Consider the following 60,948-nt stretch of genomic DNA (forward strand, 5'->3'; position numbering starts at 1 on the left):
TGATAGATCTAAGAGACCAGGAGATGTCCAAGGGAGAATTTAGGGAAAAACTTACTTGTTTGTTTGTTAATTTGATTCATCTATAAACTTATATAGATGCTACTAGCTTCCTACCTGACAGGAGCTCTGCTGGGGAAAAATGTGCTAAGAGATGACCCAGAGGAAGTCATTACATTTAGGGTCTCACAGTCAAGAGACCACAGTGACAAGTAAACAAACAATTTTAGTTTAATAAGGAAAAACTCACTAACAGAGACGTACCAAGTGCCATGGTAGTCAACAACTCCTCTAGGGTATCCCAAAGGATTAAGAAAGCAGCTAATGTTGTTTGGTTTAATATTGACATACAAATGGGGGTTCATCAGGTAGAAGGTGAAGACGAGGAACAAGGGTTATAAAATTTCCACTGCATAGAAGGACTCTTACAACTGAAGAAAAAACAGAGAGGAAATGTGCTCAGTGACAAACAAGAAGGAAGTGGCAAAGCCAGGCCTAGATGCCATGAAACAGGACTCTGAAGCCAGTACTCTCCCTTCACATCCTGTCCAGCTGCCCCCATAGCATGCAGGGGAGAGACGCATGGGAATGAACAAATCTGGAAGGGGACTGAATGCCAAGAGAGATGGACCCCAATACAGTATCCAGTCCTCACTTTGGAGAGACTGTCTGGCCTGTACCTGGAAATTATCTTTGATTCTCTTCTCATTGAAGCTCTTGGCCAGGACCACCACCCCCCGCTGCACCTGGTAGCGCAGGGCAACCTGGCCTGGACTTCGATTGTGTTTCTTGGCAATAGCCTTCAAGGTTGGATCCTCCAAGACATATGGACTGTCCTTTTCCACCCTGAAAACAAAAATCAAAAACACATATTTGAATGGTATTGGATTGAAAATCTTGACTGAAATTTTTCTGATTTCCTCAGAAAATTGAGAGAAGTTGGTACATTATGGTATGATTTTAAAAGAGTTGCATGAATATTAGCAGAGATTCATTCACAACTGTACCAAACTGGAAATATCTAATATTTCAATTAATGGGTGAATGGAGAAACAACCTGTGATATTTATGTCCACGCAATGGAATATTACTCAGCAGTAAAAAGGATTGAACTAGATGCTTACAACAATGTGGATGAATGTCACAGATGTTATGCTGAGTCAAAAAAGCTGGACACAAAAGAATCTACACTCTATAACTTCTTTTACATGTGAAATACTAGAATATACCAAATTGACCTAAGTTGAAAAAAGAAATCAGACTGATGGTTGCCTAGGGATGATGAAAAAATGTCTGCAGATGAATACAAAAGAACTTGGGTGGGAGATAGAAAGGTTCTGCTCCATGATAGGGTGCAGGTTATACAGTACATCCATGTGTCAAAATTGAACAGCTAAGATTTATGTGTGACAAGCTGTGAAAAATTTTACCATTAAATCACTTTAAAAATGAATATTTAGATTAGGGTTTGGAGTAGGTAGATGTATAGTGGAAAAAGAATGAATGAATGTCACTGATGGTTGAAGTCCAGGGATGGTACATGGGAATTCACTACACTATTTTTTTTATTTAGGTAACGTTGGTTTATAACATTATATGAATTACAGGTGTACATCGTTATATTTCGATCTCTTTGCAGACTACGTGATGTTCATCACCCAAAGACTAATTACCATCCATCACCAAAACACCTGTGCCCTGTCATCACTTTCACCCTCCTCCCTTCCCTCTTCCCCTTCCCCTGTGGTAACCACCACTCTAATCCCTGTATCTACGCATTTGTTTGCTGTGGTTATTCTATCTTCTACTGACGGGTAAGATCATATGATATTTGACTTTCTTCGTCTCTGACTTATTTTGCTTAGCCTAATACCCTGAAGGCCCATCCACGTTGCTGCAAATGACAAGATTTCATCATTTTCATGGCTGAGTACTATTCCATTGTGTATATACGGCACTTCTTCTTTATCCACTCATGACACTATTGTAGTCACTTTTTTGTTTGAACCTTTCCCTAATGAAATGTTAAAACTAAACTTGAAAAAAAAGAGTTTCTTCATCAATAGCATTACTGACATAGGTTAACTCTAATAGTCTCATTACCAGTTTGGGTGTCTATGGGACCCCAGGGCACTGTAGGCAACTAGGACAATGTCCTTGGACTTGCAGAACTCCAGCAGTTTGCTCTGGTTGAGGTAAGGGTGACATTCCACCTGTAAGTTGCCAAGAACAAATAGTATCAGAATCCATGATGCAATAACATGTACATTTGAAAAGTCCTTTGAAGGAATATCTAACACTACTTTAATATACATACTCTAAGTTTCAGATTGGTACTTTTTCCCATGCACCTTCTGAAATATCTCCAAATGCCATTGTTTTTGAGAAATAATCAAACAATTCTCTTTCATATTTTTATTAGTGTTTAAAATGACTAATGATTCAGGCAACCAGGTTGTGGCCTCTAAATGCCATTCCTACGGGAAGAAACCAAGACTACTTAGAAAAATGGCTGATTCCAGGTCTGGGCAAAAAGCTAAACATTGAGCCTAGAACATCTTATACCCTAGAAAGTGAAGAAGAGCAGGCACGTCAAAGGACCCAGTAGCTCACTAGAAGAGGCAATAAAATGTTCACAATTGGATCGTCAATAAGAAAAGTAAATACATTGGATGGGAAAACATCATATTTGTTACAATTCATGAATTCACAATGACATACATATGTGATCAAGTCTTCAGATGTAACCTCCAATTTACAGGGGTACAAAAGACACTGTCAATCAAACTGTAGCACAGGGATAAATAACAGCAAATGTGTGGAACAAGTTAAAGGAAAAAAGGAAAAAAGGCTTAGTTTCTTTCACAAATAAATTGGAGAGAAAGAAAAAAAAAGGAGGAGGAAGAGAAGGAGGAGGAGGAAAAAAGGGAGGGACATATTTTAACATACTTTGAATGATTTTCTACAAGTAGATTCCTAGAAATGAAATCACTAAGACAAAGAGTACAAATATTTGAATGGTCTCACATAATTTTCAAACTGATTTACTAAAAAGCTATACAGCTTTACAATGTCACAGTGTTTAAAAATTGGCAGCACTAGGTGTTATTTTTAGAAATTATATCTTTAAATTATAATTACCCATTTCTTCACTTTTCACTTTTTCAGTTTTTCTCTCTGGCATTTTCTCTCACCTCTCTGTAACTGAGCCTGCAGGCGTTCCACAAACTCCATGTCATTAAATCCAATAACTATTTCCATCCCTATTTGGATTGGTTGCTCCTCAGCAGGATCCACCATAGCTATGGCTCATGCAAACCTCCTCCTTCTTTGGCTTTTCTGATACCACACTCTCCTCATCTTCTCTCTTCTTGTCTAGGAACTCCTGTTCAATCTCCTGGCCAGTGCCTCTTTGCCTAATCCTTAAATGTTGACTTTCCTACCCTCTTTCTGTTCATTCTATGAACTCCCAGTAGAGCTAATCTACTTCTACGAGGTTACCTACCATCCGTAAAGCAATGACTCCAAAATCTGTACCTCTCGCCCTGACCAACTTCCTGAGCTCCAGACCAGTATTGCCATGTCACTCAGCATCTCCACTTTGATGTCTCATAGGAACCTCAAACCCACCTCTGAAGAATTGAAACAATACTCTTCCCATGCCACATAATCTGTTCCTTCTTTGGCATTTCCTATGGCAGTAAAAGGAACTATCATTACACAGCTGACATCAAGCCAGGAACTTAGGGGCTGTTAATTAAGGAAGAAGGTGTGAAAAGCAGAGAGAAAGGAAGCCCTGGTGGGCTCCTGGCTCACCTGGTTGCAGACAGGCTTGTACTTGAGCCCTGGCTTGCTCAGGATCATCTCCAGCTGTTTGTGATTGAAATTGGACACCCCAATGGACTTGGTTAAACCTGCATCTTTACACTTCTCCAGGGCCTGGAGGAGGGAAATCTGCGGTAAACTGTTCATGTAGTTTGCTCCTTTCATTTGATAGTGAACGTTTTAAAAACAGGAAATCTGTGATCATATGTATCACAACTTGACTGAACCCATTTTATTGCTTGAATACATTACTTTCTAATGGCTTTTATTGCTATGCCCACACACTTTGTCTCCTTGCTTCTATTACATGCACACCCAGGATGATAAACAGACATGAAGATGCTTTTCAATTCCCCTCCCCATTCCCTTTCATGTGCCTATTTTTCTGTTAGGCATCTCATACTTCTTTAGCAGATGGGACCAGAGTCAAGGGCAAACAGAAACTCTCAGGTTTTCCTAGTAGAGGGTTTGGCTTCTTTCTCTTTCCTAGAATGGTGAAAAACATGGTGGGAAAGGCTACATAAGGGCAGGCTTCACTCTCCTACATTCCACTCTTCTGTGAAGTCAGACACAGCCTTCTCTCCCTAGTGGACCTGTTTAGCTGTCCTGGGAAGGAGCTCTAATTCTTCTTGAGTTTGTTGTGACAATCCACCCCCTTACAGGGTTCCAGGCTCAACCTGATCAGTGGGGCAAGGAAACACAGAAGTTCAGATGAAAAATAACCTGTAGAGATCAGCCCGTACAGCTCCCTTCCTTTACAGGTGAGAATACCATGGTACAGAGAAGTACAGTGATGTGGCCGAGGGCAGATTGATGGGGTCCGAACCCATTTCTTCTGACTCCCAACCAGTGATTTCTACCTGCTGCCTAGTGCCTCTTAGGTGTCAGTGGCAGTACTTACCTCCCATGTGTCCCGAAGGTCCACTGTGTCGAAGATAATTTCCCCACTGGCATCTTTTGGCAGAATCTCATCCCCAGACTGGAATACAGACAGGAGAAAGGATGAAGAAGAGAGTTTTTGTGTTTGTTGTTTTAAAGAATGACCTTCCTGGTGCCTAAGGAGCTGGGTCACAAAACCTTTGAGAGGATAACCTGAGTGTTTGTGTGTGTCTGCGTGTGTGTGAGTGTGTATGTTGTGTAAGAGAAGACATGGGGGGAAGGAAGATCAGGAGCATCTGAGAGATGACAGCAAAGTGCCTCCGTCCCAATGACCTCCACCCTTCTATCTACACCCACCCCTGAACTTCAGTAAGAATGAACCCTCCTACGGTGGAATTGATTTTACTTCCAAGGGAGGGGCTGTTTTGGATGACAGGACTTACCCTTACTACTGAGCAATGTGTTTTAGCTCCAGTTTTTGATAACCCAACTCAGAGACAGTGAGGATACCAGGTGTGCTCAGTGAACGCCCACTGTGATTCGAGGTTGAATCAGCGAAGCCCAAAGAAGCCCAGCTGTGTGTCATGAGCCATCCCAGAGTACCTCACTCTTGATTAGGTCTAAGAGGTCCATGTGGAGGGACCTTCCCTTAAGAGGTGGGGATTTCCCATTGCACCTCTACAATCTGTTGTAACTCAACTTTCTTGAAGACCCTCATCACTAAGAGTCTACAGACAGAAGCATAACACTTAGACACGTAAGGTGGGGTCCTCAACGCTTTGAGGTGGAGGCAGTGAGATCACTGAACTTCAATCTTTCTGAAGGCTGTGGGATGAGGATAAAAAAAAAATCTTGGCGGGGAAGTGGCACAACTATCAAGGAGAGTCATAAATCATTTAGCAGTTCTGTCCACCACACTCAAACCTACCTCTCTAAGAACTCAGAAAACCCAGCCAGAATGAGAAAATGGAGGTGCAACAGAAGTGATGAAATATTCTTGGGCATGACAAGGAAAAGCAAAAGCTGACCTTCATGGGGATTGGAAAATGCATGATGAAGAGATCTACGTAGTCCAGTCCAAGTTTCTTCAGTGATCTTTCCAGGGCTGGACGAACCAATTCTGGTCGAAGGAAAGTACTCCAAAGCTGCAGTGACCAAAAGAAATACAAAATGGCTTGTGATTTCCCACATTTGGGGACCCAAATTAAACCCCATATTTGAAAGATTGAGAAGTGAGCACAAACCACTGTGGTGATCTAAAAATAAGAAGTGCTGGGGCTAAATTTGTGTGACTTAGTATAAATGTGCTCCTTAATGGGAACAGATTTATTTGAGTGATTGTGAGAAAATTGTGAATAATACTTAGATGGCCCAGGAAAAGCAACCTGAGTGTTTCAAGGATTAGAAAAGACATCTCTGGAAGGAGAGTCAAGAAATCTCAGGCAAAGGGAAATGGAACCTACTGTCCTGTATAATAAATGGCTGGAAACAATTCTGCTGAGAGGCCCACATTCTAAGAACATGTTATCACTGATGTCAACAACATAGGATCATTTTGTAGAGACCTCAACTCTCTTGACATTGAAAGCAGGATTTTCCACCTAAGAAAACTGTACACATTTCAGTAAACTCAATGCTGACTTGAAAAAGTATTTCCTAGTCTGGCTGCCTTTTCTGAGTAACACATCAGCCTTACTTGGATATGTCCTGAGGGAATCAGCTGAAAGATAAAAGGAGTGGACTCACTCCATAGTGGCTCAGTCAATCCATACCACAGATCTAGAAGAAAAGGATCATTATTCTTGTTTCACATATGAATGCTGAGTAATGTTCAGAGAGGTTGAGGAACTGGGTCCCACCCTTAACACATTTCAGGGCAAAACAAGCTTTTTCTGTTTTCTGTTTTTCTATAATGGGCCTCTGCAATCTTAGGCGGTAAACAAATTATTCCAATGAGAACCAAAGTTGTGGGTTTTTGTCAAAATAACATATCCGATCTGACAGCAGCCTCTTGTCACTCCACCCACAGCACCTTGGTGGTGTAGAATATGTCCTCTCTCTTCACAGTGCCATCCGCCATCTTCTCTCGGAGGGCCTTGCCGACCTCCTCCTCATTTTGATAGACGTATGCTGAATCAATGTGACGGAAACCCACATCAATAGCCACTTTGGTGGCCTCCCGAGCTTTGCTCTTAGGAACCTATAAAATATGAATAAGGAGGATTGGAAATCCATCTGACTCAGAGAGGAGTGAACTATTTCCTTCATAGCATTTTCACCAGCTGTTTCTCTATGTCTCCTGTTCCCCTGTTTGATGGTGCAAGCCTGGGTAACAAACCTGTCCTCAGGGGACACAGACTAAACTCAAATACAACCCCTAATCTGAAATGAATTCATGAAATGGGCTTCACCATACAACACAGAAAATCAAGTCTCAGTCAATAAAGAATTCGTTGTAAGGAAGTAACTCACAGGGATACTTCTGACACTTGGAGAAAACTTCTACAGATAGAGATGCGGAGAGATATAAATATAGATGTAGAGTGATAGAGATTCCAAAGTTATAGATATCAGCCTCTATTTTTAGCTTAGAATTGGAAATGAGTCCATAATACTGGTACCTCCTCCATTCAGTTTCCACCCAACTGAGCTCTTAAAATCATTCCTGCTTGATTTTTTTACCCTTCATTCTCCAGGTGCTCTCATTTAACATTTACAACAAGCATTTGTTACATGCTTCCTATGTGCCTGACATTGTGCTAGACTCTGAAGCCCTGCAGATTTAACCATGAAGAAAAGAGACCTGCTTAAATCTCCTAAAAGAAAATGCAGTGGTAAGCTCCTTGACTTTGGTCTTGGCAATCATATTTTGGATTTGACACCAAAAGCATAAATGCAAAAATAAACAAGTGAGACTACATCAAAATAAAAAGCATCTGCACAGCAAAGGAAAACATCAACAAAATTAAATGGCAACCTATGGACTAGGAGGAAATATTTCAAACCACATATCTGATAAGGGGTTAACATCCTAAATATACAAGGAACCCATACAATCAATAGCAAAAAAAAAAAAAAAATTAAAAACCTAATGGAAAAATGGGCAAAGGGACTGAATAGAGATTTTTCCAAAGAAGACATACAAATGGCCAATGAGTACCTAAAAAGGTGCTCAACATCACTAATCATCAGGGAAACACAAATAACACCACAATGAGATATCACCTACCAACAGTTAGGATGGCTTTATCAAAAAGACAAGAGATAACAAATGCTAGCAAGGATGTAGTGAAAAGAGAATACTTGGGTACTGTTAGTGGGAATGTAAATTGATCCAGCCTCTGAGGAAAATGGTGCGGAGGTGCCTCAAGAAATTAAAGATAGAATTACCATACAATCTAGCAATTCCGCTCCTGGGTATTTTTCTAGAGGAAACAAAATTATTATCTCGAAGAGATAACTATACCCCCATGTTCATTTCAGCCTTATTCCCTATAATCAAAGTATGAAAACAACCTCTGTGTCCATTGATGGATGAATGGATAAAGAAAGTGTAGTGTATATATATATGTGTATACATATGTGTGTATATATATATTTATATATACATATGTGTATATGTGTGTCTGTGTGTATATATATATATGTGTATATACATGTGTGTATACACACACACACACACACACACAATGGAATATCATTCAGCTTTGAACAAGAAGAAAAGCTCGTCATTTGCAACAACGTGGATGAAGCTGGAGGGTATTATACTAGGTGAAATAAGCCAGAGAGAGAAAGACAAATACTGTATGGTAGAATCTGAAAAAAAATTCCAGCTCATAGAAACAGAGAGGATAAAAGTGGTTGCCAGGGGCTACGGGTTGGGGGAAAAGAGGAGAGATCTATAAAATGGTACAAAGTTTTAGCTATAAAACAAACGAGGTTTAAGGACTCATGCGTAACATGGTAACTATAGTTGATAACACTGTATTGTATAATTTAAGTTTGCGAGGAGAATAGAATTTAAGTGTTCTCACCAGAAAAAAAGGTAAAAATACAAAGTGATGGAAGTGTTAAACTTGATGAGGGAAATCTTTTCACAATGCATATATGTACCAAATCATCATGTCATACACTTTAATCATCTTAGAATTTCATTTGTCAGTTTTACCTCAATAAAGCTGAAAAAAAATAAAGTGTATCAATTGGATAAAAGGGAGAATAAAAGTTAACTTTCAGGAAGGTTGTGAGGAGGGTTACATGAGAAAGGTACTCTATGTAATCCATTATTGTGACAGACACAGTTGTCACTCTCCCTATATCTGCTTGGCACTCAACGTGTCCATGTACACTGACCCAGACTTCCAACTGTGAGCATCTACGACTCTGCCTGGAGAATTCTATGTGCACCAGAGACTTCAGGACAGGCTCTCAATACTTAGATAAAGAGGAGGTCTTGTCCACTGGAGGCTACTTAGCCTCTATACTTGACCACTCCAGTACTTACACAATGAATGGAATAGCCCATGAATGGAATGGCCGTGGTGGAAGAGTATGCATGGGCCAACTGCATAGGATACTTCTCAGCAAGGCTGTTTGAGCTACCACTATTTTGAGATGGGTGATCTGTCAGCAGCAGCAGAGACTGACACTGAAGCTTGGTAAAGTACCATTCTTTGAGAAGACAAACCAGCCCCTGGGTGTTGAGTTGATTATATTAAACTCTCCATCTAACTGGGGACAGACGCAGCAATTCATCTTTACTGAGACCGATAACAATCTATGTATGAGTTGCCATCTCTTTTCACAGTCCCACAGACAGCATTACCTTAAAAGGGCTACAGAGAGTTGGAGTTATCAATATAGGATCCCATGTAACAGTGCCTATTTGTTCTTTTCTCTGTGGTCCTTTTCTGTCTTTAACAACAGTAATAGAAGTTGGATATAACACAGATATGACACACCCTATGCTTAAGATATAATGGTGGATACAATGGATAATTATGTCATTGCAAACAAACTGGCTCCGTCTGGCAGCTATTAGCTATTGATATTTCATGTCACAGCTCTACCAAGGTGCAGCGTATCGATCTCTGTCATTTATGAGGGCAATCCCTCCCAAGCAACCCCAAAGTGTCCCCTACCTCACCCTGACCAGACATTGATACTTTAAGTGCATTGCAGTCGACCACGTGGATGTATGAAGAATACATTTGGTGACAAGAACAATTCTGTCTCCATCATTATTTTATGCCTCCTAAGTCTTCCTTTCCAATAGCTAACATTTGGAATAAGAGTGGCTTCTGATATGACGAAAGGAAACCTTTGGCAAATTCTTTGGCAAATAGTTCCAGCCCCGAGAAACCAACAGCAGAGCTGCTATAAAGTAGTAATGTTACTTATCCTTTCTTCATGTGCCCGCTGCCCATCAGGGGTTTCTAACAAAAAGCTGAGTTACTCTGACTGGGGCAGCAGATGAGTGCAGGAAGAGCTGCCTGAGCTTAGATTTCACATGCGTAAGAAAGAAGAAGAATAGTTTACCTAGGAGAGCTGTTGAGAAAGTCAAGATAGTGCATGGAAAGTACTTAAACTACATTCAATATATGTTCAGTAACCAAATTAATAGTAATGATAATCCACCTTCAAAATTCCCACCCTCTGAATCCCCAGAGTCAACTCGTTGTCATCCTACTTAGTGCAAAGTTAGAGATGGAGAAACAGAGGCTCAAAGAATCAGTCCAAATCACCCAAAGTGTACCAGGCATGGGGGCATAGGTCAGCTGACGACCCTTCCAGGCTGTTTGCATTCAACCCTCCAGTCCCCTGGGCTCCACTTACTTCCTCTAAAGCATAAGTGCCAAATCCAAGCACAGGCATAAAGTGTCCATCATTCAGTTTCACAGAGCGACTATGATTGAGGGCCATCACCGTCCACAGTCCTGGAGAACCTGACTCCTTCTTTCCTGCCTTTCCCTGACTGGAAGCTGAGTAGAAGACAAGGCTCCAGCATTCTTTATTTCTAATAATCACAATAAGATAGGCGGGGCTTGGATTGCAGAGGCCGATAAGTCCAAAAGGAAACCACAATCAAACCACCCACTGTTTTATAATTCTCTCAGGTCTCTGCATGCATGTCTTACAGGAATAACATGCAGAAATGTCACGCATGCTACAAGAGTTTGAATTTTCTCTTCAACATCACTCATCCTTGACTCCTAAGTTAAAAAAAACTAACCATGTCAATATGTCCTTGATAACTACATCAGACTTACTTTACAGGATGCAAAATAGTCAGCAGACTGGTCATTTCTAAACACTAATGCCGCTATAGGACTTTAGTTAACTATCTCACCTTTCATTATGTCAAAAGTTCCATCAAAAAGACTTCTTCAGAATTTCTTGAACAAAGACTAATGCCTGGTCCCAAGCACACATGGAACAAAATGCCTTAGGATCCCCTATCCCTAATTCCATTATCTTTTTCCCTGTTTCAAGAACTCATTTCCCCTTCTGATTTCTGTGTCTTGTTTCTTTGAATCTTTCTGGCAAGAAAAAACTGGTCCGAGATCAAGGATGAATTTCTGCAGTTGGGCCTTAGTTTCAGCTACTGCCCCTCCTGGCGTAGCCTCCTCTATTCCCCCTTGTTCCCCTCAGCCTTGTGAACTGTTGCTTATCCTAAGAGCAGGTGTCCTGCTCGCATCCTTTGTGACTCCTTCCAGTGCTTCCTTCCTATGATTATTCAGAACCTACTATTCAGAATCCACTGTCACTGGGGCAAAGGTGATTACAGGGAATGGTCAAACAATAGCCCATTGCATCAGGGATGTTAAATTCCTTAAAAATGAGAAGCAGGGAATGTCTTATAAAAAATGTCAAGTAGTCATTATTGGATGATTCCAAACAAAATCCATAAACTACTCAAAGTCTTTAAAAAGGACTTCCCAGGGGCTAGCCCGGTGGCATAGCGGTTAAGTTTACGTGCTCCACTTCAGCATGCCATGGTTCATGGGTTCAGATTCTGGGCATGGACCTACACACCACTCATCAAGCAAGCTATGCTATGGCACCATTCCACATACAAGATGGAGAAAGATTGGCAGAGATGTTAGCTCAACAACAATCTTCCTCATCAATAAAAAAAAAAAAAAAAAAAAAAGGACTTCCCAAATACCAGATTATAAAATAGCCACATTCAATTCATCTCTAAAGCTTTTATAAAAGTTCAGATTCCTGGGACCACCTGGGGATTAAGGAGATAACAAACAGAGTTGACCCTGGCTATCCGTAGCTAACAAGACCTGTTGGTGGATGTGGCTCTCATGTGGGCTTGGACAAGAAGAGATGCAGATTTACAGAGATACCGGGAGAACCAAGTTCACCACCACTGAGGACTCCTCCAGCAAGTCAGGACCTCAGTCAGGAGCCACTCCCTCTAGTTTATTTCCAATCTGGAAGGTTTCCTTACAAACAGTAGGACTGTGGCTAGCAGGCACTAATGTAATTCCCTCTATAATGTGCTGGTCCTATTTGTGCAAAGAACAAGCAGGGACTGCAAGGACTTTGTGAAGTTGCGTGGGTTGTGGGAAGGAAAGGTGCCTTGTGGAGACTGGAAGCAGAGGAAGAGCCTGGGACACTTAGAGACTTCTGCCATCACTGGACACTTCGAGGGAAAGACAGAAGGGGCCTGAGCCCCAGTGTTAACAAGAAATATTCACAAATTGAGATATGAGGAAGCTATTCTGGTTCAAAACTCATTTGTCTTTAACTAAAGAAGTCTGACTTATGGCTTATCAAACATACATTGTACATTTGCTTTGACCATTAAAGAAAGAGTGCATTAAACATTATCTCAAAGTAAAGAATGCACTCTTTTAAGATAAGAGTGCTCACTGCCCCTCCTGTACCGCAGTATCAGTAACACCCATATTAGTATTCCTGAAGGTAAGTTCCCTTTCCTGGGCATCAGGGTCATGTTGACCTGCTGATTTGCAACTGAATACCTGTATGAAACTTTGAATATGTATCCTGGGCATGCTCAATGTATGTTCTGTGTTCTAAAAAGGTATGAAAGTGTACTGAACACCATGCTCTCCAGAACACTTTCTTCCTTTGTGGAAACTGTCTTCCCAGGTTATACAGCTCAGCTCAGCTCAAGTACAACTCACTTTATCTCTCTTGTCTACAGAGTGGTTATGGCTATTTTGCATCCACAGTGTGCTTCTCCTTTGGCGATCCTAGGGCAGGCTCTGACTGGTAGGATACACTGTGTATCACAGAGGGCTCAGGCTGGACATTCCCCTATTAATACAATGACCAGTTAGAATCCTCCAGCCTCCCAAGGTTCCCTGGAGAAACTGGCTGGTCCACTGGGGCTTGTGTTTGACCAAGCTGGGTTAATGGAGTTGGCCTGGATTCAAGCTTTCCCCAGTTTATACAATCAGGCTGAACAAGAAATCTCTATGTCCAGAGACCTCAAGGATTTCCCAGTCCTGGGGAAGAGGGAGGAAAGTTGGCATCCTTGAATTATAAATAAGTAATATTCATGTGCCTCCACTAACTAATTGCTTTATTTTCTCCTCATTCCATCCGTTACAAGAGAATTGCCAGTGGACAGAGAACAGCAGATACTTGCTCAGCAAACAGTATACGGACATGGTTTAAAAAAATAGAATTGTTTTGCCAGCACTACTCCTCGCTAGGAGGTGGTCTGTTTTGTTTAACAGATTCTCTGGCAGGAGAACTGGGTCATGTGGTGTTCTGAGGGAACAAAAATAGAGTACACTTGAACTTGAGAGAGGTTTGTGGGTATGGGGTGTAGCGCTCAGGGGCTGTGCAGGCCAAAGGTCAGAGCGCATTGCTTTGGAAAAGGCAGGGATGTAAGAGGCTGTATGGGAGGAGGGGTGGAATGGAGGGAGGGTGGAGAGAGGATATGAGGCACTCTTGTTGCCCTGAGAGGAATCTTGGGGAATAAACAGAGACGTTTAAGGACATATTTGTGAAATTTGAATTACGCTATTTGATAAAATTCACAACCCATGGAATCTGAAGTACAATCCACTTCACTCACTATTGTGTCATGGAGTGGGTTCTGTCCGAAGAACAAAATGTACCTTGAAATGGCATCAAGACGAATGAAGGGGAAGCTGAGGCTCTTTTAGTGATCACTGCCTCTATTGCCTCTTTTTTTATTTTAATAAAATCACCCGATACTATCATCAAACCCTTAGAATCCACTGGGGCTCCTGTTCTCAGAGGATAACTCTGCAGTTTTCACAGATGGTGAAACTCCTGGCTGGGCCCACAGTCCAGGGAGTGGTAAAGAGAAAATTGATAACTTCAATGACTGTTCCAGTTAGGATACAACCAGGTCAAGAAAGCCTATCTCAAGTTGGTTTAAACCCCACAGAAATGTGTTCCCTCCACAACAAGAAGTCTAGAGGATGGGCCCGCTCTGGCTGAGTAACTGATGGTCTTGAGATGAGCTGTTCCTGAGCGTGGCCACACACAGAACTGCTTGGTGAGCTTTTAAAATATAGGGATACCTAGGCATTACTACTGTCAAACAAATGGGAATCTCCAGTGGGTAGGGGGTTTGGGGGTCTGAAATTGGCCACCCCAACATATGTCTCTTTGGCATGATTATTTGAGGCTGATTGCTTTTGATAAACTGGGACAGGGAAGGAGGCTCTGAGGGGTGGAACTTGCTTGCCCTTTGTTAGGAGACATTTACATTGTAAAGGTAAATCTCTATCTGTAAAGGTGTCTCCCTTTCTGTACCAGGAAGAAGGGAGGATGATCTTATCTCTAGAAACTCTTCATCAATGCCAAAGGCAAGGACTTCAATCTGCATTTGTTTACTGTACTTGTGTGGTAATCCCCCATGATCGACTCCCCCTCCACCCCCAAAATCCTCCTTTGTCTTTAGCTAAAAACAATATTTAAGGTGGTGGCTTCAGCCGTTTACTTAATCCAGTTTGATTTTTATCTAAAAGTTATAGGACCACTCAATAACCAGACCCCACCTGCACTGATACCCTTTAAACAACTTTTTTTTTTTACATATTCTTTCCTTTGTCTTGTAAAGAGATAACTCACATACCTATGCCTTAAATTTGGCCCTACCCTCAACCCATGTTGCAGCAACTCTTCACTGCCCGTGGGTCCTGTCCCCAGGCAGCAGCTCCTCCTGCTTGTGGGTCCTGTCCCTAGGCAGCAGCTCTTTACTGCCCATGGGGCCTGTCCCCATGCTATTCCACACTATTCTCTGAATAAAAGAGCACTACTGCCAGACCTTGAGAGTCCAAGAAATTTTTGTTTCAACTCCTCCACTCGCCGACCCCACATCAAAAGGATTCCAATTTACTATGAAGAATATCTAAAGGAACAGGGGTTATTTGCAGAAGAAGAAAGGACTCAGAGTATGTAGGTAGATATGCACATATGTTAATGGATTTCCTGTTAAAGGCTAGTTAGACAGCAGTTCTGTCAAACTGTGGGGTCTATACCACTTACCTGGGGGTGCTTATTGAGTGTCTGGATCCCTTGGTCTCACCCCTACATATGCTGAGGCAGTAACTTTGTGACATAGCCCATAGATCTGCATTTTAACAGGTACAGACTGAGATTCTGATACAGGTTATCTAAATCACTCTTTGGGGAATATAGGATCAGATTTATTCTTTTTAGTTCCATTTATTCAAACTAAGACAAAAAAATGCCAGCTATAGGGCAACAGATTTGTTCTAAATATTAGGAAGAACCATGTAGTAGTTAGATCTACCTAAATCTACCTAAATGTGGCATAAATTGCCCTCAGTGGAAGTGTCCTATGTCATTGAAGAGATTCAAGCATCATTTGGTGACACTTTGGAAAGAATGCCAAAGGCAAGCTTCATAGCAGTGGGGTGGCTGATATCCATGACCTATACAGCCCCTTCTAAGCCTGATGGTCTCTAGTAGAGAAATATCATTAAACACTAACTGAACACCAAGGGCACTGATGATAGAACCTCTCCCCTGTCACAGGCTGCTTGGTTGTTAGTTGGCAGACAAGTCCTGCCCAGTGACGTCTCTGCCCATCTAGACCATCCACTTCCTTCTCTCTTCTCTCTCTCACTTCTAGAGAGTGAGTGGGAAGAGTAAGAGTCCGGGAAAAACAAGGAGAGAGGAAAATGAATGAAAGAAATAGAAGAGATAAGCAGAGGAACTAACTAGCCCTTATCTTCCATTAGTTCCCCCATATATTCTCACATGTTTACCTTCCCTCTTTCCTTTGTCTTGTCACTTCTCTGCAAAATTCATTTTTCTTTTGCTAAGATGCTCCCTAAGCTTAAGTTCTAAATACACCTTTAGGTTACTCATCACTGAATTCTCCCATGTGTGTGTTCAATGCATGTATTAATAAACTCTGTTTGCTTTTCTCTTGTTAATCTGTCTTTTGTTAGTCTAATTTGCAGGATCCCAGCCAGAGAACCAAGGACAGTAAAGGGAAAAAGTTAAGAAATTTTCCTTTCTGTACATTCTGTAAATGTTAGCTATTATCACCACTATTCTAAAGCATCTTAATTCTGGCTGAATATTCAGCTCTTTTTAAACTCTTCTACTCTATGATTGTAAGATGACCACGTGGTTTCCAGGCAACATGACTGAGAGAAATGTGACGCTATTCTATCAGTCAATCAGCAAATATTTGCTGAATTCATATTATATACCTGTCGTTGAGCGAGGCAGTGAGAATAGAACAATGAACATCAATGAGAAATCTACCTTGTGTGTGGCATGGAATGTGAATTGTAAAACCATAAGCTTAGGTTATTGACAGTTATTGCCCATGTCTAGTTCTGTGACACAGGATCTTGACTATAGGCCTGAGAATAACAATGGCTTTTGTGACTGTCATTGCCGGAGAGGCAGAAAAGTGTAGTGGACAAGAAAACCGGTTTTAGCTTCAGACAATAGCGTAACATTGGTAAATGTTTACCACATGCTCAAAACTGTCCCAAGGATCTAACATGCACTAATTTATTTAATCCTCAAACCTCCCCACTTTACAAATCAGGGAACTGAGGCCCTGGGTCACTCAGTTAGGAGGTGACAGGGCAGGACGTGAACTGAGGTAGTGTGGCTCCAAAGTGGCTCGTGCTCTTCACCGCTACACCAGCTTCTGGCTTCAAAAAGGGTAGAGTGTCCCATTTTAATATTCTGCCCTGTTTATTACACCTAAAAACATCAGAAGACTCTAAAAGATAGACAAAAGAAAGCAGACTATTTTGGCACCTGGACCTCAGGATCTGTGAAATAACTGGGCAGAGTTCTCTGGGATATCTTTTTGCCTCCTCTATATCCTGGCCTGGGTGTTTGCCGTGCTCAACCTAGAAACCCCAATAGGCACAAAAAACAGAACAAGCAAAACACAGGGTAAGGCTGCTTTCCCAGGCCTGAGAACTGGGGAGAGGCACACTCACATGCTGTGGGTGGGAATATAAATTGTGCAACCACTTTGGAAAATAGTTTGGCAGTTTCTTGACAAGTTAAAACTGCACTTATCTTATCACCTATCAATCCCACTCGTATCTGTCCTAGTTATCCACCGAAGAGAGATGAAAACTTCATGTTCACACAGAGACTTGTATGCAAATATTCATAGCAACATTATTATTCATCATAGGCAAAAAATCGAAACAATCCAAATGCCATTAACTGGTGAATGGGGGAACACCATGTGGTATACATACAATGGGACACTTCTCAACCACAAAAAGGAAGAAACTATTGGTACACTCAGCCAAATGGATGAATCTCGAAAACATTTTGCTAAGTGAAAGAAGCCAAACATAAAAGACTGCATATTGTATGATTCCATTTATATGAAATTTATGGGAGAGGCAAAACTCTAAAGACAGAAAAGAAGTTAGAGGTTACTTAGAGCTGGGGTTTGGGAGCAATAATTGTCTTCCAGTGGGCACTAGGAGATTTTTTAGGGATGATGGAAGTGTTCTGAAACAAGATTGTGGTGATGATTGCAAAACTATAAATTTACTAAAACTCATTGAACTGTACATTTGGATTGGGTGAATTTCATGAAACGTAAATTATACCTCCATAAATTTGCTGAAAAGTATCAGTAAATATTGCTGTTGTGATTACTATTCCTATTATTCTAGGATTGGTCTCATCTTCCTGTGGCATGAAAACTGGGAACAGTGATGGCCATGGGTACAAGCAGCTGCTCTGAAGACTCTGTTCCTAGTCTCAAGAGGTACTCTTGGGTGTGGAGTAGGAGACCTGGGTGTCTTCAATCTTGAGTATGTCTCCTTATTACTTTCTTTTGGACTCTGGATGTCTCTTCTCTTTCCACAATTCACATATCATATAAGGTCTGGGAGAGGAGAAAACTCAGGATGCTGAAATCAGCTAGCTTTTTGGTGTTAAAGAAGTGGCTCCATTGTCTGAAGTCTGAATGTCTTTGTTTTGTGGCTCATCCCCCAGCAAATCCCATGCACAAATTCCGTAAAGGGAATTGTTAGGAAGACTGTGGTGAAGAATGTGGAATCCTAGGCTAGCCCAAACTCTGCACGTTGGAAAAGCCAGATATTCAGTCTATTGGGCTCCCCTGGCTAAGGGTGTTATAATCTATGGATGGCAGAGCCATCAACGCTTGGAGTTCCTGATTTTTTTCTGCACTGTACTCCACAGTGTAATCCTTGGTCTTCAGGGCTGTGGTTTTGGAAGGAGTTTACTCCTGGGACAAGGGGCTTCAAGATCCAGCAGTACTTACTCCAGTGTCCTTGTTTCAAATAAGATTGTTGTCATTTTGGTGCCAGGGAAAGATTTGAGGATATAGCCTGGCAGAGGCAAATTTGAAAACTTTTAGACTTATTCTTATGTGCATGACCTCGGGGGTGGGGGGTGGGGTGGAAGGATCAGTATTTTGCATGTAAGAGAGACTCAGTAAATACTTACTGAGCTGAATTCTGGTCAGGACATGTTATGTAGCCCCACCTATGCTAATGCCAACTTTTGGTGAAGGTGACCTGAATCTTGTGAAGGCTGAAGAATTTTAACAGTTTCCCAGGAGTAGGTTTTAACATATTCAGTTGCCTCCCACAGTTCACACTCTAACACTTACATAATCCAAGGTTCTGGCCCCATCTGCATGGAGAATAAAATGAAGGGGCTCGGAATGAGCCTCCTCAAAACGTGCCATTTGGAATATGAATTACTTTGAGCTTCAGTCCATCAAGGCCCTAAAGACTCAGGAAGCTTTTTACTTCCCCCTTTAACTGCTTAAAAGAATTTAGATAGAGGGCCTGGTCTGGGAAGAGAACTATCTCCAGAGACAACTACAGAGAGTGTGGGCCAGGGCTGGCCCGCTGGCAGAGAGCCTGACAGGATCTGTTTGTTCAAAGTCCTCTCTGTGTCACATTGTCTCTGCACGGCATGACAAACATTTGTTTACCAAACATTTGCTCTTCCCACCTTCCTGTGAATTGTTTTCCTTCTCTTTGAAGCCCCAAATCCCTAAACCCTTTTCCTTAGGTCAGGATGGCATATAAACCTCAAGTGTCTGACTGTCAGAGAGCCTCTCATGTCTTTATGTGGCTCCTGTATGTATGTAATTAAAATTTGTTTTTGTTTTTCTCCTGTTAATCTGCCTTATGGCAATTTAATTAATAGACCAGCCAAATGAACCTAGAATGGTAGAGGAAACTTTTTCCTCTCCTGAAAAAGGAGGCTACATTTCATCAATACCTAATTTAGGATGCTAGGCCAGGACCAGCTTGGTTGATTGACTCTATGCTGCTGACCCTCAGAGCTCTTCCTTATCCTTTTCCTGCTGCCATAAGTGGGAGGGCTGATCTCTGCAGGCTGGGGCCTGGCTTCCCTGTCTCCTGGTTTCCAGCTGGGTTCAGGTATTAAGAGGCACTGATGGGAGACTAGAAATGGAGGGAGATGTTGGGGTGATATCCCTCCTTTCTGAGGGAGGCAACAGCAGCTTCCATCCTTCCAGTAGTTCTCGCTCCCACCTATTGGGAAAGTGGGAGATTCTTATGTCTTGGAAGGTGAATGATGGAACTGTTTCAAGGAGGAGTCAAATGCTACTAATAGCACAAGTAAGACGAGGACTGAAACTGACCATTGGTTTGGAATCTGATACTCAGACTGCAATGTGACTGGCTCAAAGTTAGAAGATGGGAGTGGTCAGATAATAGCTTTCATCAGGAAGTAAATTTCCTTAGAAAGAGAGAAGCACATAATTTAAGCCTGATGTCTTGACACTATTATCTTAGCCGCTTCTCAGTACACTCCCTTCATGGTCTTAGTTTATAATTCCTTCCCAGGATAAGTTGACATCATCCTTGTTCACTCAGACAACTCAAGCTTCTCAGTGATTTAACATCCTCAGCTCCTGGGAGTTTCTACTTGTTTCTACACGACATGAGGTAACTACTCCCATGTTTATTTCTTAGAACCGCTTCTTCTCTGAAATCTTAAATTTAACACGTTCCACCCAATCAATTCTCTTGCTCTGTGGTTTCTACTACACCTCAATCATCAAGTTATTAATTCATCAGGAATTGTAATCAGTAAATCTTTTTTTCTCCTTTTCATCATTTCACTTACCATAGAAGTTGGCACATTCAAAGTAGGTTAAATAATAAGTTAAACTGAAGTTAAATCAGACTCTATTCATTCTCTACAGTTCTCTTTTAAACAGATTGGTGCAGGCTGAGGCCTCCTAGCTTTTTCACCTCTTGGTCTGTGTCTGTCCTTGTATCAATTATACAAGACCAATGTCTCTAAAACCAAGATGATTGCTATACTTTTATTTATGTGGACTCTTTTTCTGAAGCTGAGACCCCTGTAGGGGAGGAAGACTTCCTTTACCTAATGTGGGTTTGTCTGGCTGGAGAACGAATTAAATTCACATGAGACAGAATAGCAAGACAAAATTAAATAAAGCTTTATCAGGACCATGGCCCGGGGCCTTTCTTCCTGAAGGAAAAAAGGGCACCGAAGAAGTGGGGTGCACAGAGTGGTTATATACCCCCAAACAGGGTGTTTCACATGATTGAAATATCCCTCCCACAATAGTCACAAGATTTCCCTGTCAGCACAGCCCTTGATGGGCACAGCAGGTAGTGGTCTGCTATCTCAGAGGGCATAGCAGGAGGCAAGTCTATTGTCTTGAGCTGGGTGGTCACAGGTGAGTGCAGCAATCAGTTCCTAGCCTAAGGAAAGATGCTTAATCCTTAAAGAAACGCCAACGTTGGGAGAGGGAGGGAAGTCAGTTACGGGAAGTTACCAGACAAGCACAATAAATAAATGCAGATTTAAGTCCTTACCTTCCCCATTGATTAAGAGTTTCTAGAGACAAGATCATCCCCTTTCTTCTTCCTGGTACAGAGAGGGAGACACCTTTACAGATAGAGATTTACCTTTACAATGTAAATGTCTCCTAACAAAGGGCAAGCAAGTTCCACCCCTCAGAGCCTCCTTCCCTGTCCCAGTTTATCAAAAGCAATCAGCCTCAAATAATCATGCCAAAGAGACATATGTTGGGGTGGCCAATTTCAGACCCCCAAACCCCCTACCCACTGGAGATTCCCATTTGTTTGACAGTAGTAATGCCTAGGTATCCCTATATTTTAAAAGCTCACCAAGCAGTTCTGTGTGTGGCCACGCTCAGGAACAGCTCATCTCAAGACCATCAGTTACTCAGCCAGAGCGGGCCCATCCTCTAGACTTCTTGTTGTGGAGGGAACACATTTCTGTGGGGTTTAAACCAACTTGAGATAGGCTTTCTTGACCTGGTTGTATCCTAACTGGAACAGTCATTGAAGTTATCAATTTTCTCTTTACCACTCCCTGGACTGTGGGCCCAGCCAGGAGTTTCACCATCTGTGAAAACTGCAGAGTTATCCTCTGAGAACAGGAGCCCCAGTGGATTCTAAGGGTTTGATGATAGTATCGGGTGATTTTATTAAAATAAAAAAAGAGGCAATAGAGGCAGTGATCACTAAAAGAGCCTCAGCTTCCCCTTCATTCGTCTTGATGCCATTTCAAGGTACATTTTGTTCTTCGGACAGAACCCACTCCATGACACAATAGTGAGTGAAGTGGATTGTACTTCAGATTCCATGGGTTGTGAATTTTATCAAATAGCGTAATTCAAATTTCACAAATATGTCCTTAAACGTCTCTGTTTATTCCCCAAGATTCCTCTCAGGGCAACAAGAGTGCCTCATATCCTCTCTCCACCCTCCCTCCATTCCACCCCTCCTCCCATACAGCCTCTTACATCCCTGCCTTTTCCAAAGCAATGCGCTCTGACCTTTGGCCTGCACAGCCCCTGAGCGCTACACCCCATACCCACAAACCTCTCTCAAGTTCAAGTGTACTCTATTTTTGTTCCCTCAGAACACCACATGACCCAGTTCTCCTGCCAGAGAATCTGTTAAACAAAACAGACCACCTCCTAGCGAGGAGTAGTGCTGGCAAAACAATTCTATTTTTTTAAACCATGTCCGTATACTGTTTGCTGAGCAAGTATCTGCTGTTCTCTGTCCACTGGCAATTCTCTTGTAACGGATGGAATGAGGAGAAAATAAAGCAATTAGTTAGTGGAGGCACATGAATATTACTTATTTATAATTCAAGGATGCCAACTTTCCTCCCTCTTCCCCAGGACTGGGAAATCCTTGAGGTCTCTGGACATAGAGATTTCTTGTTCAGCCTGATTGTATAAACTGGGGAAAGCTTGAATCCAGGCCAACTCCATTAACCCAGCTTGGTCAAACACAAGCCCCAGTGGACCAGCCAGTTTCTCCAGGGAACCTTGGGAGGCTGGAGGATTCTAACTGGTCATTGTATTAATAGGGGAATGTCCAGCCTGAGCCCTCTGTGATACACAGTGTATCCTACCAGTCAGAGCCTGCCCTAGGATCGCCAAAGGAGAAGCACACTGTGGATGCAAAATAGCCATAACCACTCTGTAGACAAGAGAGATAAAGTGAGTTGTACTTGAGCTGAGCTGAGCTGTATAACCTGGGAAGACAGTTTCCACAAAGGAAGAAAGTGTTCTGGAGAGCATGGTGTTCAGTACACTTTCATACCTTTTTAGAACACAGAACATACATTGAGCATGCCCAGGATACATATTCAAAGTTTCATACAGGTATTCAGTTGCAAATCAGCAGGTCAACATGACCCTGATGCCCAGGAAAGGGAACTTACCTTCAGGAATACTAATATGGGTGTTACTGATACTGCGGTACAGGAGGGGCAGTGAGCACTCTTATCTTAAAAGAGTGCATTCTTTACTTTGAGATAATGTTTAATGCACTCTTTCTTTAATGGTCAAAGCAAATGTACAATGTATGTTTGATAAGCCATAAGTCAGACTTCTTTAGTTAAAGACAAATGAGTTTTGAACCAGAATAGCTTCCTCATATCTCAATTTGTGAATATTTCTTGTTAACACTGGGGCTCAGGCCCCTTCTGTCTTTCCCTCGAAGTGTCCAGTGATGGCAGAAGTCTCTAAGTGTCCCAGGCTCTTCCTCTGCTTCCAGTCTCCACAAGGCACCTTTCCTTCCCACAACCCACGCAACTTCACAAAGTCCTTGCAGTCCCTGCTTGTTCTTTGCACAAATAGGACCAGCACATTATAGAGGGAATTACATTAGTGCCTGCTAGCCACAGTCCTACTGTTTGTAAGGAAACCTTCCAGATTGGAAATAAACTAGAGGGAGTGGCTCCTGACTGAGGTCCTGACTTGCTGGAGGAGTCCTCAGTGGTGGTGAACTTGGTTCTCCCGGTATCTCTGTAAATCTGCATCTCTTCTTGTCCAAGCCCACATGAGAGCCACATCCACCAACAGGTCTTGTTAGCTACGGATAGCCAGGGTCAACTCTGTTTGTTATCTCCTTAATCCCCAGGTGGTCCCAGGAATCTGAACTTTTATAAAAGCTTTAGAGATGAATTGAATGTGGCTATTTTATAATCTGGTATTTGGGAAGTCCTTTTTTTTTTTTTTTTTTTTTTATTGATGAGGAAGATTGTTGTTGAGCTAACATCTCTGCCAATCTTTCTCCATCTTGTATGTGGAATGGTGCCATAGCATAGCTTGCTTGATGAGTGGTGTGTAGGTCCATGCCCAGAATCTGAACCCATGAACCATGGCATGCTGAAGTGGAGCACGTAAACTTAACCGCTATGCCACCGGGCTAGCCCCTGGGAAGTCCTTTTTAAAGACTTTGAGTAGTTTATGGATTTTGTTTGGAATCATCCAATAATGACTACTTGACATTTTTTATAAGACATTCCCTGCTTCTCATTTTTAAGGAATTTAACATCCCTGATGCAATGGGCTATTGTTTGACCATTCCCTGTAATCACCTTTGCCCCAGTGACAGTGGATTCTGAATAGTAGGTTCTGAATAATCATAGGAAGGAAGCACTGGAAGGAGTCACAAAGGATGCGAGCAGGACACCTGCTCTTAGGATAAGCAACAGTTCACAAGGCTGAGGGGAACAAGGGGGAATAGAGGAGGCTACGCCAGGAGGGGCAGTAGCTGAAACTAAGGCCCAACTGCAGAAATTCATCCTTGATCTCGGACCAGTTTTTTCTTGCCAGAAAGATTCAAAGAAACAAGACACAGAAATCAGAAGGGGAAATGAGTTCTTGAAACAGGGAAAAAGATAATGGAATTAGGGATAGGGGATCCTAAGGCATTTTGTTCCATGTGTGCTTGGGACCAGGCATTAGTCTTTGTTCAAGAAATTCTGAAGAAGTCTTTTTGATGGAACTTTTGACATAATGAAAGGTGAGATAGTTAACTAAAGTCCTATAGCGGCATTAGTGTTTAGAAATGACCAGTCTGCTGACTATTTTGCATCCTGTAAAGTAAGTCTGATGTAGTTATCAAGGACATATTGACATGGTTAGTTTTTTTTAACTTAGGAGTCAAGGATGAGTGATGTTGAAGAGAAAATTCAAACTCTTGTAGCATGCGTGACATTTCTGCATGTTATTCCTGTAAGACATGCATGCAGAGACCTGAGAGAATTATAAAACAGTGGGTGGTTTGATTGTGGTTTCCTTTTGGACTTATCGGCCTCTGCAATCCAAGCCCCGCCTATCTTATTGTGATTATTAGAAATAAAGAATGCTGGAGCCTTGTCTTCTACTCAGCTTCCAGTCAGGGAAAGGCAGGAAAGAAGGAGTCAGGTTCTCCAGGACTGTGGACGGTGATGGCCCTCAATCATAGTCGCTCTGTGAAACTGAATGATGGACACTTTATGCCTGTGCTTGGATTTGGCACTTATGCTTTAGAGGAAGTAAGTGGAGCCCAGGGGACTGGAGGGTTGAATGCAAACAGCCTGGAAGGGTCGTCAGCTGACCTATGCCCCCATGCCTGGTACACTTTGGGTGATTTGGACTGATTCTTTGAGCCTCTGTTTCTCCATCTCTAACTTTGCACTAAGTAGGATGACAACGAGTTGACTCTGGGGATTCAGAGGGTGGGAATTTTGAAGGTGGATTATCATTACTATTAATTTGGTTACTGAACATATATTGAATGTAGTTTAAGTACTTTCCATGCACTATCTTGACTTTCTCAACAGCTCTCCTAGGTAAACTATTCTTCTTCTTTCTTACGCATGTGAAATCTAAGCTCAGGCAGCTCTTCCTGCACTCATCTGCTGCCCCAGTCAGAGTAACTCAGCTTTTTGTTAGAAACCCCTGATGGGCAGCGGGCACATGAAGAAAGGATAAGTAACATTACTACTTTATAGCAGCTCTGCTGTTGGTTTCTCGGGGCTGGAACTATTTGCCAAAGAATTTGCCAAAGGTTTCCTTTCGTCATATCAGAAGCCACTCTTATTCCAAATGTTAGCTATTGGAAAGGAAGACTTAGGAGGCATAAAATAATGATGGAGACAGAATTGTTCTTGTCACCAAATGTATTCTTCATACATCCACGTGGTCGACTGCAATGCACTTAAAGTATCAATGTCTGGTCAGGGTGAGGTAGGGGACACTTTGGGGTTGCTTGGGAGGGATTGCCCTCATAAATGACAGAGATCGATACGCTGCACCTTGGTAGAGCTGTGACATGAAATATCAATAGCTAATAGCTGCCAGACGGAGCCAGTTTGTTTGCAATGACATAATTATCCATTGTATCCACCATTATATCTTAAGCATAGGGTGTGTCATATCTGTGTTATATCCAACTTCTATTACTGTTGTTAAAGACAGAAAAGGACCACAGAGAAAAGAACAAATAGGCACTGTTACATGGGATCCTATATTGATAACTCCAACTCTCTGTAGCCCTTTTAAGGTAATGCTGTCTGTGGGACTGTGAAAAGAGATGGCAACTCATACATAGATTGTTATCGGTCTCAGTAAAGATGAATTGCTGCGTCTGTCCCCAGTTAGATGGAGAGTTTAATATAATCAACTCACCACCCAGGGGCTGGTTTGTCTTCTCAAAGAATGGTACTTTACCAAGCTTCAGTGTCAGTCTCTGCTGCTGCTGACAGATCACCCATCTCAAAATAGTGGTAGCTCAAACAGCCTTGCTGAGAAGTATCCTATGCAGTTGGCCCATGCATACTCTTCCACCACGGCCATTCCATTCATGGGCTATTCCATTCATTGTGTAAGTACTGGAGTGGTCAAGTATAGAGGCTAAGTAGCCTCCAGTGGACAAGACCTCCTCTTTATCTAAGTATTGAGAGCCTGTCCTGAAGTCTCTGGTGCACATAGAATTCTCCAGGCAGAGTCGTAGATGCTCACAGTTGGAAGTCTGGGTCAGTGTACATGGACACGTTGAGTGCCAAGCAGATATAGGGAGAGTGACAACTGTGTCTGTCACAATAATGGATTACATAGAGTACCTTTCTCATGTAACCCTCCTCACAACCTTCCTGAAAGTTAACTTTTATTCTCCCTTTTATCCAATTGATACACTTTATTTTTTTTCAGCTTTATTGAGGTAAAACTGACAAATGAAATTCTAAGATGATTAAAGTGTATGACATGATGATTTGGTACATATATGCATTGTGAAAAGATTTCCCTCATCAAGTTTAACACTTCCATCACTTTGTATTTTTACCTTTTTTTCTGGTGAGAACACTTAAATTCTATTCTCCTCGCAAACTTAAATTATACAATACAGTGTTATCAACTATAGTTACCATGTTACGCATGAGTCCTTAAACCTCGTTTGTTTTATAGCTAAAACTTTGTACCATTTTATAGATCTCTCCTCTTTTCCCCCAACCCGTAGCCCCTGGCAACCACTTTTATCCTCTCTGTTTCTATGAGCTGGAATTTTTTTTCAGATTCTACCATACAGTATTTGTCTTTCTCTCTCTGGCTTATTTCACCTAGTATAATACCCTCCAGCTTCATCCACGTTGTTGCAAATGACGAGCTTTTCTTCTTGTTCAAAGCTGAATGATATTCCATTGTGTGTGTGTGTGTGTGTGTGTATACACACATGTATATACACATATATATATATATACACACAGACACACATATACACATATGTATATATAAATATATATATACACACATATGTATACACATATATATATATACACTACACTTTCTTTATCCATTCATCCATCAATGGACACAGAGGTTGTTTTCATACTTTGATTATAGGGAATAAGGCTGAAATGAACATGGGGGTATAGTTATCTCTTCGAGATAATAATTTTGTTTCCTCTAGAAAAATACCCAGGAGCGGAATTGCTAGATTGTATGGTAATTCTATCTTTAATTTCTTGAGGCACCTCCGCACCATTTTCCTCAGAGGCTGGATCAATTTACATTCCCACTAACAGTACCCAAGTATTCTCTTTTCACTACATCCTTGCTAGCATTTGTTATCTCTTGTCTTTTTGATAAAGCCATCCTAACTGTTGGTAGGTGATATCTCATTGTGGTGTTATTTGTGTTTCCCTGATGATTAGTGATGTTGAGCACCTTTTTAGGTACTCATTGGCCATTTGTATGTCTTCTTTGGAAAAATCTCTATTCAGTCCCTTTGCCCATTTTTCCATTAGGTTTTTAATTTTTTTTTTTTTTTGCTATTGATTGTATGGGTTCCTTGTATATTTAGGATGTTAACCCCTTATCAGATATGTGGTTTGAAATATTTCCTCCTAGTCCATAGGTTGCCATTTAATTTTGTTGATGTTTTCCTTTGCTGTGCAGATGCTTTTTATTTTGATGTAGTCTCACTTGTTTATTTTTGCATTTATGCTTTTGGTGTCAAATCCAAAATATGATTGCCAAGACCAAAGTCAAGGAGCTTACCACTGCATTTTCTTTTAGGAGATTTAAGCAGGTCTCTTTTCTTCATGGTTAAATCTGCAGGGCTTCAGAGTCTAGCACAATGTCAGGCACATAGGAAGCATGTAACAAATGCTTGTTGTAAATGTTAAATGAGAGCACCTGGAGAATGAAGGGTAAAAAAATCAAGCAGGAATGATTTTAAGAGCTCAGTTGGGTGGAAACTGAATGGAGGAGGTACCAGTATTATGGACTCATTTCCAATTCTAAGCTAAAAATAGAGGCTGATATCTATAACTTTGGAATCTCTATCACTCTACATCTATATTTATATCTCTCCGCATCTCTATCTGTAGAAGTTTTCTCCAAGTGTCAGAAGTATCCCTGTGAGTTACTTCCTTACAACGAATTCTTTATTGACTGAGACTTGATTTTCTGTGTTGTATGGTGAAGCCCATTTCATGAATTCATTTCAGATTAGGGGTTGTATTTGAGTTTAGTCTGTGTCCCCTGAGGACAGGTTTGTTACCCAGGCTTGCACCATCAAACAGGGGAACAGGAGACATAGAGAAACAGCTGGTGAAAATGCTATGAAGGAAATAGTTCACTCCTCTCTGAGTCAGATGGATTTCCAATCCTCCTTATTCATATTTTATAGGTTCCTAAGAGCAAAGCTCGGGAGGCCACCAAAGTGGCTATTGATGTGGGTTTCCGTCACATTGATTCAGCATACGTCTATCAAAATGAGGAGGAGGTCGGCAAGGCCCTCCGAGAGAAGATGGCGGATGGCACTGTGAAGAGAGAGGACATATTCTACACCACCAAGGTGCTGTGGGTGGAGTGACAAGAGGCTGCTGTCAGATCGGATATGTTATTTTGACAAAAACCCACAACTTTGGTTCTCATTGGAATAATTTGTTTACCGCCTAAGATTGCAGAGGCCCATTATAGAAAAACAGAAAACAGAAAAAGCTTGTTTTGCCCTGAAATGTGTTAAGGGTGGGACCCAGTTCCTCAACCTCTCTGAACATTACTCAGCATTCATATGTGAAACAAGAATAATGATCCTTTTCTTCTAGATCTGTGGTATGGATTGACTGAGCCACTATGGAGTGAGTCCACTCCTTTTATCTTTCAGCTGATTCCCTCAGGACATATCCAAGTAAGGCTGATGTGTTACTCAGAAAAGGCAGCCAGACTAGGAAATACTTTTTCAAGTCAGCATTGAGTTTACTGAAATGTGTACAGTTTTCTTAGGTGGAAAATCCTGCTTTCAATGTCAAGAGAGTTGAGGTCTCTACAAAATGATCCTATGTTGTTGACATCAGTGATAACATGTTCTTAGAATGTGGGCCTCTCAGCAGAATTGTTTCCAGCCATTTATTATACAGGACAGTAGGTTCCATTTCCCTTTGCCTGAGATTTCTTGACTCTCCTTCCAGAGATGTCTTTTCTAATCCTTGAAACACTCAGGTTGCTTTTCCTGGGCCATCTAAGTATTATTCACAATTTTCTCACAATCACTCAAATAAATCTGTTCCCATTAAGGAGCACATTTATACTAAGTCACACAAATTTAGCCCCAGCACTTCTTATTTTTAGATCACCACAGTGGTTTGTGCTCACTTCTCAATCTTTCAAATATGGGGTTTAATTTGGGTCCCCAAATGTGGGAAATCACAAGCCATTTTGTATTTCTTTTGGTCACTGCAGCTTTGGAGTACTTTCCTTCGACCAGAATTGGTTCGTCCAGCCCTGGAAAGATCACTGAAGAAACTTGGACTGGACTACGTAGATCTCTTCATCATGCATTTTCCAATCCCCATGAAGGTCAGCTTTTGCTTTTCCTTGTCATGCCCAAGAATATTTCATCACTTCTGTTGCACCTCCATTTTCTCATTCTGGCTGGGTTTTCTGAGTTCTTAGAGAGGTAGGTTTGAGTGTGGTGGACAGAACTGCTAAATGATTTATGACTCTCCTTGATAGTTGTGCCACTTCCCCGCCAAGATTTTTTTTTTATCCTCATCCCACAGCCTTCAGAAAGATTGAAGTTCAGTGATCTCACTGCCTCCACCTCAAAGCGTTGAGGACCCCACCTTACGTGTCTAAGTGTTATGCTTCTGTCTGTAGACTCTTAGTGATGAGGGTCTTCAAGAAAGTTGAGTTACAACAGATTGTAGAGGTGCAATGGGAAATCCCCACCTCTTAAGGGAAGGTCCCTCCACATGGACCTCTTAGACCTAATCAAGAGTGAGGTACTCTGGGATGGCTCATGACACACAGCTGGGCTTCTTTGGGCTTCGCTGATTCAACCTCGAATCACAGTGGGCGTTCACTGAGCACACCTGGTATCCTCACTGTCTCTGAGTTGGGTTATCAAAAACTGGAGCTAAAACACATTGCTCAGTAGTAAGGGTAAGTCCTGTCATCCAAAACAGCCCCTCCCTTGGAAGTAAAATCAATTCCACCGTAGGAGGGTTCATTCTTACTGAAGTTCAGGGGTGGGTGTAGATAGAAGGGTGGAGGTCATTGGGACGGAGGCACTTTGCTGTCATCTCTCAGATGCTCCTGATCTTCCTTCCCCCCATGTCTTCTCTTACACAACATACACACTCACACACACGCAGACACACACAAACACTCAGGTTATCCTCTCAAAGGTTTTGTGACCCAGCTCCTTAGGCACCAGGAAGGTCATTCTTTAAAACAACAAACACAAAAACTCTCTTCTTCATCCTTTCTCCTGTCTGTATTCCAGTCTGGGGATGAGATTCTGCCAAAAGATGCCAGTGGGGAAATTATCTTCGACACAGTGGACCTTCGGGACACATGGGAGGTAAGTACTGCCACTGACACCTAAGAGGCACTAGGCAGCAGGTAGAAATCACTGGTTGGGAGTCAGAAGAAATGGGTTCGGACCCCATCAATCTGCCCTCGGCCACATCACTGTACTTCTCTGTACCATGGTATTCTCACCTGTAAAGGAAGGGAGCTGTACGGGCTGATCTCTACAGGTTATTTTTCATCTGAACTTCTGTGTTTCCTTGCCCCACTGATCAGGTTGAGCCTGGAACCCTGTAAGGGGGTGGATTGTCACAACAAACTCAAGAAGAATTAGAGCTCCTTCCCAGGACAGCTAAACAGGTCCACTAGGGAGAGAAGGCTGTGTCTGACTTCACAGAAGAGTGGAATGTAGGAGAGTGAAGCCTGCCCTTATGTAGCCTTTCCCACCATGTTTTTCACCATTCTAGGAAAGAGAAAGAAGCCAAACGCTCTACTAGGAAAACCTGAGAGTTTCTGTTTGCCCTTGACTCTGGTCCCATCTGCTAAAGAAGTATGAGATGCCTAACAGAAAAATAGGCACATGAAAGGGAATGGGGAGGGGAATTGAAAAGCATCTTCATGTCTGTTTATCATCCTGGGTGTGCATGTAATAGAAGCAAGGAGACAAAGTGTGTGGGCATAGCAATAAAAGCCATTAGAAAGTAATGTATTCAAGCAATAAAATGGGTTCAGTCAAGTTGTGATACATATGATCACAGATTTCCTGTTTTTAAAACGTTCACTATCAAATGAAAGGAGCAAACTACATGAACAGTTTACCGCAGATTTCCCTCCTCCAGGCCCTGGAGAAGTGTAAAGATGCAGGTTTAACCAAGTCCATTGGGGTGTCCAACTTCAATCACAAACAGCTGGAGATGATCCTGAGCAAGCCAGGGCTCAAGTACAAGCCTGTCTGCAACCAGGTGAGCCAGGAGCCCACCAGGGCTTCCTTTCTCTCTGCTTTTCACACCTTCTTCCTTAATTAACAGCCCCTAAGTTCCTGACTTGATGTCAGCTGTGTAATGATAGTTCCTTTTACTGCCATAGGAAATGCCAAAGAAGGAACAGATTATGTGGCATGGGAAGAGTATTGTTTCAATTCTTCAGAGGTGGGTTTGAGGTTCCTATGAGACATCAAAGTGGAGATGCTGAGTGACATGGCAATACTGGTCTGGAGCTCAGGAAGTTGGTCAGGGCGAGAGGTACAGATTTTGGAGTCATTGCTTTACGGATGGTAGGTAACCTCGTAGAAGTAGATTAGCTCTACTGGGAGTTCATAGAATGAACAGAAAGAGGGTAGGAAAGTCAACATTTAAGGATTAGGCAAAGAGGCACTGGCCAGGAGATTGAACAGGAGTTCCTAGACAAGAAGAGAGAAGATGAGGAGAGTGTGGTATCAGAAAAGCCAAAGAAGGAGGAGGTTTGCATGAGCCATAGCTATGGTGGATCCTGCTGAGGAGCAACCAATCCAAATAGGGATGGAAATAGTTATTGGATTTAATGACATGGAGTTTGTGGAACGCCTGCAGGCTCAGTTACAGAGAGGTGAGAGAAAATGCCAGAGAGAAAAACTGAAAAAGTGAAAAGTGAAGAAATGGGTAATTATAATTTAAAGATATAATTTCTAAAAATAACACCTAGTGCTGCCAATTTTTAAACACTGTGACATTGTAAAGCTGTATAGCTTTTTAGTAAATCAGTTTGAAAATTATGTGAGACCATTCAAATATTTGTACTCTTTGTCTTAGTGATTTCATTTCTAGGAATCTACTTGTAGAAAATCATTCAAAGTATGTTAAAATATGTCCCTCCCTTTTTTCCTCCTCCTCCGTCTCTTCCTCCTCCTTTTTTTTTCTTTCTCTCCAATTTATTTGTGAAAGAAACTAAGCCTTTTTTCCTTTTTTCCTTTAACTTGTTCCACACATTTGCTGTTATTTATCCCTGTGCTACAGTTTGATTGACAGTGTCTTTTGTACCCCTGTAAATTGGAGGTTACATCTGAAGACTTGATCACATATGTATGTCATTGTGAATTCATGAATTGTAACAAATATGATGTTTTCCCATCCAATGTATTTACTTTTCTTATTGACGATCCAATTGTGAACATTTTATTGCCTCTTCTAGTGAGCTACTGGGTCCTTTGACGTGCCTGCTCTTCTTCACTTTCTAGGGTATAAGATGTTCTAGGCTCAATGTTTAGCTTTTTGCCCAGACCTGGAATCAGCCATTTTTCTAAGTAGTCTTGGTTTCTTCCCGTAGGAATGGCATTTAGAGGCCACAACCTGGTTGCCTGAATCATTAGTCATTTTAAACACTAATAAAAATATGAAAGAGAATTGTTTGATTATTTCTCAAAAACAATGGCATTTGGAGATATTTCAGAAGGTGCATGGGAAAAAGTACCAATCTGAAACTTAGAGTATGTATATTAAAGTAGTGTTAGATATTCCTTCAAAGGACTTTTCAAATGTACATGTTATTGCATCATGGATTCTGATACTATTTGTTCTTGGCAACTTACAGGTGGAATGTCACCCTTACCTCAACCAGAGCAAACTGCTGGAGTTCTGCAAGTCCAAGGACATTGTCCTAGTTGCCTACAGTGCCCTGGGGTCCCATAGACACCCAAACTGGTAATGAGACTATTAGAGTTAACCTATGTCAGTAATGCTATTGATGAAGAAACTCTTTTTTTTCAAGTTTAGTTTTAACATTTCATTAGGGAAAGGTTCAAACAAAAAAGTGACTACAATAGTGTCATGAGTGGATAAAGAAGAAGTGCCGTATATACACAATGGAATAGTACTCAGCCATGAAAATGATGAAATCTTGTCATTTGCAGCAACGTGGATGGGCCTTCAGGGTATTAGGCTAAGCAAAATAAGTCAGAGACGAAGAAAGTCAAATATCATATGATCTTACCCGTCAGTAGAAGATAGAATAACCACAGCAAACAAATGCGTAGATACAGGGATTAGAGTGGTGGTTACCACAGGGGAAGGGGAAGAGGGAAGGGAGGAGGGTGAAAGTGATGACAGGGCACAGGTGTTTTGGTGATGGATGGTAATTAGTCTTTGGGTGATGAACATCACGTAGTCTGCAAAGAGATCGAAATATAACGATGTACACCTGTAATTCATATAATGTTATAAACCAACGTTACCTAAATAAAAAAAATAGTGTAGTGAATTCCCATGTACCATCCCTGGACTTCAACCATCAGTGACATTCATTCATTCTTTTTCCACTATACATCTACCTACTCCAAACCCTAATCTAAATATTCATTTTTAAAGTGATTTAATGGTAAAATTTTTCACAGCTTGTCACACATAAATCTTAGCTGTTCAATTTTGACACATGGATGTACTGTATAACCTGCACCCTATCATGGAGCAGAACCTTTCTATCTCCCACCCAAGTTCTTTTGTATTCATCTGCAGACATTTTTTCATCATCCCTAGGCAACCATCAGTCTGATTTCTTTTTTCAACTTAGGTCAATTTGGTGTATTCTAGTATTTCACATGTAAAAGAAGTTATAGAGTGTAGATTCTTTTGTGTCCAGCTTTTTTGACTCAGCATAACATCTGTGACATTCATCCACATTGTTGTAAGCATCTAGTTCAATCCTTTTTACTGCTGAGTAATATTCCATTGCGTGGACATAAATATCACAGGTTGTTTCTCCATCCACCCATTAATTGAAATATTAGATATTTCCAGTTTGGTACAGTTGTGAATGAATCTCTGCTAATATTCATGCAACTCTTTTAAAATCATACCATAATGTACCAACTTCTCTCAATTTTCTGAGGAAATCAGAAAAATTTCAGTCAAGATTTTCAATCCAATACCATTCAAATATGTGTTTTTGATTTTTGTTTTCAGGGTGGAAAAGGACAGTCCATATGTCTTGGAGGATCCAACCTTGAAGGCTATTGCCAAGAAACACAATCGAAGTCCAGGCCAGGTTGCCCTGCGCTACCAGGTGCAGCGGGGGGTGGTGGTCCTGGCCAAGAGCTTCAATGAGAAGAGAATCAAAGATAATTTCCAGGTACAGGCCAGACAGTCTCTCCAAAGTGAGGACTGGATACTGTATTGGGGTCCATCTCTCTTGGCATTCAGTCCCCTTCCAGATTTGTTCATTCCCATGCGTCTCTCCCCTGCATGCTATGGGGGCAGCTGGACAGGATGTGAAGGGAGAGTACTGGCTTCAGAGTCCTGTTTCATGGCATCTAGGCCTGGCTTTGCCACTTCCTTCTTGTTTGTCACTGAGCACATTTCCTCTCTGTTTTTTCTTCAGTTGTAAGAGTCCTTCTATGCAGTGGAAATTTTATAACCCTTGTTCCTCGTCTTCACCTTCTACCTGATGAACCCCTATTTGTATGTCAATATTAAACCAAACAACATTAGCTGCTTTCTTAATCCTTTGGGATACCCTAGAGGAGTTGTTGACTACCATGGCACTTGGTACGTCTCTGTTAGTGAGTTTTTCCTTATTAAACTAAAATTGTTTGTTTACTTGTCACTGTGGTCTCTTGACTGTGAGACCCTAAATGTAATGACTTCCTCTGGGTCATCTCTTAGCACATTTTTCCCCAGCAGAGCTCCTGTCAGGTAGGAAGCTAGTAGCATCTATATAAGTTTATAGATGAATCAAATTAACAAACAAACAAGTAAGTTTTTCCCTAAATTCTCCCTTGGACATCTCCTGGTCTCTTAGATCTATCAGTGGTCTTCAACTTATTTTATAGTGAACCTCATGAGAATTGTGAAAAACTACTTAAGCTCTATCCTATCTTAAGGTGACCGCTAAAATTTTCATCATAATTTTAATATTTGCAAAATAAGACATTTGGAGCATATTATCTATAATGGATTTGCTCTAAAACCTTGAAGCTGTGGATTTAATTCAATCAATTTATGAAAACATTGAATATACAAATCTAAATCTCATTGTTAAAATCAGAAAAAATTCCCATTTTATTTTTCAATTCAACTCAACATGTTAATACATATCCCTGTGATAACCAAATCACTTCTGGAGTATATTTTTAAGATGAATGACAGGTGGATGACATATAGATAGGTAGATAGATAGACTGATAGAAAGATAATGCACTGAGTTTCCGTGAAGTTGTCTCCAGGATGAGATATTGAGCTTCTCATTGTCGTATTGCTTACCAAAGATCTGTCTGTTTTGCTTTTAATGGGCTTTCCATTGGGGGCTATGCATTGTCAAATTAAAACAGATCTGAACTTAAATAAGAGAGACTTTATTCAAAAGGGAGAACTCTATGAGTATAAGATATACAGAGTCTCAGATCAATCAGAAAGTCTTTTCTTTTATATAGAGGAGGAAACAACCCTAGAAAGAAAATGGTGTTTGGGAGTTGGGATGAGCAGGTGGTGTCGACCAACAGTAGATCAAGGAATTCTTTTTCGGGAGGGTGACTGATTTTTGGAGAGGCCTTTACAGGAGGTTGCTCTTCCTTCCATGGTTTGCTTAAGTTCAAGGCTTTAAAATTCTAGAAGGTTGTGGGGAAAGAAAAATCTGACTGAAGTGGGGTCAAGTGAGCAGGTATTTGGTCCAGATTGCCCAACTGTCCCTTTGTTTGTAAAAAGGGGATGTTTTCCTTTTCTGTCACACGCAATTAATTCACTTGGAAAGATTTGGGATAGATGAGTTCTGAGCCTTTCTTTTGTGAAGTGGAGAGAGAAGGAGAGCAATGGGGAAGGAGAGGTGGAGAACCCAGGCAGAAGTATTCTGAGGCCAGTACACCTGGAAGCCGATGACAGGAAAGGCTTCCCTGGATGCTCACCCAGCCTTTGTCCTGCTGGAAAATCCTCAAGTTTCTAGGTGGAAACCAGCTGCTTTAGAGGAGAGTTTAATTTGATTCTTTCCTTTATTTCAGATTTTTGACTTTGAATTGACTCCAGAAGACATGAAAGCAATTGATGGCCTCAACAGAAATTTCCGATATGCTAAGTTACTCTTGTAAGTGACCTGTAGATTGTTTCTCACGGATTGTTTTCTGTAGCATGCAGTTTAGCAGAGGAGCTAAGCGTCCCTAAATCAAGAAGACAGGCCTGATTTCACATGTGGGAGCAAAACAGGAGCTTCCTGTAGACCTGAGACCAGAGGCGACTCCAGGGCTCAGTCTCTGACCCAACAGAAATGTGAGCGGGGCCCAGGACCGACCCTAAGTAAAATGGCCAAAGTTTGCATCATGGGGAATTCACTACTCAGTTTCTTAAGTCAAGTCTTACTCGAGGGTGGCCTTTGTCCATCAGGAGACTCTCCCCTGGGAGCCTCCACCTCCTTTGACTTTGACCTGTTCAGAAACATAGCATTCCAGTTGTTCAGTTCCTGCAGGAGCATCTCAGGAGGAAGAGAAAGAAGACTAATTGAACTGAGAAGTTTGGAAGGGAGGATAGAGATAAGGGGAATACAATTTTAGTTATAGAATAAAGATTTAGTTCCACAGAAAAATCTCAAAATTCTCCCTCTTGTTTGTAAAACTATATCACGATTCTGAGAAAGTACCTTTTCTATTCCCAAAGGCTTTTAAGTATAAGTCTGTGATCTCCTTCATTAGGCTGTGAATGCCTGGGGTCACACATCCTTCTGGCCCTGTGTCAACAGCACAACTGCTGGCCCATGGAATTGCTCAGAATGCAGTCTTCAATGATATTGAGTTGAAAAGGACAAATTTAAAAAGGAAAATCAGAACACGGACACAAATGGAAAACAACAGTAATACTAATGATTACAAACAAGTATTCTCATAAATTATGAACTCAGAAAACAGTAATCACATTTAGTAGGTGTGGTTACGCAGGTGTACTTGTTGTCTTCTCAGTAGATCAAATATTCCTTAATGGAGGGGCCCTGGATTGTTGAGGCTGCTCAACATTGTTGAATGAATGTGTGAAAAGGAACAACAAAATTGTTCCTGTCATCATTCTCATTGGCTAGGGACAAGAGTGATACCTGCGGCTGAAATGACCACAGCAATTTAGCCGTAGTTCTTACTTATAAATAAATATGAATTTTTATCTAAGTCAAACTACACGCCATTTTGGCATTTCTCTATGTGGGGATGTGGGAATCGGGCACGCAGGTGGAATGTGCAAATGGACAGGGAGCCTGCATGTATGTGTGTCTGGGTAGAAGGAGGGATGTGTTTGTAAATTTAGTTTTTGGCCCATGCTGACTGCATCCTGATAGCAACCGTCTCTTTGAGGTTGTGAAGACAGAGTTAATGCATTAATATCTCTCCTTCTCTTTCAGTGCTGTTGATCACCCTTATTATCCATTTTCTGAAGAATATTGACCACGAGCTATCCATCATGAGCTCCAACAATTTACTGTCTCAGGGTGTGGAGAGGATTTCTGTACTCGGTGGAGGTGATTCAAACCAGCATCTGTAGCTTCAGGCCCCTGGCCTTTCTGTTTTTGCATTTTTATTTCTTTTGTCTTACGAAATAAGAAAAAGTTCAAAGTGAGCATGTTGTCTTTTCCTGATTATTAAAATAATACATAGCAATTACAGAAAACTTGAAAAAGGAAGGATAGAGAGTAAAAGTAACATAATTAGCCCATTTAAAGATTCTTGAACTTTTGGTGCATTTTCTTTCATGATTTTCCTATAGCACCATTGGGGTGTGTGTTTATTTACAAATAGAAATAACCTTCAATACACAGATTGTATGCTTTTCTTTCCTTAAGATATAATTATTTTCCCAAGCCATCAAATATTGTTAAAAATTCCACTATTATATTTTTCTTGTTGTAAAGCAGTATATCTTATTGATTTATTTACTTCCTCAACCGTCTGCATATGTTTTGGCATTTTGACTCGTTCTTGTATAGTTTGCCATTGATTCACTTACCTCATTCAGCCAAAAACTTATTGAACATCCTTTATGTACCAGATATTCTTTTATCAAAAAATAAAATAGACAAGAATTAAATTAAGATGAGAAGTGTCTCGAGTTTACAGGCTAATGGGGGAAGAAGACCATGAAGGCAATAAGGAGTACTTAGCTGTTAGAAATGGATACGTGTGTTTTGAGAGATAATTCGCAGGGTCTCTCATTTCTTTCTCCCTGATAAGCAGAGGCACTGTTTATCCTGCATTCTGCAGTGCTTTTTCAAGAAGTTTGTGCAGAAGACAGCCTTGGAATGTAGAGATAGTAGCTCCATTCATAGAAATGGAAGGCATGCCTGCTGTCCAGTAACAGAAAGAAAATATCTCCCTCCAGAGAAAGGGTAGGGATGCTCAGTGCCTGCTAGAATGCATCTGAGTTCCCTAGACGGAGGTTTTCCTCCTGCAAGTCAACCTTCAAGTTCAGGTGTCATGTGGGCCCCTTCACTTCACTCTGTAGAAACGGGACCCAAGGACCCAGCACAGCAATCCGTAACACGGGAAACATTTTCACAATATATCTGTGTATCAAATCATCACATTGTAAATCTTAAACCTACACAATGTTATATGCCAACTACATTTTAGTAAGGCTGGAAAAAATGTTGTTGCTTTGGCTACATCAATTGTTGTGAATAAATAATAAACGGTCCTTCTTCTCTGACCCACAAGTTTCATGAATTCTACCAGCATCCATGACACCACGGCAAGTTAACTTGTTAGCTTGAAAGTCAGGTTAAAATCTCAGATCCTTCATGATGCTTGATGGAGATATGGAGAAAAATTAAGCAGGTGGAAAAGAGGCAGTAGTGTGCAGTTGTAGCATTATGTGCTATTTTGACAGGATGCTCAGGAAAGACTTCAGTGAGAACGTGACTCGAGCAAAAGTTGGAATGAGACAAGAGAGTGAGCCATGTGGCTGTGTGGGCCCACATTCCTGGACGTGGAACAGAAAATGCCATACCAAGAATTAAAGTGTGTTCCTGCAATACTTAACTGAGAGCAAGCTGGCTAATGCTGATTATATTTAGTAAGCAAGGTGGAGAGCAGTAGAATACAAGGTGCAGATCTATAATTGGGGGAAAAGCTATGTTACGAAGGCTTTCAAAAGACTTGAACCTTTTTTTTCTGAGAGAAATGGAGGATGGTTGCAGAGTAGCTACATGAACTGACACAGTTTAAATGGATTAGTGTGGATGTTGCATTGAAAAGGTAGAAGGGAAAAGAGCCCTCTGTTGGGGCTCTCTACAAAAATTCAGATGAGACATGATGGATGGACCATGGTATGAGCAGTCAAGATGGTCAGAAGTTGTTAGAATATGGATATATTTTAAAAGTGAGTCAAGGTGGCCTTCTAAAATATTGGATATATGGTAAAAGGGAAAGAAGGAGTCAAAGTTGACTCCAGACATTTTGAGATAAGGACCTGGAAGGAAGGAGTTGCCATTTACTGAGACCGAGGTTATGTGGAGGAGCCGATTTTTTGTGGGAAGAAGATGAATTTAATTTTGGACATGAATATTTGAAATCCCTGTTTAATATCCAGGTGAAGATACCGTGTAGGCTTGGGGGCATACAAGTCTAGGGGGAGAGGAGAGGTTTAGAACAAATATACATATTTGGGATTTGTCAGAATATAGTTGTCATTGTAAAGCCACCAAAGCAGTTGATCAGAGATTAGATTAGATGAGTGAGCATGAACAGAGAAGAGAAGAGCCGTGAGGGATCTCATCTTTAAGAGGTTATTGGAAAAGTGGAGGAACCAGCAAAGGAGGCCAAGAAGGAGGGGTAGTAAGGTACAAGGGAAAGTGGGAGATTCTTCTGTCCTGGAAGGAAACTAAAGGAACTGTTTCAAGGAGAAGAGTCATATGCTGCTAATAGGACAAATAAGATGAGGACTGAAATGGACCCCTGCATTTGGCAATTGATCTTAACAAGGTCAAGAGCAGTTTTGACAGAAGGCTGGAGACGAAAGCCTGAATGGAGTGGGTTCAAGAATGTTTGAGAAGAGTGCATTAGAGAGAGGACATAGACAGTTTTGAAAGAATTTGCTATAAAGTTGACCAGAGAATTGGGTGGTTGCTGAGGAAGAAAATGCAGTCAAATGAGAATTGTCTGTGATGAGTGAAAGAACAGCACAGCCCTATGCTCTTAGAACATTCTAGTAAAGAGAGGAAAATGGATGATGTAGGAGGGTGAGGGGGAGAATTTCTGGAATCATGTTTCCTGTTGCTGCTATAATAGGTTTTATACTGATTGGTGCAGGGTGAGGCCTCCTGGCATTTTCCACCTCTTAGTCTGTCCTTGTGTCAATCATACAGGACAAACGTCTCTAAAACCAAGACGATTGCTCTGCTTTTATTTATGTGGACCCTTTTATCTGAAGCTGAGATCCCCTACCCACTGGAGATTCACATTCTTTCTAGTGTAGTAAAGCCTAGTTATCCCTATGTTTTAAAAGCTCACCAAGCAGTGCTAAGTGTGGCCAAGGTACACAATGTCTAATCTAATGCCCATCAGGTTCTGATTATGATTTCAGTGGGCAAGGTGTTTGCCTTTCTGAACTCATTGTACTCTAAAGTGTTTGTTTACGTTGCTCATGTTAACTCCATTGCCCTTGGCGTGTAATTGCTTTGGGAAGAGGACTGGCACCCAATCCTGGGCAATGACACGAGAAGAACTATGCTGGGGGGCTTCTAAGAGAGTTTCCCTCACTTCTTAACACAGGTGGCCCCTCTCCTTTGACTGGATAGAGCCTGTTTAGATATGATGTCTGAAATTGCTGTGTTGTCTTCACCCATCCTAAGGATGGTGCCAATACACAGAAGGTGGAAGAGCCGAGAGCATATTGGAGAAGATCTGGACCTCCTGTGGCCAACTCAGAGTTGGCTCTTCCTCTGGACTTCTTGTTATGGGAGTAAAACATTTGTGAGTCTTAAGCCAATTTGAGATAGATTTTCTTGATCTGGCTGTGTCCTAACTGAAACAGTCATTGAAGTTGTCAATTTTCTCTTTACCACTCCCTGTACTATGGACCTGGCCAGGAGTTTCACAATCAGTGAAAACTGCAGAGTCATCCTCTGGGAACAAGAGCTCCCACGGACTCTAAGGGTTTGTGGAAAGTATTGGGCGATTTTATTAAAATTAAAAATGATGCAATAGATGCAGTGATCTGCAAAAGAGCCTCAGCTTCTCTGTCACTTATGGAGGCCAGAATCAAGGCATATTTTGTTCTTCAGACAGAACCCACTCCATGACATAATAGTGAGTCAAGTGGATTGTACTTCAAATTCCATGGGTTATGAATTTCATCAAACAGCATAATTAAAATTTCATAAATATCTCCTTTAACATCTCTGTTTATTCTCCAAAATTCCTTTCAGGGCAACAAGAGTGCCTCATATCCTCTCTCCACCCTATCTCCATTCCACCCCTCCTCCCATACCGCCTCCTCCATCCCTGCCTTCCCAAAGCAATGCATTCTGAACTTTGCCCTGGACAGTCCCTCCGCCACATACACCATAATCATAAGCCTCTTTCAAGTTCAAATGTAGTCTACTTTTGTTCCCAAAAAACACCACTTGAACCCACTTTCCTTCCAGAGAATTCAGTAAACAAAACAGGTCACTTCTTGGGACAGTACTGCTGGCAACATCATCTTATTTTATTTATTTATCTTTTAAAGATTGGCACCTGAGCTAACAACTGTGGCTAATCTTTTTTTTTTTTTTTAATTCTCCCTAAAGCACCCCAGCTCATAGTTGTAGATTCTAGTTGTGAGTGCCTCTGGTTGTGCTATATGGGATGCTGCTTCAGCGCGACCAGATGAGTGGTGCCATGTCCACGCCCAGGATCCAAATCGGCAAAACACTGGGTTGCCAAAGTGGAGCGTGCAAACTTAACCACTTGGCCATTGGGCTGGCGCTTTACTTTTTTTAAACCACATCCATATTCTCTTTGCTTAGTAAATATTTGCTCTTCTCTGTACAAGGACAATTCTCTTGGAGGGAATGAGTGAGGAGAAAATAAAGCAATGATTTACTAGTGGCTCATGAGCATTGCTTATTTATAACTCAAAGATACCAACTTCTCCCTCTCCCCCAGGACTGGGAACTCCTGAGGTCTCTAGACATAGAGTTTTCTTGTTCAGCCTGATTGTATAAACTGGGGAAAGGCTGGTTCCCTGTTGGCTCCGTTAACCCAGCTTGGTCAAACACAAGCCCCAGTGGACCAACCATTTTCTCCAGGGAACCTTGGGAGGCTGGAGGATTCTAACTGGTCATTGTATTAATAGGGGAATGTCCAGCCTGAGCCCTTTGTGGTAGATAGTGTATCCTACCAGTCAGAGTCTGCCCTAGGATCGCCAAAGGAGCAGCACACTGTGGGTGCAAAATAGCAATAACCATTCTGTAGATAAGAGAGATAAGGTGAGTTGTACTTGAGCCAAGCTGAGCAGTATAACCTGAGAAGACATTTTCCACAAAGGAAGAAAGTGTTCTGGAGAGCATGGTGTTCAGTACACTTTCATACCTTTTTAGAACACAGAACATACATTAAACATGCCCGGGATACATATTCAAAGTTTCATACAGGTATTCAGTTGGAAATCAGTAGATCAACGTGACTCTGTTGTGAGGGAAAGGGAACTAATCTTCAGGAACACTAATATGGGCGTTACTGATACTGGTGGGTATAGGAAGAGAAGTACGCATTCTTATCTTAAAAGACTACATTCTTTTGCTATGAGTTAATGTTTAATGCACTCTTTAACGGTTAAAGCAAAGGTACAATGTATGTTTGATAAGCCATAAGTCAGGCTTCATTAGTTCAAGCCAAAAAAGTTTTGAACCAGAATACCTACTCCATATCTCAACATGTGAATATTTCTTATCAACACCGGGGCTCAGGTCCCTTCTTTCCTTTACTCCAAGTGTCTGGGTCCAGTGAAAGCAAAAGCTGCTAGTGTCCCAGGCTTTTCCTCTGCTTCCAGTCTTCACAAGACACCTTTCCTTCCCACAACCCACACAACTTCACAAAGTCCTTGCAGTCCCTGCTTGTTCTGTCTGCACAAATGGGACCAGCCCATTAGAGAGGGGGTGACATCATTGCCTGATAGCCACAGGCATACTGTTTGTCAAGAAACCTTCCAGATTGGAGACAAACTAGAGGGAGAAGCTCCTGACCTATGTCCTGGCTTGCTGGAGGAGTGCTCAGTGGTGTTGAACTTGGTTCTCCTGGTATCTCTGTAAACCCCCATCTCTTCTGGTCCACACCCACCTGGGAGGCACATCCACAAATAGGTCTTGGTAGCTACAGGTAGCCAGGGTCAACTCCTTGCTTGTTTTCTTCTAAATCCCCAGGTGGCCCCAGGAATCTGAAATTTTGTAAAAGCTTTAGAGATTAATTGAATGTGGCTATTTTGTAGTCTGTTATTTTGGAAGTCCTTTTTTTGTGTGTGTGAGGAAGATTGTCAGTGAGCTAAGATCTGTGGCAATCTTTCTCCACTTTCTATCTGGGATGCTGCCACAGCATGGCTTGATGAGCATTGAGTAGGTCCGTCCCAAGGATCTGAACCCATAAACACTGCGACACCAAAGCAGAAGACTCAAAGTTAACCACTACGCCACTGGGTGAGCCCCTGGGAAGTCCTTTTTAAAGACTTTGAGTAGTTTATTGTTTTTCTTTGGAAACATCCAATAAATGCCTACCAGGCATTTTTTTTTTTTTTACAAGGCATTCCCTACTTCTCATTTTAAAGGAATTTAACATCCCTAATGCAATGCACTATTGTTGGACCATTCCCTGTTCTAAACTTTGGCCCAGTGACACTGCATTCTGAATAGTAGGTTCTGAATAATCATAGGAAGGAAGCACTGGAAGGAGTCACAAAAGATGTGAGCAGGACACCTGCTCTTAGGATAAGTAACAGTTCGTAAGGCTGATGGGAACAAGGGGGAATAGAGGAGGCTACGCCAGGAGGGGCAGTAGCTGAAACTAAGGCCCAACTGCAGAAATTCATCCTTGATCTCGGACCAGTTTTTTCTTGCCAGAAAGATTCAAAGAAACAAGACACAGAAATCAGAAGGGGAAATGAGTTCTTGAAACAGGGAAAAAGATAATGGAATTAGGGATAGGGGATCCTAAGGCATTTTGTTCCATGTGTGCTTGGGACCAGGCATTAGTCTTTGTTCAAGAAATTCTGAAGAAGTCTTTTTGATGGGATTTTCGACAAAGTGAAGGGTGAGGAGTATAACTAAAGTCCTATAGTGGAATTAGTGTTCAGAAATGACCAGTCTGCTGATTATTTTGCATCTTGTAAAGTAAATCTGATGTAATTATCAACGACAGATGGACATGGTTATTTTTTGTTAACTTGAGTCAAGGATGAACGATTCTGAAAGGACAATCCTTTTCCTGCAGGACGCATGACATTTCTGCATGCTATTTCTGTTAGACATGCCTGCAGAGACCTGAAAGGATTGTAAGACAGTCAGTGGCTTGATTCTAGTTTCCTTTTGATATCGTTGGCCTCTGTAATCCCAGCCCCGCCTATTCGATTGTGATTAGTAGAAATAAAAGAATGTTGGAACTTTGTCTTCCACTTGGCTGTCAGTCAGGGAAAGGAAGGAAAGACGGAGTCAAGTGAGCCAATATTGTGGACGGTGATGGCCCCCAACCATAGTCGCTCTGTGAAACTGAATGATGGGTACTCTATGCCTGTGCTTGGATTTGGCACTTATGCTTCAGATGAAGTAAGTGGAGCCCAGGGGACTGGAGGGTTGAATGCAAACAGCCTGAAAGGGCGGTCAGCTGCCCCATGTCTCCATGTCTAGTACAATTTGGGTGAGTTGGAGTGACTCTTTTGAGCCTCCATTTCTCCGTCTCTAACTTTGTGCTAGGTGGCATGACAAGCAGTTGAGTCTGTGGAGTCAGAGGGTGGGAATTTCGAGGCTGGATTATCATTATTATTAATTTGGTTACTGAACATATGTTGAATCCTTACCATGTCTTTTAAGTACTTTCCATGCACTATCTTGAATTCCTCAACAACTCTCCTAGGTAAACAATTTTTCTTCTTGTTTCTTACACATGTAAAATCTAAGCTCAGGCAGCTCATCCTGCACTGATCTACTACTTCAACCAGAGCCACTCTGCTCTTTGTTAGAAACCCCTGATGCGCAATGGGCACAGGAGCAAAAGACAAGTAACAGGACTACGTTGTAGCAGCTTTGCTGTTGGTTTCTAGGGGACAGAAGTGTTTGCCAAAGAATTTGCCAAAGGTTTCCTTTTGTCATATCAGAAGCCACTCTTATTCCAAGTGTTAAGTATTAGAAAGGAAGACTTAGAAAGCATAGAGTAAGAATGGAGACAGAATTGTGCTTCTCAACAAATGTACTCTTCATACATCCACATGGTGACCTGTAATTCACTTAAAGTGTCAACATCTGGTCACGGTGAGGTAGCAGCCTATTGAAATCCATCTTTGCATGAAATATGACATGAAATATCAAGAGCTAATAGCTGTCAGGCAGGGCTAGCTAGTTTGCAATGGCATAATTATCCATCTTATGTACCATTAGAGTTTAAGCATAGAGAATGTTTTACCTATGTCATATCCAACTTTCATTACTGTTGTGAAAGACAGCTAAGGACCACAGAGAACAGAACAAATAGGCGATGTTATATGGGATCCTATATTGATAAATCCAACTCTCTGTAGCCCTTTCATAGTAACGCTGTCTGAGGGACTGTGCAAAGAGATGGCAAAGTCATACATAGAATGTTACCAGACACAGTAAAGATGAGTTGCTGCTTCCAGCCCTAGTTAGATGGAGAGTTTAATATTGTCAACTCGCCACCCAGGGTCTGGCTTTCTCCTGGAGGAATGGTACTTTACCAAGCTTCAGTGTCAGTCTCTGCTCCTGCTGACAGGTCACCCATCTCAAAATAGTGGTAGCTCAAACAGTCTTACTGAGAAGTAGCCCATGCAGTTGGCCCATGCATACTCTTAACCCCTTCCACCATGACTATTCCATTCATGGTCTCATTGTGTAAGTACTGGAGTGGTGAGGTGTAGAGGGTAAGTGACACCCAGTGGACAAGATGTCCTCTTTACCTAATTATCAAAGCCTCTCCCAAAGACGTTGGATTTAATAGAAATCCCCCAAGCAGAGTTGTAGGTGCTCGCAGCTGGAATTCTTGGTCAGATATGCTGAGTGCAAGCAGATATGGCTAGAGTGATGACTGTGTCTGACGCAATAATGGACTCCATATAGTACATTTCTCATTTAATCCTCTTCACAACCTTCTTGAAAATTAACTATTATTCTATTGGTACACTGTTTTAAAACATTTCTTTTTCAGCTTTATTGAGGTAAAACTGACAAATAAAATTCTAAGATGATTAAAGTGTATGACATGATGATTTGGTACATGTACACATTGTGTAAAGATTCCCGTCATCAAGTTTTTCTGACAAGAACATTTAAATTCTATTCTCTTAGCAAACTTCAATTATACAATGCAGTGTTATCAGCTATAGTTACCATGTTATACGTTAATCCTCAAAACTTATGTGTTTAGTAGCTGAAAGTCTGGACCCTTTTACCAATCTCTTCACTTATTCCTCAACCCATAGCCCCTGGAAACCACTTTTCTCTCTCTGTTTCTATGAAGTGGAATTTCTTTCCAGATTTCCACATGCAGTATTTGTCTTTCTCTGTCTGGCTTATTTTACTCAGTATCATACCCTCCAGCTTCATTCATGTTGTTGCAACTGACAAGCTTTCCTTCTTGTTCGAAGCTGAAGAATATTCCACTTAATATATATATTTATATATGTGAGATAAATATATACACATTTTCTTTATCCATTTTATCCATTCATCCATCAATGGACATAGAGGAGGTTTTCATACTTTGACTATGATGAATAAATGCTGAAATGAACGTGAGAGTACAGATATCTCAAGAGAATGATTTTGTTTCCTCTAGAAAAATACCCAGAAATGGAATTGCTGGATCATATGGTCATTCTATTTTTAATTTATTGAGGCACCTGCACGCTATTTTCCTCAGAGGCTGTACCAATTTATATTCCCACCAACATGCACAAGGGTTCCCTTTTCTCCACATCCTTGCTGGCATTTATCTCTTGTCTTTCTGATAATAGGCATCCTAGCAGGTGGGAGGTGATATCTCATTGTGGTGTGGCTTTGCGTTTCCCTGATGATTAGTGATGTTGAGCAGCTTTTTAGGTGCCCATTGGCCATTTGTATGTCTTCTTTGGAAAAATGTCTGTTCAGGTCCTTTGCCCATTTTTAAATGGGGCTATTGATTTATTTTTTTCCATTGAGTTGAATGAGTTCCTTGTATATTTAGGGTATTAACCGCGTATCAGATATGTGGTTTGCAAATATTTCCCCCCATTCCATTTAATTTTGTTGATGGTTTCCTTTGCTGTACAGAAGTTTTTTATTTTGATGTAATCCCACCTGTTTATTTTTGCATTTATTGCCTTTGCCTTTGGTGTCAAATCCAAAATATGATTGCCAAGACCAAAGTCAAGGAGCTTACCACTATATTTCCTTTTAGGAGATTTAAGCAGGTCTCTTTTCTTCATGGTTAAATCTGCAGGGCTTCAGAGTCTAGCACAATGTCAGGCACATAGGAGGCATGTAATAAATGCTTGTTGCATAAATCTTAAATGAGAACACCTGGGGAATGAAGGATAAAAAGAGCAATCATGAATGACTTTAAGAGTTAATTTGGGTTGTAACTGGAGGGAGGAGGTACCATTATTATGGACTCATTTCCAATTCTGTGCCAAAAATACATGATGATATCTTTACCTTTAGAATCTGTATCTATGTTTATATCTCTGTCTCTCTACATCTATATCTCTGTCTCTCTACATCTATATCTGTAGAAGTTTTCTCCAAGGGCCAGAAGTAGTCCTGTTATTTACTTCCTTACAACGAATTCCTTATTGACTGACACTTAATTTTCCATGTCCTATCGGGAAGCCCATATCATGAATTCATTTCAGATTAGAGGTCGTTTTGGAGTTTGATCTGTGCTCCCCAAGTACAGGTTTGTTACCCAGGCTTGCACCACCAAACGGGGGAAGAGGACACATGGACTAACAGCTGGTGAAAATGCTATGAAGGAAATAGTTCACTCCTCTCTGAGTCAGATGGATTTCCAACCCTCCTTATTTGTATTTTATAGGTTCCTAAGAGCAAGGCTGGAGAAGCCACCAAAGTGGCTGTTGATGTAGGTTTCCGTCACATCGATGCAGCGTACGCCTATCAAAATGAGGAGGAGGTCGGCAAGGCCCTCCGAGAGAAGATGGCCGATGGTACTGTGAAGAGAGAGGACATATTCTACACCACCAAGGTGCCGTGGGTGGACTGACAAGAGGCTGCTGTCAGATCAGATGTGTTATTTTGAAAGAAATATTTGGTTTTGATTGGAATAATTTATTTATCTCCTATAACTGCAGATACCCGTTATACAAATATAGAAAATAGAAAAAGCTTACTTTGCCCTGAAATGTGTTAAGGGTGGAACCCAGTTCTTCACTCTCTCTGATCATCAGTCAGCATTCATATGTGAAACAAGAATAATGATCCTTTTCTTCTAGATCTGTTGTATGGGTTGACTGAGCCACTATGGAGTGAGTCCACTCCTTTTATCTTTCAGCTGATTCTCTGGGGACATATCCAAGTAAGGCTGACATATTATTCCGAAAACGGAGCCAGACTAGGAAATACTTCTATCAAGTCAGCATTGAGTTTACTGAAATGTGTACAATTTTCTCAGGTGGAAAATCTTACTTTCAATGTTAAGAGAGCTGAGGTCTCTACAAAATGATCCTATGTTGTTGACGTCGGTGATATGTTCTTAGAATGTGGGTCTCTCAGCAGAATTGTTTCCAGGCATTTATTATACAAGACAGTAGGTTCCATTTCACTTTGCCTGAGATTTCTTGACTCTCCTTCCAGAGATGTCTTTTCTAATCCTTGAAACACTCAGGTTGCTTTTCCTAGGCCATCTAAGTATTATTCACAGTTTTGTTACAGTTTCTCAAGTAACTTCTTATATTTAGCCACCACAGTGGTTTGTGTGCACTTCTCAATCTTTTATCTATGAGGTTTAATATGGGTCCCCAAATGTGGGAAATCATAAGCCATTTTGTATTTCATTGGGTCACTGCAGCTTTGGAATACTTTCCTTCGACCAGAACTGGTTCGACCAGCCCTGGAAAGATCACTGAAGAAACTTGGACTGGACTACGTAGATCTCTTCATCATTCATTGGCCAGTCCCTATGAAGGTCAGCTTTTGCCTTTTATTGTTATGAGCAAGAGTATTTCATCACTACTGTTGCACCTCCAGTCTCTGATTCTGGCTGGGATTTCCAGTTTTTTACTGAGAGAGGTAGGTTTCAGTGTGGTGGATAGAATTGCTAAGTGATTTATGACTCTCCTTGATAGTTGTGCCACTTCCCCATCAAGATTGTTTTTTCTCCTCATCCCACAGCCTTCAGAAGGATTTATGTTCTCTGATCTCATTGCCTCTACCTCAAAGAGTTGAGGACTCGTCTTACATGTCTAAGTGATATGCTTCTGTCTGTATTCTCCTAGTGATAAGGGTCCTCAAGAAAGTTGAGTTATAATAGACTGTGGAGTCACATGGTAAATCCCCACCTCTTTACGGGTAGGTCTCTCCCACATGGATCTTAGTACCCTAGTCAAGAGTGAGGTACTCTGGGATGATTCATGTTACATAGCTGGGCTCCTTTGGGCTTCGCTGATTCAACCTTGCATCACAGTGGATGTTCACTGAGCATACCTGTTTTGTCCTCATCATCTCTGATTTGGGTAGTAATACACTGGATTAAACAGATTGCTCAACAAAGGTAAGTCCTGTCATCCAAACTAGCCTCTCCCTGGGAAGTAAAATCAATTCCAACTATGGAAGAATTCTTTCTTACTGAAGTTAGGGATGGGTGTGGATAGGAGTGTGGAGGTCATTGGGAGAGAGGCACTTTGTTATAATCTCTTGGGTGCTGAGAAATATTCTTCCCCTCATGTCTTCCTTTACAACAAAACAAACACACAAACATATACACACAAACACTCGTGTTATCCTCTTGAAGGTTTTGTGACCCAGCTTCTTAGACACCAGGAAGATCCTTCTTGAAGAAAAAAAAAAAAACCTGTTCATCCTCTCTCTGGTCTGTATTCCAGCCTGGGGAGGATCTTCTGCCAAAGGATGCCAGTGGGCGAATTATTTTAGATACAGTGGACCTTTGTGACACATGGGAGGTAAGTTTTGCCACCGACACCTGAGGCACTGGGCAACAAGGTAGAAATCACTGTGTAGGAGTCAAAAGAAATGGGTTCTGGCCTCGTCAATTGTCTGCCCTCAGCCATGCCTCTGCACTTCTGTGTACCATTGTGTTCTCATCCTGAAAGGAAGGCAGCTGAATGGGATGACCTCTAAGGGTTATTCTTCATGTGAACTTCTGTGGTTCTAAGTAGGTATTTCTTTGCACCACTGATCAGGTTAAACATGGAAGTTTGGTAAGGGGATCCTCAAAGCAAACCCAAGCGGAATTATAGCTACATCCCAGGACAGACAGATAGGCCCATGGAGGGAGAGAAAGCTGTGTTTGACTTAGCAGAACTGGGACTGTAGGAGAGTGAAGCCTGCCCTTATGTAGACCTCCCCACCACGTTTTTCACCATTCTAGGAAAGAGAAAGCAGCCAAACCCTCTACTAGGAAAACCTGAGAGTTTCTCTTTTGCCTTTGACACAATTTGCTAAAGTACTATTAGATGGCTAGCAGGGAAATAGGCACATGGAAGGGGGCAGGAAGGGAATTTGAAAAGCATCTTCATGTCTATTTATCCTGTTGCATGTGCATGTGATAGAAGCAAGGAGACAAAGTACATATGCATAGCAATAAAGAACACCAGGAAGTACTGTATCCAAGCAATAAAATGAGTGCAGTCAATTTGTAATATTTGAGATGAGTGTTCCTGTTTTTAAATTGTGGACCATGAAAGGAAAGGGCCAATCTGCATGGAAAGTTTCCCACACCTTTCCCTCCTCTGCAGGTCCTGGAGAAGTGTAAAGATGCAGGCTTAACCAAGTCCATCGGGGTGTCCAATTTCAATCACAAACAGCTGGAGATGATCCTGAACAAGCCAGGGCTGAAGTACAAGCCTGTCTGCAACCAGGTGAGCCCAGAGCCCACTGGGGCTTCCCTGCATTCTGCTCTTCATGCACTCTTCCTTAAGTAAAAGTCTCTAAGTTTCTTGCTTGATGTCAATGGTGTAATGACAGATCCTTTTAATGCCATAGGAAATGGCAAAAAAGGAACAGGTTGAGTGGCATGGGAAGAGTATTGTTCAATTCTTCAGTACTCGGTTTGAGGTTCCTATGAGACATCCAAGTGGAGATGCTGTGTTGGCAAATGGCAATATTGGTCTGGAGCTCTGGAAGGCAATCAGGGCTAGAGGCACAGATTTTGGAATCATTGCTTTATAGGTGGTAATTAAACTCAGAGAAGTGGATTTGCTCTCCTGGGAAAGTTCATAAAATGAATAGGAAGAGGTCAGGAAAGTCAACGTTTAAGGATCCGACAAAAAGGCACTGGTTAGGAGATTGGAGACGAGTTGCCAGACAGGGAGAGAGAAAATGAGGAGAGAGTGGTGTCAGGAAGCCCAAAGAAGGGTGAAAAGGTTTGCATGAGCCATAGGGCTGATCCTGCCGAGGAGCAGCCAATCCAAATACAGAGGAAAACAGCTTTGGATTTAATGCCATGGAGTTTTTGGAACACTTGCTGGAATAGTTACAGAGAGGTGAGAGAAAAAGCCAGAGAAAAAAACGAAAAGAGTGGAAAATGAGAAAATGGGAATATAATTGAAAGAAATAATTTCTAAAAATAACACCCAACGCTGCCAATTTTTAAACATTGTGACATGGTAAAGTTGTAGAGCCTTTTTGTAAATCAGGTTGAAAATTATGCAAGAGACCGTTCAAATATTTCTACTCTTTTTCTTAGTTATTTCATTTCTATGAATCTATTTGTAGAAAATAATTCAAATATTTTCCTCCCTTTTTCCCTTCTGTTCCTTCTCCTCCTCTTTCTTCTTTTGCTCTTTCTCTCCAATTTACTTGTGAAAGAAATTAAGGCTTTTTTCCTTTAACTTTTCCCAGACACTTGATGTTACTTATCTATCCCTGTGCTACAGTTTGATATGATAGTGTCTTTTGTATCCCTATAAATTGGAGATTACATCTAAAGACTTGACCACATATATATGTCATTGTGAGTTCATCAATTCTAACTAATATGATGCTTTCCCATCCAATGTAGTTCCTTTTCTTACTGATGATCCCACTGTCACCATTTTATTGCCTCTTCAGTCAAGCTCCTGGTTCCTTTGACATGCCTCATCGTCTTTCCCGTCTTCTTCACTTTCTAGAGTGTAAGAAGTCCTAGGCTCAATTTGTAGCTTTTTGCCCAGACCTGGAATCAGCCATTTTTCTAAGTAATCTTGGTTTCTTCCAGTGGGAAATGGCAATTAGAGGCCACAACCTGGTTGCATGAGTCTTTAGTCATTTTAAACACTAATAAAAATATAAAAGAGAATTATTTGATTATTCCTGAAAACCAACATCATTTGAAGTTGTTTCAGAAGGTGCATGGGAAAAAGTACCAATCTGAACCCCATAGCACATATATTAGCCTAGTGTTAGATATTCCTTCCAAGGACTTTTCAAATTTGCATGTTATTGCGTCATGTATTCTGATACCTTTGGTTTTTGGCACCTTACAGGTGGAATGTCATCCTTACCTCAATCAGAGCAAACTGCTGGAGTTCTGCAAGTCCAAGGACATTGTCCTAGTTGCTTACAGTGCTCTTGGGTCCCAGAGAGACCCAAACTGGTAATGAGAAAATTAAGGTTAACCTATGTCAACAACTCTGTTAATGAAGAAACCCTTTTTTTCAAGTTTAGTTTTAACATTTTATTTTTGCACTGGTTCAAACAAAAAAATGAACAGAATACTGTGATGAATGGATAAAGTGCTATATACACACAATGGAATAGTACTCAGCCATGCAAATGAAGAAATCTTGCCATTTGCAACAGCGTGGATGGGCCTTGAGGGTATGATGCTAAGCAAAATAAGGCAGAGAAGGAGAAAGGCAAATACCATATGATCTCACCCGTAAATAGAAGATAAAAACAACAAACAAATACACAGATACGGAGATTGGATTGGTGGTTACAAGAGGGGAAGGGGGCAGGGAAGAGGGCAAAAGCGATAGGGTACATTTATATGGTGATGGACGGTAATCAGTCTTTAGGTGGTGAACACACTGTAGTCTACACAGAATGAGATATAATGATGCACACCTGAAATTTATATAATGTTATCAACCAATGCTACCTAGGGAAAAGAAGAATCGTGTAGTCAATTCCCATGTACGGTCCCTGGACTTCAACCATCACCAACATTCTTTCGTTCTGTTTTCACTATACATCCACTTACTCCAAACCCCACTCTAAACACTACTTTTTAAAGTGATTTACTGACAAAATTCCACAAATTGTCATGCATAAGTCTTAGCTGTCTAATTTTGACAAATGGATGTACTGTATACCACGACCCTGATCATGAAACAGAAGCTGTCTATCTTCCACCAAAATTCTTTTGTATTCCTCTCCAGACAATCCTTCCTCATCTTAAGGCAACCATCATTATGATTTCCTTTTAAAATTTAGATTAGTTTGGCATGTTGTAGTACTTCACATAGAAAAGAAGTCATAGAGTATATACTCTTTTGTGTCTGGCTTCTTTGGGTTAGCATAACATTTGTGAGGTTTATCCACATGGTCGCAAATATCTGGTTCAATCTTTTTGACTGCTGAGTAATATTCCACTGCAGGGACGTAAATACCACAAGTTGATTCTCCATTCACCCATTGATGGAAACATTAGTTGTTTCCAGTTTGGTTCAGTTGTGAATGAATCTCTGCTAATATTCATGAAATTCTTTTAAAATCATACCGAGACTTACCTACTTCTGTCAATTACCTCAGGAAATGGGGAAAAGGTTACTCTAGATTTGCAGTCCTACAGCCTTCAAATATGTGTTCTTTTGATCTTTGTTTTCAGGGTGGAAAAGGACAGTCCGTATCTCTTGGAGGATCCAATCGTGAAGGCCATTGCCAAGAAACACAATCGAAGTCCAGGCCAGGTTGCCCTGCGCTACCAGGTGCAGCGGGGGGTGGTGGTCCTGGCCAAGAGCTTCAATGAGAAGAGAATCAAAGAGAACTTCCAGGTACAGGCTGGACAGTCTCTCCAGAGTGAGGCCTGGATGCTAGATTGGGGGCCATCTCTCTTGCCTTTCGGTACCCAGCCGTGTTCACTCATTGCCATGCGTCTCTCCCCTGAGTGCTGTGGGGGCAGCTTCAAAGGATGAGAAGGGAGAGCACAGGCCTCAGAGCCCTAACTTTTATGTCCTCGATGCCTGGCTCTGCTGCTTCCTTTTTGTTTGACACAGAGCACGTTTCATCTCTGTTTTTCCTTCAGTTGTAGGAGTCCTTCTATGCAGAGGGACTTTTAAAAGCCTGGTTCTTCTTCTCCTTCTCTACCCAATGAACCCCTATTTGCGTGTCAATATCAAACCAAATAGCATTAGCTGCTCTGTTAATCCATTGGGACACCCCAGCACAGTTGTTGACCACTTTGCCACTTGGCATGTCTCTGTTAGTTTTTCCTTATTCAACCAAAACTGTTCGTTTACACGTCACTCTGCTTTCTAGACTATGAGACTCTAAATGTAGTTACTCCCTCTGGGTCCTCTCTTAGCACATTTTCCCCAGAGGAGCTCCCGGCATGAAGGAAGCCAGATATATTAGTTTACAGATGGACTAAATTAACAAATGAACAAGTAAAGGTTTTCCCCAAATTCTGCCTTGTACATCTCCTGGTCCCTTAGGTCAATCAATGGTCTTCGACTTATTTTGTTATGGACTTCATGAGAATTGTGAAAAACTACTTAAGCACTATCTGATTTTAAGGATACAGCTAAAACTTTTATGACAAGTTTAATCTTTGCAAAAGAGGACATTCGGATCATATTATTTATAATGTATTTGCTCTAAAACCTTGAAGCTGTGGATTTAATTCATTCAATTTATGAAAATATCAAATACACAAATCTAAATCTCATTGTTGAATCAATGAAAAAATTCCCATTTTATTTTTCAATTCAATTCAACCTGTTAATGCATATCCCTATGATAACCAAATCACTTCTGGAGTATATTATTTAGGCTGAATGACTAAAGTGGATAGGTGGATAGCTGGATGTCACATCAATAGGCAGAAGAGTTAGACAGACAGATAATATGGTGAGTTTGCCATGAAGTTGTCCCCAGGATGAAATAATGAGCTTCCCTGTGTCATATTTCTTACCAAAGATCTGTCTACTTTGCCATTAAAGGACTGTCTGTGAGGGGCTATGCATTGTCAAATAAAAACAAATCTGGACTTAAATAAGAGAACTTTATTCCAAAGGGAGAAGACTCTGAATACAAGATGCGTAGTGCCTCAAAGATCAGTCAGAAAGTGTTTCCTTTCATACAGAAGAGGAAACACCTCTAGAAAGAAAATGGAGTTTGGGATTTGGGACGAGCAGGTGGTTTTGTCTCACAGTTCATCAAGGAATGCTTTTTCAGGAGGATGACCAATGTTTGGAGAGGCCTTTATAGGAGGTTGCTATTCCTTCCATAGTTTGCTTAAGTTCAAGGCTTTAACATCTTAGAAGGTTGTGGGGAAGGAAAAATCTGACTAAAGTTGGGTCAAGTCAGCAGGTATTCTCTCTAGATTGTCTAATTGTCCCTTTGTTTGTAAAAAGGGGATGTTTTTCTTTTCTGTCACACGCAATTCACTTGGAAAGATTTGGGATAGATTAGTTCTGAGCCTTTCTTTTGTGAAGTGGAGAGAGAAGGAGAGCAATGGGGAAGGAGAGGTGGAGAACCCAGGCAGAAGTATTCTGAGGCCAGTACACCTGGAAGCTGATGACAGGAAAGGCTTCCCTGGACCCTCTCCCAGCCTTTGTCCTGCTGGAAAGTCCTCAAGTTCCCAGGTAGAAACCAGCTGCTTTAGAGGAGAGTTTAATTTGATTCTTTCCTTTATTTCAGATTTTTGACTTTGAATTGACTCCAGAAGACATGAAAGCAATTGATGGCCTCAACAGAAATTTCCGATATGCTAAGTTACTCTTGTAAGTGACCTGTAGATTGTTTCTCACGGATTGTTTTCTGTAGCATGCAGTTTAGCAGAGGAGCTAAGCGTCCCTAAATCAAGAAGACAGGCCTGATTTCACATGTGGGAGCAAAACAGGAGCTTCCTGTAGACTTGAGACCAGAGGCGACTCCAGGGCTCAGTCTCTGACCCAACAGAAATGTGAGCGGGGCCCAGGACAGACCCTAAGTAAAATGGCCAAAGTTTGCATCGTAGGGAATTCATTACTTTTATGCCCCTAGGCTCTGTGTCTTGTGAGCTTCCACACAGGGCCGACTTACTCATTCAAAATGGAAGGTAGAGTGCCCATGGCCCACTATACTTTTAGGGGTCTATAAAATATTTCATCTTTAATTCTTGTTAAAATCAGGAGAAAAATATGATTATATTAATAATGCCTACATAATAATGAATCCAGCCTGGATTCTATTCATCTTTATCCTACAACAAGAGTGACACGTAACATAAATATTTTTTACAGAGGAGGGAGCGCAGGAAGGCACATGTGCATAGGTGCTCTGAACGTCATACTGTGGCCCTACTTCCAATTTCTCTCCTAAGTGTCCGGGGACATTTATCCTTACTGGGCATTCATGTTCCCAGGCACCATCCATTTCTTCCAAATTTATCTTCTCATTGGCCTGTTTCCCTGTCACAACTCCCATTACCTCAGCCATGTCATCTCACCAAACTGAATTACAAATGGATCACGAGCTTAACTGACACTAATATTAGTGACTGATATGTCCCCAGTGGCCTACAACAAGATGAGATCCTCTGGATTGCTCAGTTTCTTAAGTCAAGTCTTACTCGAGGGTGGCCTTTGTCTGTCAGGAGACTATCCCCTGGGAGCCTCCACCTCCTTTGACTTTGACTTGTTCAGAAACATAGCATTCCAGTTGTTCAGTTCCTGCAGGAGCATCTCAGGAGGAAGAGAAAGAAGACTAATTGAACTGAAAACTTTGGAAGGGAATATAGAGATAAGAGGAATACAACTTTAGTTATAGAATAAAGATTTAGTTCCACAGAAGGATCTCAAAATTCTCCCTCTTGTTTGTAAAACTATATCACGATTCTGAGAAAGTACCTTTTCTATTCCCAAAGGTTCTTAAGTATAAGTCTGTGATCTCCTTCATTAGGCTGTGAAAGCCTAGTGCCACTCATCCTTCTGGCCCTGTGTCAACAGCACAACTGCTGGCCCATAGAATTGCTCAGAATGCAGGCTTCAATGATACTGAGTTGAAAAGGACAAATTTAAGAAGGAAAATAAGAACATGGAAACAATGTGAAACAACAGTAATACTAATGATTGAATAATAAGTGTTCTCATAAATTATCAACTCAGAAAACAGTAATCACATTTTGTAGGTGTGGTTATGCAGGTGTACCTGTTGTCTTCTCAGTAGATTAAACGTTCCTTAATGGAGGAACCCTGGATTGTTATGGCTGCTCATTGTATATTTGTTGAATGAATGTGTGAAAAAGAATAGCAAAATCCTTCCTGTCATCATTCTCATTGGCTAGGGACAAAAGTTACATCTGAGGCTGAAATGACCACAGCAATTTAGCCGTACTTCTTGCTTATAAGCAAATATGAATTGTAATCTAAATACAACTACCTGTCATTTTGGCATTTCTCTATGTGGGGATGTGGAAGTCGGGCACGCAGGTGGAATGTGCACATGGACAGGGAGCCTGCATGTGGTGTGTCTGGGTAGAAGGAGGGATGTGTTTGTAAATTTAGTTTTCAGCTCATGCTGACTGCATCCTGAGAGAAACCCTGTCTTTGAGGGTGTGAAGACAGAGTTAATGCATTAATATCTCTGCTTCTCTTTCAGTGCTGCTGATCACCCTAATTATCCATTTTCTGAAGAATATTGACTGTGAGCTATCCATCATGAGCTCCAACAATTTACTGTCTCAGGGTGTGGAGAGGATTTCTGTACTCGATGGAGGTGATTCAAACCAGCATCTTAGTTTCAGGGCCCTGGCCTTTCTCTTTTTGCATTTTCATTTCTTTTGTCTTTTCACGAAATAATAAAAACTTCAAAGTGAGTATGTTTGCTTTTCTTGATTATTAAAATAATACATAGCAATTGCAGAAAACTTGAAAAAGAAAAAGGAAAGAGAGAGAGAGTAAAAGTAACATAATTAGCCCATTTAAAGATTCTTGAACTTTTGGTGCATTTTCTTTCATGATTTTCCTATAGCAACATTGGGGTGTGTGTTTATTTACAAATAGAAATAACCTTCAATACACAGATTGCATGTTTTTCTTTCCTTAAGATATAATTATTTTCCCAAGCCATCAAATATTATTAAAAATTCCAGTATTATATTTTTCTTGTTGTAAAGCAGTACATCTTATTGATTTATTTAATTCCTCAATGGTCTGTGTATGTTTTGGCATTTTGACTCGTTCTTGTTTATTTTGCCACCGATTCATTTTCTCATTCAGCCAAAACTTTATTGAACATCTTTTATGTACCAGTCGTTCTTTTATCACAAGTTAAAGTAGACAAGAATTAAATTAAGATGAGAAGTGTCTCGAGTTTACAGCCTGGTGGGGGAAGAAGACCTGAAGGCAATAAGGAGTACTTAGCTGTTAGAAATAGGTACGTGTCTGTTTGGAGATAATTCGCAGGGTCTCTCATTTCTTTCTCTCTGATAAGCAGAGGCACTGTTTAGCCTGCATTCTGCAGTGTTTTTTCAAGACGTTTGTCCAGCAAACAGCTTTCGAATGTGGAGATGGTGGCTCCATCCATAGAAATGGAAGGCATGCCTGCTGTCCAGTAACAGAAAGAAGATATCTCCCTCCAGAGAAAGGGTAGGGATGCTCAGTGCCTGCTAGAATGCATCTGAGTTCCCTAGACGGAGGTTTTCCTCCTGCAAGTCAACCTTCAAGTTCAGGTGTCATGTGGGCCCCTTCACTTCACTCTGTAGAAACGGGGACCCAAGGACCCAGCACAGCAATCCGTAACATGGGAAACATTTTCACAATATATCTGCGTATCAAATCATCACATTGTAAATCTTAAACCTACACAATGTTATATGCCAACTGCATTTTAGTAAGGCTGGAAAAAATGCTGTCACTTTCGCTACTTCAATTGTTGTGAGTAACAAATTAATGGTACTTCTTCTCTGACCCACAAGTTTCATGACTTCTACCAGTATCCATGACACCGTGGCAAGTTAATTTGTTAGCTTGCAATTCAGGTTAAGTTCTTAGATTCTTAATGATGCTTGATGGAGATATGGAGGAAAATTAAGCAGGTGGAAAAGAGGCAGTAGTGTGCAGTTGTAGCATTATGTGCTATTTTGACAGGATGCTCAGGAAAGACTTCAATGAGAACATGACACTTGAGCAAAAAGTGGAATTAGACAAGAGGATGAGCTATGTGGCTGTGTGGGACAGCATTCCTGGACGTGGAACAGAAAATGCCATACCAAGAATAAAGTGTGTTCCTGCAATACTTAACTGACAGCAAGTTTTCTAATGCTGATGATGTTTAGTAAGGGAGAGAGAGAGCAGTAGAATATTAGGTGCAGATCTGCAATTGGGGGAAAAGCTATGTTATGTAGGCTTTCAAAAAACTTGAACTTTTTTTTCTGAGAGAAATGGAGAATGTCTGCAGAGTAGCTACATATACTGACACAGTTTAAATGGATCACTCTGGATGTTACATTGGAAAGACAGAAAGGAAAACAGCCCTCTGCTAGGGCTCTCCAGAAAAATTCAGATGAGACATGATGTTGGATGGATCATGGTATGAGCAGTCAAGGTGGTCAGAAGTTGTTAGAATATGGATGTATTTTAAAAGTTGAGTCAAGG

At 41.2% G+C, this 60,948-nt stretch overlaps 3 protein-coding genes across 5 annotated transcripts in view; 2 read left to right on the forward strand and 1 right to left on the reverse strand.

Moving 5' to 3' along the window:
* The window catches only part of LOC106846832 (aldo-keto reductase family 1 member C15-like), a 13,631-nt gene extending 2,857 nt beyond the window's left edge, over positions 1 to 10,774 (reverse strand). Inside the window, exons 1-7 of one of the 2 annotated variants that reach the window (XM_014865856.3) lie at positions 10,537 to 10,774; positions 6,734 to 6,901; positions 5,730 to 5,846; positions 4,724 to 4,801; positions 3,814 to 3,936; positions 2,101 to 2,210; positions 678 to 843 (exon numbers count right to left, since the gene is read on the reverse strand). In XM_014865856.3, the coding sequence (XP_014721342.1) occupies positions 678 to 843; positions 2,101 to 2,210; positions 3,814 to 3,936; positions 4,724 to 4,801; positions 5,730 to 5,846; positions 6,734 to 6,901; positions 10,537 to 10,623 (849 nt within the window). In that variant the 5' untranslated portion in view covers positions 10,624 to 10,774. Of the gene's footprint in view, positions 1 to 677; positions 844 to 2,100; positions 2,211 to 3,813; positions 3,952 to 4,723; positions 4,802 to 5,729; positions 5,847 to 6,733; positions 6,902 to 10,536 lie in introns of both variants that reach the window. The other variant, XM_044762355.2, reaches the window with a different exon arrangement.
* A 13,464-nt stretch (positions 10,775 to 24,238) lies between these two features.
* Positions 24,239 to 38,434, forward strand: LOC123281999 (aldo-keto reductase family 1 member C15-like). Of its 2 annotated transcripts, none has more exons than XM_044762141.2 (9): positions 24,239 to 25,038; positions 28,677 to 28,844; positions 29,732 to 29,848; positions 30,777 to 30,854; positions 31,642 to 31,764; positions 33,368 to 33,477; positions 34,735 to 34,900; positions 36,762 to 36,844; positions 38,141 to 38,434. In XM_044762141.2, exons 1-9 carry the CDS (start codon positions 24,952 to 24,954, stop codon positions 38,181 to 38,183), a joined length of 975 nt encoding a protein of 324 aa, XP_044618076.1. In that variant the 5' UTR covers positions 24,239 to 24,951; the 3' UTR covers positions 38,184 to 38,434. The 2 variants fall into 2 exon arrangements, with proteins under 2 accessions (XP_044618076.1, XP_044618075.1); XM_044762140.2 differs by having other exon boundaries at positions 24,849 to 25,038; positions 31,627 to 31,764.
* A 6,936-nt stretch (positions 38,435 to 45,370) lies between these two features.
* Positions 45,371 to 59,171, forward strand: LOC106846834 (aldo-keto reductase family 1 member C15-like). The gene is made up of 9 exons (XM_014865862.3): positions 45,371 to 45,529; positions 49,008 to 49,175; positions 49,998 to 50,114; positions 51,031 to 51,108; positions 51,904 to 52,026; positions 53,632 to 53,741; positions 54,978 to 55,143; positions 57,011 to 57,093; positions 58,952 to 59,171. Exons 1-9 carry the CDS (start codon positions 45,443 to 45,445, stop codon positions 58,992 to 58,994), a joined length of 975 nt encoding a protein of 324 aa, XP_014721348.2. The 5' UTR covers positions 45,371 to 45,442; the 3' UTR covers positions 58,995 to 59,171.
* Positions 59,172 to 60,948: the final 1,777 nt, after the last annotated feature.

This window comes from Equus asinus, chromosome 29, assembly GCF_041296235.1.
Source record: "Equus asinus isolate D_3611 breed Donkey chromosome 29, EquAss-T2T_v2, whole genome shotgun sequence".
Classification (NCBI taxonomy): domain Eukaryota; kingdom Metazoa; phylum Chordata; class Mammalia; order Perissodactyla; family Equidae; genus Equus; species Equus asinus.

Bases quoted from the DNA above. Each gene is read 5' to 3' on its own strand.
- LOC106846834 (XM_014865862.3), top strand. From the start codon at position 45,443: ATGGCCCCCAACCATAGTCGCTCTGTGAAACTGAATGATGGGTACTCT. The intron at 50,115-51,030 runs GTCAGCTTTTGC...TCTGTATTCCAG, and splicing joins ATTGGCCAGTCCCTATGAAG to CCTGGGGAGGATCTTCTGCC. The intron at 53,742-54,977 runs GTAATGAGAAAA...CTTTGTTTTCAG, and splicing joins TCCCAGAGAGACCCAAACTG to GGTGGAAAAGGACAGTCCGT.
- LOC123281999 (XM_044762140.2), top strand. From the start codon at position 24,952: ATGGCCCTCAATCATAGTCGCTCTGTGAAACTGAATGATGGACACTTT. The intron at 25,039-28,676 runs GTAAGTGGAGCC...CATATTTTATAG, and splicing joins GCACTTATGCTTTAGAGGAA to GTTCCTAAGAGCAAAGCTCG. The intron at 34,901-36,761 runs GTACAGGCCAGA...CCTTTATTTCAG, and splicing joins GAATCAAAGATAATTTCCAG to ATTTTTGACTTTGAATTGAC.